Raw genomic sequence first — 72,089 nt, forward strand, 5'->3', positions numbered from 1 at the left:
ATTACTTGCAGAAAATAAAAGCAAATGAAAACCTATGGACAAAAATTATGACACCTAGGCTAAACCATGGGTTTTTCTATGCTCCAAGTCCCAAGGATGCGTTCTTTAAAGTGAGCATTTATTTAGGGTTGCTTACTTGCTGTCAAGGACAAGGCCTTGCACTGACTTCATTATTTATCCATTTATTTTTTGATGCTCAAAATGCAATTACATCTAATCATTTTCTCTCTCTGATTGGCATTAATAGAACGGTTCAGAAAACAAACAAAAAACCAGCTGGCAGAGGTTGTGTCCCATTCCACTTTCAAAGAGATAATGTACAAGTATGCTTTACTCGCCTAGAGACTCTTGCTGGGGTAATTCAGCCACTGTGGTCCACTCAAACAGCCTGAGGATGGAAATATTGTACATTCCACTTTCTCTAGGGAAGGAAGCCTAGGACAATGTATTTTTAACTTGTAAGCTTTTTTCCAGAGTTATGTAAGGGATCCCATAATTGTCAATTGAACAATTAATAATACCAGGGATGAACTGAATTAACTAAACCAAATCCCCTTCAACAAGCACTGACTTTGAAAGCAATATGCTACCTTGGCCCTTTACTAGGATGGCCCCCGCACCAGGGACTTCCAGGCTTGCTGAGGGGTGAGACACACGTGACATGAATACCAGACAATGCAACCTATTCCTCCACTGCAGTTCAGTTACCAGGCCCACTATCCATCCACTCAGGAGACAAGCAAAAAACTTCAGTCACCCTTAGCTCTGCCCTCTCCCACATCCCTCCTTGCCTCATTCCCCAATCCTCCCTGATTCTGACTCTAAAATGTCCTTAGAATATATCCTCTCCATGCCCACTCTTTGGTATGTGTATCAGTTGGCTAGGGCCGCCACAACAAAGTACCATGGAATACATGGCTTAAATGACAGAAATTGTCTTTTCACAGTTCCAGAGCCTAAAAGTCTGAGATTAAGGTGTCAGCAGGGTTGCTGTCTTCTGAAGTCTCTCCTTGGCTGCTAAATGGCTGCCTTTTCCCACTGTCCTCACACGGTCTTCCCTTTGTGTGCGTCTGTGCTGTAATTACCTCTTCTTATAAGGACACAACTCATCTTGGATCAGGGACCACCTGAATGACCTCATTATAATTTAATTACCTCTGGAAAGACCCTATCTCCAAATATAGTCACATTCTGGATGCTGGAGGTTAGAACTTCAACACAGGATTGGGGGGTGAGGCACAGTTCTGCTCATAACAGTATGTCATATAAGGACTTCCACGAATTGGCCTCGGACTTAACCCATTCAACTTAGCTTTAGACAATCTCTTCCATACAAGCCCCAGCCACACTCAAAGACATGAAGCTTTCCAAATACATCAAGTATGCTCACCCCATCCTGCTTTTGCAAATGCTATTCTTTCTGCTTGGAATGTCAGGAAGATGGAATCCCCTCTGAACTCCTTAGCCTGGTGAACTCCTAGTAATCAAGTCACAGGTCAAATGCCATCTCCTCTGCAAAACCGCTTCTGAACTACCTGAGCAGAATTAATCCACCTCTGGGTTCCCATAGCCAGTACATAATTAACACAGCATTTGTCTCATTGCACTGAATTTTTAAACTCCCATCTGCCTCCGTGTTAGAATGTGACACACTTGTATTCACAGTGCTCGAAAAATAGTAGGCACTTAAACATTTGTGAAGTGAGTGAAGTGGGAGAGACTGTAGGCTGGACTAAAAGCAAATTCTGCTAGACTATAAAAGAAGATATCATTATATACTGGAGTGCTGGAGCTTAGAAATGAAATAACAAAACAAAGAACCTTATTGTGGTTCAGCAGTGTTTGTGTTTCTCCTCTACTTCCTGGGCACACTCTTCTACTGCATTTCCCAGGCTCCCTACCAGTGACTAGGACACAGGACTGAGTTGGCCAATGGAGGCCTGGCCCCCAAGACCCTCCACTTTCTCTTTGCACACCTGTGGATACAGAAGGTCCAGTGGACACCGAAGCCAGAGGAAGTGGTGGAGCCATTAGCTGGGAAGGCGCTTGGGTCCCTGCATGGAAGAACACCTGCTAGTTCTAAGTGGACTATGACAAGAAGGAGAAATAAGCCTGATGCTGTGTTAGGTCACTGAGGTTTGGGGGTGTTTATTATCGTGTTAACTCCCTTGACTCACATGCACCTGAAATACTGGATGTGCTGCATCCAAGACATTCGCTATCAGTGTCCATCCTGTCCATTTGAGTCACAGGGAGCATCATCAGGGTGTTGCCTAATATTTGTGAAAGTGATTCACACACAGGCATTTGGGAAAAGGAGTGAGCTTATAGCTAGACTGGATAAGAGACATGAATGGGCTTGCTTTGGCTTTAAAACAAAATAAAAACAAAGCCTTGCTATTCACCTCCAAGCTACTGACTTCTCCCCTTTCCTTTCAGAGCCAAACTGTAAGACTAGGTCCCATTTATTCCCTAGCGTTTTGGCATCTGGCTTCCAATGCCCCACTCCCAACCCCCCGCCACACCTCCTAAGCACAAACTCTCCAGTCTTTCCTCAGTTGTTCTTCTCAGCCTCGCCTTAGCTCCAGACCACTGCTTCCTCTTTGAAATTAGTTCCTCTCCTTGAATTTTATAACTCTGTCTCCTGATTACCCTCTTACACAACCTCCTCCCAGCCTCCTCCCCTTCCTCTCCAGCTCCCTAGATCCATGTTCCATAAGGGCATGTTCCTGCCCTTCTCCCGTCTCACTTTTTTTGTTTGTTTGCATTGGTTTTCATCTTTGGTCTCTTTTTAGAATTGATCTTCCCATTTCAGGAGGGCAACTCCCCTTTTCATTTTCATCTCACTCTTCTCCCTCTCTCCTGTGAGAATCTCATCCATCTGTGCAGGTGACTCCCATCCATGCCCTGGCCTCTTTCCAGCTGGATGGCCTGCAAGTACCTCAAACAGGCCCCAACTACCCAACTCACCACCCAGTCTCTCCACATTGTTTCCTTTACTTCTCAAAATAGCACCATCGCCCTCTCACATTCATTGGGTTCAACACTGCACAGCCATCTTTGACTCCTCCTCCTCCTCAATCAGTAATGGGTCCTGCTGGATCTCTCCTGTGCCTTCATTATTTGTTGCCTAGACCACAATTAATCCCTGGTGGTCCAGTGGTTAAGAATCCGCCTTCCAATGCAGGGGACGTGGGATGGATCCCTGGTGGGGAACTAAGATCCCACATGCTGCAGGGCAACTAAGCCCACAAGCCATAACTACAGAGCCCGCATGACACAATTAGAAAGAAGCCCTCACGCCACAGTGAAGACCTGACGCAGCCTAAAATAAATAAAGAAATAAATAAATCTTAAAAAAAAAAAAGTTTACCTCTAACATTCTCCTAACATTCGTTATCTGTCAGGGTCCAGTCAGAAAAACAGAAACCATATTAGTTTTTGTTTTTTGTTTTTCTTTTTTTAAGAGGGAAAATAATAGAGGAAATTGGCTAAACAGGTGCTAAAATTTTGGAAAAAGTAACCAGCGACTCAATGACTTAATACAGAGATACAAACTGCAGGAAGCACCACCCCTAGGGCTGGGGAAACAAAGAGAAGAGATGGGGGTATCCTCATTTACATGCCTCAAGGAGAGCTCTCCCAGGGGCTAGGAGTCAGACCTCTGAGGAGGGCGCCCTGCCTGCTAACTGGTGGTACTTCTAAGGGGCACCATGGAGCTGATCCAGGGAAACAGCTAGCACGGATTCCAGCTGTCATTGTCGGGGGGGGGGGGGGGGGGAGTGGCATTGTTTGAACAATACTGAGGGGAACAGCTGGCAAGTAGGATGCAGTAAGTCCCTTCTCCCCTCCTCCTTCCAGTCTACTGGTGGAACTTAACTGCAAGTCACCTGGCAAGGAGACTAATCTTCAGAATCCTAGCCCAGACACGTGACGCAGAGCAGAGGCAGGAGATGTGGTGCATTTCCCTATCACTAGCTTCTCTCTCTCTCTCCCTAGTCAATTTTCCAAAGATTTCTGAATAGCCAGCACTTATTGAGCCCTTACTATGTGCCAATATCAATTCTAAGCACTTTATATGTATCAGCTCATCTAATCCTTATAACAGGTGTATACTATTATTACCCACAATACAAATAAACTGAGGCACTAGGAAGCTAACTCACGTGCTCAAAGAGGTGAAAGTAGCTTATAATTGATATATCCAGGATGAAAACGCAGGGTGCCTAGTATAAAACAGATTCCCAAACTTTTTTGTAATTTTCATACCTACATACATCCCAGGGAAAAGCCAAAGTGGAATAATGGGGGTAAGATTCCCTAAGTAAATGATTCTCAAACTGGAGCACATACATGTAAGAGTCATCTGGGGAAACTTCCAGGACTCTCTTCTCTGAGACTGATTTGAAAGGTCTGAGATGAGAAATTTGAATTTTAACACATTATCCCTAGACACCACCCTCCACCCCCACCCCCAGCCCCTGATTCTGATGTGAATGGTCTGTGGACCACCATTTGAGAACACTAACTTGGCAGGGATTGGTGAGCGAATAAGAAAGGCTATAACTTGAAAAAGTCCACTTGCCCCCAAATTGAGAATCAGGCTTCAACACAACTCTGATCATGTTCTGCTTAAAATCCCTTCAACTCCACTCGACAGACTTATTCAGCAAATGCATTCAAATATTTATTAAACACATACTACGTGCTAGACAGTATTCTAGGTACTTGGGATACATCAATGAATAGAATGAAGATCCCTCATGGACCTTATATTCTAATGGGGTGGAGAGGGAGAAAGTATGCGGTAGACACAATAAATAAATCACACAGTATTTTAGAAGGTAGTAAAAGCTACGGGGAAAAATGTAGCATAGGGTAAAGAGGAAGAAAAGGGCAAGAAAAAGATGTTACAGCTTTCAAAATGTGGATGAGAGCAGGCCTCACTGAGCAGCTGACATTTCAAAGAAAGCTGGGAGAAAAAGGACTAGATTTCTGGGGTTACAGCAGTCTAGGCAGAGAACAGGCAGGGAAAGGCCTGAAGCAGAAGTGTGCCCAGGAGGTGTGTGGGATCAGCAAGGGAGAAAGCAGGAGAAGCGGTCAGATTCTATAGGGCCTCTCGGGCCACCGTCAGGGCTTCGACGCTTCCTCTGGTGAAATGAAGAGCCACTGCAGGGTTCCTGAGCCTAGGAATGACGTGATTCAATCTGCTTTGTACAAGGATCACCCCACTGCTTGTAACAGGGTGAGGGTGGAAGCAAGGAGACCAAGTAAGAGGGCTGTAGTAACCCAGGCAAGAAGTGGTGGTAACTCAGGACTACAGCAGCAATGGTGGCCAGAAAGATTCCATTCTGGATATATTTTGAAGACAGAGCCAGTAGAATTTCTCGAAGAAATGAATCTGCGGGATTATGAGAAAAAGTGAGTTATCAAGGAAAGATTCTAAAGTTTTGGCCTGAGTAATGGAAAGGATGGAGTTTCTGATCAACTGATATGAGGAACGATGAGGGTAGGGAACAGGGTTGTTTACTTTTTATTCATTTATTTTTAAATGTATGTTTTATTTTTTATCTACTTGTAAAATCTATGTTTTATTTGTGCAGTGGCTAGGGTAGAAATCAAAGTTCAGTTTCGATTTGGACAAGTTAAATTTGTCTATTCGATGTTTAAGTGGTTGTGTCAAGTACACAGTCTGGAGTCTGAGAAGGAAGTCTGAACTGGAGTTAACAAGCTGGGGTGCTTGGGCACACAGACGGCATATGTCACCACTAACTCAGATGAGATTATCAAGGAAGAGGAAGTGAGTTTAGATAAAGAGCAGGAAGATCAAGGACTTGCCTCTGGGACATTCCAACATTAAATGGTAGGGGTGGAAAAACAGCAAAGGAGCTGTTAGGTTCTCAAGAGCAACCAAAGGAGCTGTTAGGTTCTCAAGAGCAACCAGCGAGATGGGGAGGAAACTTAGGAGTGCTCTCTCCTGAGGCCAGGTGAGGAGAGGGTATTAAGGAAGCGGGAGTGACCAACTGTCAGATGCTGCCGGTAGGTTCTATAAGATGGACTCAGGGCTGACACTGAATTTAGCAACACGGAGGACACCGGGGTGCTTGACAAGAGCAGTTTCTATGAAGTGCTGGAGGTGAAAGCCTGACTGCAGACAGGTTAGAAGGAGGATGGAAGAGAGGACTTGGAGATACCGACAAGGTTTTCAAGAACGTTTGCTTACAAGAGAGTAAAGAAATAGCTCCTTATTGCTCACTTCAATCCTACAGCTCCTTAGCTTAACATTCAAGGCCCCTAGTGATCTAGCCCCCATCCACCTTTCCAACCTATTAATCAAGCTCCCCACTTCCTATCCTATAGACCCAGGCTGTCATTGTTCTGACTATACTTTAGACTTTCCCGTTGTCTCTACTCTAGAGTTCTTCCCATCTGAATGCCTTTCACTTCCAATTCCCCATTTCCAAACTCAGTATCACTGAAAACCCTTTCTAATGTCCTATCATCCATAAACACTTCCTTGATCACACCCACTGAGGCTCTCCCCAACCTCTAAACTCTAACAATATTTACTCTGCACCCTTCTTAAAGCTTTTAGCATTTTCTACATTGTACTATAGTTTCATGTATCTTAGCTTCCCCTCTAGACTGTAAATGCCACGATTAGTATGCCCAATTAAATGTTTTATGGCCTGCAACACCTAGCATGGTGCTCCATAAATATTTGTGCAATAATTTAAAAATGAATGAACAGTGCTTTCCATGTTACATATCAATTAGATGTGCTGGAATACAGTGGCTCTGGGATTTTAACTTTTAAACAAGTGAGCCCCAGGCCCCGGCCCTGTCCCTGTCCCTGTGATTCTGATCTAAATGGTCTATGGATCACAGTTTGAGAATAATTACTTGGCAGGTGTTGGTGGGAAAGGAAGAGAGAGAGGATATAGCCAGAAAAAGTCCTTCTGTCCCTCAAACGAGAATCAGTCTTCAAGCCACAATTCTGATCACATCATGTTCTGCTTTAAAATCCTTCATCCGTTCAAGAAATTCATTGAAATATTTATTGAACACATACGTGTCAGGTGGTATTCTAGGAGGCTGGGACTTTACAGTGGGTAGCCCACTTAGTATCCATGTGACCTTGGAGAAGATACGAACTTCTTCAGGCTTTAATTTCCTTATCTCAAAGGCTCTGTAGAAAAAAGGAAAACAGGTCTTTGAGGAACTGAAAGGTCTATACGGTTAGAGTACAAACTGTGGTCCAAAGTGAGATGGTAAACAAAATAAGGCTCTATCATTCAGGGCCAGTTGGACATGATGAGAATTTTAGCTTTTACGCCAAGAGCAACTGGAACCTAAGGAAGGGTTTTCAGCAGGAAGGTGCCATGTCCAGGGGCACATACATATATACACATACACACAATGCCAAGAGTTCAAACTGAATTAGCATTTCCTCCAGAAGAAGGAAAATGAACAATTACAATCACACCAGTCTAATATTTTGAGGGTACCAAGTAAAAATTGTAATTAATCTTTAAGATTTCCCATGTTCAATTTTCTAAGCAAAACAGAAAACAAAATTAAATCTTGCTATTGGTATTAACAGTGATCTCAACTCATTCTTGGGATTTGGGAATGTTTCTTTATGTCCTAAATATACCTCTTCTCAATTTAAGATTCAAGAAGTGTCAAGTGTCAGAAACTCTCAACTACAAAAAAAAAATTTTATTGTGTGAAAGCAAAACAGGTACATCTATTTAAATACTTTTTTACATATTTATAGATAAAACAAAGACAAATAATTTACCAAAAATTACAAGTTTAGAGAACAGTACTATTTTGAAACAGCCAATAAATTATCTGAAAATACCACATTTTCTCCATAATTGGTGATTATCTCCCCCAAAAAAAAAAAAAAAAGAAACTTGCATTTTCTTGTGAAAAATATAAAAGTTTTTTTTTAGATGTCTGCCAAGAGTGTTGTTCAGGAACAGTCCATCTTACTAAATCTGAAAAAGTATAATGCCTTTCTCAAGAACTTCTGTTTTTACCAAATGGCTTTAAAAGCCACCTGTGTTTTCCTTTGAGCTTGGGTGAACTCTAAATCTTCACTTCACTTGCAGACCACAGGGCATCGACATAAATACAAACAAATCAGAGTGAGAGTTGTGGGTTGCATTTCTTCATACTGAGTGAAGAACTTTCTCCTTAGCTGGGTGAAAGACCATGGTGTACTGTGATGTCCAGTCCACTGCACATGGCTTGACCAAGCCAAAGCAGCCGCACTGAAAGAAATCCGCAAGGTTCTGTGTGAACCCAAGGCTGCCAAGAAAGGAAGAGAACACGTCTTACTATATTTCCTGTTAGCACTTGACAAACATCCATTCACACCATAAACATTCACTGAGAATTTACAATACACATCCTTCCAAGATCCTGCAGGAATCCACAGCTGCATCAGACAGTTCCTTGAATTTATGGCCCTTAAAATTGAAGCCCAGTCCCATTTCTGGACCTGAATCCCTATTTTGAGATTTCCTGGCTTCTGCCCAGCACCTTGTCCCCACTCACTGGAACAGTCACTGCCACCATTAAGTTTCTTTGTTTCCATTCCCCCTGCTCTAATTCACACCTGGACTATCTCAAAGGCCAGACAGGCCAGAAAAACTACAGTCAACAAGATGGCATTCTTCTAATTCCAAGAAACTCTCTAAAGGATGTCTCTGTCTCTACTCCTTCTAATCCGTTTTACATACTGGAGACTGGTCCTCCAAAAACCTGATATATTCATAGCCCCTCACCTCCCAGTCAAAACCCTTTAAAGACATGCCACTGCCCAGAGGCTCAAATCCAAATTCCTCATCTTTGTACTCACAGCCCTACACAATAAAGTCCCAAGACTCCTCAGGTATTGATGCCCCAAACTCATCTTTTGCTATAGCTACTCTGGCTTTATTTTCCCCATGATCACAACTGTATGGGCCACACTCCTTTACTCCCCTGTTATCAAGTAACAACCTCATCCTTTTAAGCCTTACCAGTTCTCAAAGCTTAGGTCAAGGCCCACTTCCCCTTTGGAGCCTTCGTGACTGCATATCTTCAGCATCATTTTTCCCTCCATTAAATTCCTGAATGTTACTATCTGTTCCAGTCATCATGAATATTCATTTTTATGCATATGCCCCATCTTTCAAGTTCCTATCCCAATGTCTTAAACACATCAGGACACATCTGTGTGTGAGGATGAGTGTGTGCTGCTGCTGGTTAGTGAGAGTGGTCAGGAAAGTTCCAAGGCTGCTCAGAAGGCAGGGGGCTGCCCACATGGAACTGATGGAGTGGAAGCCGGGAGGCATGCTGGGGATCGGCAGGGCCCAGTTCAGAGCTGGCTAGTGAGTAAAAGTAACTTCGGGGAGGACAAATAAGACAAATCTTTGGTTTGAGCAGGATTTGGAAGCTAGATTCAAAGTGGCTCCAAGGCTTTATCTTTAGTTCCTCCAGCAATGCTGCCATTACTCAGCAATTCCCCAACATGCTACAGCTCTCTCACCTCTGGCCCTTTATTCAGACTCTTCTCCAGGGCTTGGGGTGCGCTTTCTTCCTTCTCCCCACCCCACATCTTTTAAAGCTCAGCTTAAAATTCCACCTCTGTCACAAAGAGGTCCGTGTTTCGGTGGAGTAAATGTTTATCCTCTGGTTAAATCACTGAGGAAGGGCTTTATTATCACTGTCAGTCTGAAACAATCATCACCAGCTTAACACGACTCTCTATTCTCCATCACTTTGGCAGTCCCTTCCCAATTAAGTCAGTTTCTCTCCTCTAAACACACATCAAAGTCATATCCCAGGCTCTGATTTCTTTGTCTAACAGCCTAACAGTTTCATCTTGTACCACGAGTGTGCTTTAAAATAGACTGCTCATGAGATATGCAGTGAGCGTTCAAATCCCTAGAGGGCCCTGGGTCACCTCTGCAGAGCTCCCAGCCTCCAAGATCCCGATATATGTGACAGGAAGATAAGCTTCAAAGCCTGATCTTTCATATCATAAGATGATGGCCTTCCTACCAACACTCTCATTTTCAACTGAGGATGGTTTTACACAACCAATGCTCTGGGGAGAACATATCCCAAACCTGAAAAAGTAGCTTTTCCCTCACACAGGTGGGCACATTAAACATCAGGCTAAAAAAATTACTGGTGATAGAAAGCCAGGTTGAAAATCCTGGCAAGGCTCACAATCTAATGCTTTCTACAGAGAGCCCCGTGGCTGGCTTTCTCAGCCACATGCTTAGTTATCTCACTCTGACTTCATGCCAGCAATATGCAACCTTGTGACCATGTGGCTTGACTAAAGAGATCCCCCATGTTGGCAAAACTTCAAAGTCACTTACTGTTTGTGCTGAGTCCAGCAGACTAAATCCCAAATTCTTACCACCTTGGGGCTCATGACCTTACCACTCATCTCCTATCACTGAGGCTTCCAAGAAAGAAGAGGTTCAACTCCGTCAGATAGCCAGTTAGAGGATGGCGGCAGGGCCACGGTGGTGACACTAGGTCGGGAAACCAATGCCAAGGCCAGCACCTTCCACAGGCTCAGCGGGCAGAACAGGTCTCACTTACTTGTATGGGGTCCTCCGGAGGGACAAGGTGTGTTTCATGTGCCTGCTCTGCTTCAGCAGGCTGGTTCTCTCATGGGAGGTCAGGCCCAGAAAAGCAATCTGAAAATGAAAGTTAGAAGGTATGTGAAAAACACCACCATGCAGAGGCTCATCACTCTTAGCAGAGCATCAGTTTTCCCCCAAAGACAACATCCCCTAGCCTGCTGACCAAGCATCACGGTGAGAACAAGGACTTAGCAGCTTGAAACCAGACTCCTATGTAAATCTAGTAGCTGGGCATTTTATTTTTTTTAATTGTCTGATTTGTAGTAACCTTCAAGAAAGCAGAGTGTATTGACTCAGAGTTGTGAAATGATTGCTTCAGTAATTCAAGCCGTGGCTTACAGCCATGTTTAGATTCTCAACACATTCAGCATTCAACTTGCAGGTGAATCAAACAACTAAAGGTCAGTATTAATGCAATTATCTCAACATCTATATGCTTCTTAGTATCTCTTTAAAAAGGGCCAAATAAAAATTCTGAAGTGAAGAGCATTTAAATCCATAAATTTGGGGAAGGGTAAGAATTAAGGTAACTTTAAAAACTCTCAAATCATTAAAACCAATATTATTCACTGAGATATCTCATCTAATCCTCCATATAACTCAGACATCAAGTTCCTTATCTGTAAAACAGAGATTATCACAGCATCCTCACCAGATTCTCTAAGGATCTGTGATAAGATACGTAAAATGATCTAGTGCAGAGGCTGACAGAGATGAAGTAACTGGTCCAAGGCCACACAGCTTAGAAAGTGGCAGAACCGGGACAGACACCTCGGTCAGTGTGAGAATGAAGCCCATGGTCCTTGCCAGCAGTCTATATGCTCAGTTTGACTTCCTACAGTCAAAACCATGACTCACCAGAGCACTCACGAAGTGGAAGGCTTCAAATAACTGGACTGTTTTGTTTATTAAGAAAACAACTTTACTCTGAATTCCTTTATTTGAAAACTGTCCTAAACTTTGAGTCCACATTGCTGCCTTAGAGAGTACAAACTTTCTTTTAAAAAGTACAGTTATTATAGCCTCAAATACTTGTACTTATTCTAAGAGTCCAGGAGAGAAGAAAGAGAATTAGAATTGATGTCTCAAATCTTAGGTTCTGCTTCTAACTCCATCTCTGACTGAGCCCTGTGGCTACAAGCAAGGCACCCAGCATCCCTTAGGCTTAATTTTCTCATCCATAAGATGGACACACGACTTTGGCACAGTCTCCATCTCAAATGTTTGTGAGGCCATTGACGGGAAAATGCTTTGGAATACGTGAAGCATATATAAATATTAGGTATTATGAATGATTAGAATATTAATAATCACTGATGCTAATATCCATTCTTACTGCCTGAGTCTGTAGATGTCAGGTAGGAGATTAGGACGAATATTCAGAAACCTCAGTTCAGTCAGTATTATCCGTTTACTTCCTTTCCTTAGCATTTTTCCCCTTTTCCTTACCTTATTTTTTATTATTATTGCAGAATTGGTTACTCCCCCATAAGAATGGAATACATTTTGCTTTTGTTGAGTAATGCTCTGCTTATCTGAGGTCTGGCAGTAACTGGCTCAGACTGATCATGGCTGTCCATTCCACAAGGGGAAGCCACGTCAACAACGAGAATTAGGTTATGCTCATAAAGGAAGGAAGGAAGGCAACAGGGAAGGGACAGAAGCGTCACAGAAAGCTGAAGGATGGCTGCTACTGCCCTGGAGCGTGAGCTTTCTAATGGTCACGATCTTCTCTGCAAGTGTAATTACCATGTCCACTGGTTAGTGATGCATCTTTCATTTCTTCCCTGCTTCCATCCACTTAAGTACTGTATAGTGATAAGGATAACAAACAGGGCTGGGAAAAGCGAGGCAACATAACCATCTCACATTTGCACCATGCTTTACAGTTTATACCATGCTTTCACACACCATATAATTTAATTGTATGATGGAAAAAGCCTTTGAATGGGACTGTCAGAGGACCTAAGCTTCCAGTTCTGATTTTTGCCACTCACTGGGCGACCTTGAGCAATTCAATTCACCTCTCTGTACCTCTATCTGTAAAAGAAGTCAGATTAGATTACTCCTCAGGCGATATTAACACCTTATTACTCTAACCTTTAAACCATCTTGTGAGAGTAGACAAGCAATACTATCCCCATTTTACAGACAAGGAAACTGAAATTCAGGAGTCAAATGACATGCCCAGACCCACAGAGTAAGTGACAGAGGTGGAACTCAAATCTAAGTCTTCTGATTTGAAATTCAAGTCTTTCTACGTCACTACGGGTTACTGGAAATCTTACTCAAAGGCATTATAAGAAGATAAATACCTGAAAGAGCTGATTTAGTAATAAAAATGTTGACCATGAGAAATGAAAACTTGCTAACGTGAAGATATATACGACCCAAGGGGAACAGGCCACAATCTGATTGAGGTAGGTCCACAGTCCATCTTCTTTGAATGTTGTGGCACAATGATTTGACCAATCTGTGAATTCACAAAAAAGGAAACCATTATTTAAAAAGGCAACAAACTAGTGATCATTCTTCAATAAGATAAAAATCACTGCAGTTCTGTTTAGGGAGAAGAGAAAGTAAGACACAGATAAGAACTCGACTTTAAGATTTTACCTTTGAAATAAACGCCAGCTCAACAAAGAGGAAAAAAAAAAAGGCACCTCACTGTCAAGACTATGATAATATTGCATTGGTAGTTGGCAGTGAAGAAATAAAAGCAAAAAAGGCCTTTAAAACCATCATTAAAATCAGCAGATTCAGCATAAAATAGACTGGCCAGAAGTTAATTGTTCAAGGACTTGATGACTGAGAATGATTATATATTTAATAAATATTTGTCCTAGAAAATTCTCTATCATATCCATGTTACAGCAAGATAAGGGTCTATTACAGAACTGAATATAAACTCTTATTAATGGTTCAGATCAACAGGCCATTGCTGTAGGCACGAGAAATCCTATAAGCATCTAGATACCACTGGAACACAACCTACAGCATGCAGGTACTGGTGTACTTCTGCACTGGGACCACAATTAATCTTGCAGGGGTAGAAAAGTGAGGTGAGAGAACTCAGGAGTCAGACACCCCTAGGAAAAGAACAGACAATAAGATTCATGTGGTCGCAGTTGCGTTTCTCCCCGGGAACATCTATTTATATGTCCATCAAAAGTGAGGCCTTCACTATGGTCCTCATGATATGGACCCCCCTAACCCACGCAGCCAAGAGCAGCAATAAGGAGAACACAGGTAGGAAGCAGCAGAAATAACGGAACAGATCTTCAAGGTTGTATAAAATCAATGACTTTAAACAGGCATCATGAGCGTTCACAAAGGACAAGGAAATAAGAATTGTGTAGGTTTGCACCTTGAGGTTTCATAAATGCCTCTGACAATTTGATAAGTAGTTTCAGACATTTCCCCAAAGCAGCACTTAAGAGCTCCCGGGACAGGAAGAAAATGAGTCCATGACTTAACTATCAACTGTCCATTTTACTCCTAAAAATCTTTTTTCTTCATGAGTCTCATTTGATTTCCAACTATCTTTCATGAATAGATGCCAGAAGCATTCTATGGGCGACCATCACAGAGTAACAATCAAGGTAAAAAACAAGGTAAATTACACTCTCTTTGGAGCTTCTCATTAGGACAGCATTCCAGGTACCTGATATGACAAAAAAAGAATATAATTTCCAACAGCAGGCAGAGGAAACAGCTGCTGAGTGGCAAAGAGAATCTACTTTCCTTCGGCTTATGGATTTCTACTGCTCCCTTCTGGGAATTTTTTTGATAACACAGCATGATTTGGAATGGAAATTTTCATAGGACTGACTTCAGATTTATCAAGGATATGACTGCAAATGGCCACATACATTATGTTATGCAGTATAACATTTTAACATGTACTAATAACACATTCTTATCAGGTGGTCACTGGGCAATGATAGGAAACTCACATTGCTCTGGGTCAATCATTTTCATCTTCAAACAGCCCCTGACAGTTACAATGTTCTTTCTAACAATGATCTAAAATCTTTCTCCCTGTAACCTGCAGGATGCTGGCACTATGAGTGACTTACTGTCCACCCTGAAAACAGACTTCACAAAAAATGCATGGAGGCTGTACAGAGCCAGAGTAGCTGGACCCGGAGCCCAGGAGGAGGAGGAGGGTGCAGAGCAGCGTTCTAGCACCAGGAACGTTATTAATAAACAAAGAAGGTGGGATGACAATGAGGCTTCATTAGAAAAATGGAGCAAAAGTTCATTTTTGCTGTCTGTGAAATAATGATAAATGACATGATGTATTCATTCGGTGTAAAGAAATACTGTCAGAATATAAATGAGATAAAAGTAAGAAAACATGTTCTGCTAGTCTATACAGTTGTCAGTGAATGTAAGGTGGAACTGTTCCTAAGAAACAAAAAACATAACACAAAAATTGGTTCACAGCCAGAGAATAAAGACAAAGAGGAGGGAAGAACCAAACACATGTAAGAAGAGACCAACTTGGAAAGAATGAATGTGATGGAAAATTACTTCTGTCCTTATCAATACAGTCTTATGCTGGACAGAGCCACCACACAAAGGTGACTATTTTTAGTGAAGAGAGAGAATGGGGAGAGACAAGAGTGGTGTAAAATCTGGCTCCTCTCCCTGAGGATCAAGTCCAAGGGACAAGTTGGTCCATGGGCCAGCTTAAAAAGGTTTTCCAGGAATATGCTTTACTGTCAGGCCTTAAAAGGGCAGCTCTTTCAACAGAAAGAAGCATTGTCAAAAAAATCTTTTATTTCTCACACCACAGGACATAATCTAAGAGGTTTTAAAATTTTAATCTCAGATTACTGATGGCCTTTGACAAGAACTGAGATCAGGGATCACAACCTTCTGATTTAGGTCCATCGGAGATGGTGGCAGTTACACTGAGCTACAAAGGCATTCCCTAGTGATCAGAGACACCAAAGGTGCCTGGTGGGGAAAAGCGCTGACAAGGTAACTGAGGCCCTTCCCATGCCTATGGCAGGGCTAAACATAGACCATTTCGTAGATTTTAATTAACAATCTCTAAAAATGAAACCCTAAACAAAACAAAACTTCTAATACTGGATGTTTCTGGAGAGGGGATCTGGGAGGCTGGGGAAAGCACAGGAGGAATTATCTTTCAAAAGCTCAGCAAAATTTAAGCTAGAGAAAAAGCCAGTGGGTGAGTGGGGTGGGGAGTATAAGGTACTGTGGGACTTGGCATGCTAAGGGGAAAAGAAAAAATGTAGGAAAAAGCTTTCCACGTCTTCTGAATCATTTCAGACTTTAGCTCAAGCAACAAACTAGTATTCTACAGGCAAAATCTAAGACTTAAGCATGAGTATAACAGGAGGGTGGATGGAAACACATGAGTAGTGAAGCCTCTGCCTCTAGAACCAAATTCTCCTAAAGCCTTCAGAATAAATAAATAAATAATAAATAGTTAAATAAAGTCAAAATAAACTACAAGCACTGTAAGTTTTTCCAGTTAGGTAATCTATTCCAAGGTCTGAAAAGCATAGTCATGCAATTCTTAAGAGCTAACCAAAATCATTCCTGCTTTGGGACTTCTCTGGTGGCGCAGTGGTTAAGACTCTGTGCTCCCAATGCAGGAGGCCCGGGTTCAATCCCTAGTCAGGGAACTAGATCCCACATGTGTGCCACAACTAGAGTTCGCATGCCACAACTAAGCAGCTGGCGCGCCACAACTAAAGAACACACCTGCTGCAACTAAGACCCAGCACAACCAAATAAATAAATTTTTTTTTTTTAAATCTGAGGACCAACCCCCCCGCCCGCCCCACCCTTCTACACTGCTATTAAGAAGTTATTTGCCTTTCTCAGGGATGCAGAATAAGTGATTTAATGTTTTCTTCTGAGTTATTATTTCCAATCTTTTGATCATTGTTACTGTTTTCCCATCAGTTCTAAGTTGTGACCTGATATTTATCAAATGGCATGAGCTTTCAGAGTTTTTGTTCCTTAATTACTGAGACCACCTTCCCCCACTGCCAACCTCTCTACCACCAACTTTTTTTCCCCGTTTATTTACTTATCACTTCCCTTGCTTTGTACTTGAGCAACTGATTTTTACTCATTTCACTGGGGGATAAATCTGCACTAACCTTAAATGAATCACCATTTTTGACCACTTCTCAAAATGTATAAAGGTCACTTTAGAGCACAATCTCTTCCAAACTACTGACAACTAACTTCTTCTAGCACTTCTTGCAGCTTCCCAATGCTGAAAGAGGCATCTGTTTTATTTTTATTAGGGCATGGTTTATGGTCATTCAGCCAGAATGTGATATATAAGCGTTTACAAGAAAAAGTATATGTGAGTGTGGGTGTATAAGTTTACTATAAGAAAAACTTATACTTACAGATGAAAGATTCATATATAATCCAGTCACACACGACAGAAAGGAAAAATAAGAAGAATATGTAATAGTGATGGTTGCCAAAACCTACATCAAAAAGAAAGACAACATATTTAATACTTCTTACAATGATTTTCCAAGTCAAGACCTTATTAAACCACTTCTCTGTCAAAAGCTTTCACCAAAGTAAAAAAGAAATAAGTTGTTGTTCTGCTTTTAAATACCATTAAACCCAAACCAAACAGCTCTGACATGTCATGTTCAATTGTCCATGTTAACTGAACTAATATTTATTTGTTACCTACCTAAAAGAACACACATTTTTTTGGATAGAACAAATACAGCTCTGGGGATAGCCTCTACGACGTTGGAGGGAGGGGAGCAGGCAGGATTTGGGGCACATCACACCCTGTCTCTTTCTTCCTTCCATGTAGTAAGTTTATGTAAGTGTAACTTCTGGACATCGAGTACTGACTTGATTAGGGGAGCAGCGAAAACAAATCTGATGGGCAATAGATCTACTGCAGGAGGTGCGACATAGCAAAAGAGGGGCAACCTGTGGCCTGAGAAAGGCCTACAGAAGCAAAGAAGGGGTGAGGGTGCCAGGGAACCAAGCCCCATTGTTGCATGTGCTGCCCCCTTGACGCTGAAGGTGGCAGCATTTTGATGCCAATGACACAAAAGCTCCTTAGCCACATTCCGTTCCCACCTTCTCCTGAGGTAGCAAAACCCAGCAGAAGGAGCAACACCCACTGGAATCAGGAGACCCAGACTTATGAATGACAAGTTGTGTGACTGTAGGTACATCATTTAACTTGTCCGATTCAGCGTTCTTACTTGTAATATGGGGGAAATATCTCTTCTGCCTACTTCACAGGCCTGTGGCAACCAAAGAGGATGACACATGAAAACACTACGTAAACGCAGTGTGATAAAAATATGTGGCTCATACTATTGTTTTCCCACTGCCAGTCAAAGCTACCTGTTATAATGCCAATCGTCTCATCTCTGTGGTGGGATGGGGTTCACGAAGCCTGAAGCCCAGGAATTATCTCGTCACCTGTTCTCTAGGAACAGTGGAGAACATCAAAATGCACCAAGGAAAGCTGCCTGAGCTGAGGCAGCCTTTTGGTCATCAAGATTATACAAGCATAGCCTCCCCTGCAGACCCATGACCATAGTTCCTCTCAAGTTCCTCATAATAAAGCCCTGACTTTTACTATGATGGCTCAGAGGAAAGCCAGGGCTGCAGGTCAGAACACTCCCTGAGTGGAAGGCAATCCACAGACCTCTGGCACCTCTGGTTCTAGCGCCTACCTGAGCCTTGGAGGCAAGTAGAGAAGGTGAATAAAAGGGACAAGATACAAAATATGGAAAGAACATCATATCTGGAGTGGAAGACTGATACTACTAAAGTGATCTTGAGCAAATAATCTGACCTTGAATATTTTTTCAACTCTAAAATGGAGATAATAATACCAACCTCTGATGATCAAATAGGATCCTATATATGAAGGTGCTTTATAAATGCTAAAATATTATACAAATGACATTAATTATTATTATTATCAACATCAACAGTGTTTCGAAAGTGTTAGACCACAGGGCTGTTTCTCTGACAAGCAAGAGCTACAGAATGGGCCCCTTAAATGCTTTCCACTTTTTCTGAGTCACACACATAACTAAAGAGAGCTGCACTTCAAAATGGTAAGTGGAACCTTGACTCTCTCACCGATGCATCGTCCAGTCCACAGGCAGTGTTGATCATACCGCACCACACAGGAGCTGCACACGTGGCAATGGAATGACCTCAACGGCTTCCTTATCTAAGAGGACAATTAAGAGAAATCTAAGCAAAACTCAGAACCTCCAAGTGGTAACAAATCAAAAGCAAAATCTTATTCCTAAATTATAAAGACACTGGCACAAATAATCCTAAATCGATCATCAATTCACTTAGAGGCTCTGGAATGCCTTATTACTATTTACTTGCACATGTCTACTTTAATTAGGCCATCGCTAAAGGGGATTTGAATTCCAGAGGCTACTGACACTGACCAAGGGGAAATGAGGCAGCACCACACAGCAGAATGAGCCCTGGACTAAGAAAAAGGGAACCCAAGTTACATTTCTGACTCTGCCAATAACTTAGGGAAAGTTACTTCTTCCCTTTAGGCTATGAATCCTCACTTGCTAAATCAAAGGTTCCTCTAAGTGGTTTCTAGGGTCATCATGAGCCTGTGACTCCAAGTTAGTTCTAACATATGCTTCATGGCAAGAAAAAGCAAATAAAACACACAAAGAGATTTAACCACAGGCAACTTCAAGAGATTATAAACATCACTCTCCCATATGTTCAAGGCAGAAAACTATTCTGACAGTAATGCAAAATTAGAAAAAAATTTTTTAGTAAAAAGAAAAGTGTATAAATATACCATGAAGATTTGAAAAATGCTTACATGAGCAATGCAGCAAAGAATCTGCTTTTACCATGGGAAAAAATTATAAAGAAAAGACTCACAAGACATGATGTACAAAATGTTCTGAAGTCCAGACAGCCGGTCTCTGCAAGGGTGATGATGTTCTGAAAGACATCAAGTTTGACCTTACGTTTGTGTTTTATTGGGGAATGGATGATACATGGTCATATACCGTTCTCACAGCTCTCTCTTCAAACTGAAGTAGCTGGAAAAGCAATTTGGAAGACTTTCCGCCATATCATTCTGTGCTTGAAATATGTGACTTTTCAAGGCTGCATTTTCAACCATAGCCAATAAATTAGAATGCACAAAAATTACACCCCCCCTTTTCTCCATGAATGGCAACAATCTCTCAGTTATAATATGCTAAAGAAAAATAAATGCGCATGTTATACGCTCATAAAAAAGGAATAAAAACCACCTGTACATCAGAACTGATGGTTATAAGCATCAAAGGCAGTCTTTCAGGAACACTGGCTTTAGGTAACCAAAAAGAGAGCAGTCTCCCCAGCTTCTAAATATTCACGAACAACAGCAGACACACCATGTCATCTGACAGTTTCATGTGTGAGGAAGAGAAGGGGCATCTCCACAGCCAGTAAGGAGAAAGACTCCCCTTGAACCCTGCCTAGATACCCTCCATGTATTTAAAGGGGAAATTTAAACTGTATGATCATTACCTAAGCATTAGTATAAAGTAGGAGCTCATATCTACTGACAAAAGTCTTGGTGGGATATTACTGTAATAACAAATAAAAATATTTTTTAAAACTTTCACATAAATAAGTGACAGTGGAGAAACCTGTTTGCTGATTTAATCATTCCTCATTTACACTGCATCTGTCATATTAGGTGTCAGGCACTAGAGACGCAGGCACAACAAAAACCAACATGGTCGTGCCCCTCTATAGCTTACATACCCTCCTATAAAAAACTCAGTAACATTACAGAGAAAGCTCACCATTTTCCTGTCTTCTTCAGAAGCCTTAGTGAAGCCTGGATCAGTTGCCCAAGTCTTGTAGAAAAAGTAGAGGAAGGCTACTATGCTGAGAATGAAAATGAAATAGAAAGGGGTCCCTGCTAAATGTTAAAGCCAAGTTAAGGAACACATCAGACTTCCCATAAGAATAGCCTAATTATGATGTAAGCAAACTTCATCACTGGTGCCTAAGCGTCTCTTTTCTCTGCATTCTAGCCTCACCTTCCCCTTACATACACACATCACTACCCTCACACCTGGCCCCATCCTATGTTTTAATCCTATAAGAATTTGCTCATAGTTGGCTAATAATTAGTTTCTTCTCATTAGTTGAAACTCATGTAAAATACTGACAGGAATAATTGCAACATATGAAGAACCTCCAAAAAACTGAAAAACCTTCCAGATCTAAATAAATTAATATCTAATGGTGTAACTATGGCTCTCCTGTGTGCATCTAAAGCAGTATTTTCTGATCATTTTAACAAAATTATTCAAAGAAACAAACCACTGAATTCACAGATTCCAACTAAAAATACTTCCCTATATATTAGATTAATGCTAGCAAAGATTTCCTACTGGAAAGTTTAATAACAATCCTTGTAACTGTATTAGGCTGAATTAATTCAGAAGCAAAGAAACTGCTCTCCTTGCAAAGTGATTACAAATCAGATACTATTTGTAAAGGAAGATATTAAGGATAAATTAAGATAAAGTGTTTCAAGGATAAACATTACCCACTTTGAAGTGTTTTTAAAGTGGTACAAATTCTTTGTATAAAAAAGTAAAATTCTACTCCAGGGAAAGACAAATGAACGTGCAATAATAAACCAATACGCCAGTAGTAAACCAGTTCTACATGTCCAATTAAAATCATTATACTGACACAGTAACTGTATCTGCCTTCCAAGATGTTGCCAAGATGTTCTTGTGCTATACTTCAGAGTGGAAAAGATAGCCATAAAAAAAAACTCTAAACCCTTGCTATTCAAAATGTGGTCCGTGAATCCACAGCAATGGCTTTACCTGGGAGCTTGTTACAAGGGCAGAGCTCCAGACCTCATCCGAGACCTGCAGGAGTAGACTCTGGATTTTAACAAGATCCCTAGGGGATGCACACGCACATTACAATTTGAGAAGCACTGCTCTAACCCACAAAAACCAGCACAACCACATCTGGTTCAGGTAGGCAGGAACGAATCCTGTTGCTTTAGCTTATCGGTTTATCTGCAGATGGGCCTGGCTCTAGGAAAAAGATAGGATCCAAAGAAGCTGTGTGAAATTGAAATTTAATTCCCATAAAATCCTGATCAACATACATGGCACAGTCTCAAAAACATTCAGTTGAATCACATAATAATCTCGCATATTGAGTGGACCGAATTTGGGGCTCCTGTTCTGAATAATCTTCAAAACAAATTCCAGGGGAATCAATGGATTCTCTCCTTCCAAATAAACTGAATAATCTCCTCACATAAAAGCCAAACATTCCTTGCTTCCATGCCCTTGCTTTGTGTGGTTCACTGCTCTCAAATGCTCCCCACTTCCCGCCATCTACTTCTAAAACCACACTTTAGGAATGTCCAAGTCCTAACTGCCTTCGAGACCTAACTTATATCCTCCCTTCCCTTGTAGGTCTTTCCTGAGTCCCTATGGAAAAGGAGTCTCTCCCTTTCCTGGACCCAGGAATGCTTATTCTATGGCATTTAGCCCCTAGATTACAGTTATCTGTACACACCTCAGCCTCCCCAGTTAGCTTGTGACCCTTTTGCAGTTAAAAAGTTTCTCAACATGGATCTAAAAATCCTCCTTTTTATAACTTGAACTAACTGGTTTTTGTTCTTAAGCTCCTTTATTTCTACACTGTAGATCTACACTATAGCTGTCCTATGGATAGACCCTACAGAAGCTGCTTCCTCATTTGTTCAATGCATCTTTAGTGAGTGCTCATTCTATACAGAATTTGAAACAGAGCAAATGCATCTCAGGTATGTCCTAACCAGCGCAGAAGACAGTGAGATTGCTCACGTCTTATGCTTGGACACTCACATCCTCCTATTACTATTGGAGGATACACTGGCTTCCTTGAAAGCTGCATCACTACCCATACCGGGCTTTTAGTCAAAGCTCCTGGTTCTTTTCCACTTGACCTGAAGCTGTGTTATTCTTACCACAATGTGCACTTGTACACATTGATTCTCTGAAACCCAGTATTAGAACTTCACACATTTATCCTTCTTAAACTTAACTCAGCTATAGCCAGAATCATATATGTAATGTTCAGTGGTTCGCCATCTCTTTCCTGAATTTTAATCTTACTTCCAAACTCATCAGTAAGGTCTTCTCTCCTCTCAAACCTGCCTCATAAAAGCCAAACACATTACTTGCTGAACATATAAAAGGCACCAGAAGAAACTGTTTCTCAGGAGCTACCCCAGAACTGCTCTTAAAATTAATTCTAACATGTAGCCTTCCATACAGATTTTATTCATAAGAACAATCAATAATAATAATAAAATAATAGGTATTCTTTACAGGATGGAGAGGGTGGTCAGCACATTACAGACATCCTAGCGTAGTAATCCTTGCAGCTGCCCCATGAACTTGGTACTGTTATCCCCAATTTACAGAAAAACTGAGACTCAGGGAAATTATTTGCCCAGTGGCACATAACTAGTAAGAAAAAAAAGCCACAACTCCAATTCATTCTGTCTGATTCCAAAGACTGTCTTTGCACAGTGTCCCAGACCCTCTTCCCATGATGGGCAAGGAGGCTGTGGGAGTGGAAGCCCCATGCAATCCGGACTTGGCAACACGACTAATCTACACCCCCAGGATGGGTCTTTCCAGGGCAGCACTTCAGTGCACACCCAGGGCAGTTCAAACAGCATTTAGCATTCAGCTAAAAAAACATTGATCTGATGGCGCCACCTACTGACTGACGTGCCCTCACCAGCAGCGGCCTCACGTAGGTGCTTAGATCAAATGGCTTCATGCTGTATGTACATGTGGGTAAAATACCTTCCTGTCAACTCCAACATCTTAAGATTCTGTCCAGCTATGGAAATCGAAACAGTTCTTCTGATGTAATGGCATCTTCACAAATACTGAACAGCAGTAAACTCAACTGAATACTAAGCTGAATACTAACTAAATACCTCTGTAATTGAGGCTTCCAAACTACAGTGGAGTAATGTTTTTGTTAATATTGATGCTGCACATTTGAAATAATTCAATGTAAAAATGATCACATTTTTGGTGCAAAACTGAAGTAGTGTGAGTTTTCCACATTTTAAAAATTCGTCAAGAAACACAATTTTTAAACTGTGTTTACTCCATTGCATGTAAGTTGGTAAATAAAAATATCAGCCAGCCCTTCCAGTACCATGTCAATTACCAAAGAATTTACCAGTCTTGGGACTTCTACAGGTGATAAAGTATTCTAATATCACATAATGATATCATCCAAGCCTTTATTAAGTGGTGGCAATAAGGCTAGTGCTTAAAAAGCTGCCTTCAAATCAATAATTATGAGACAAAGGTTAGACGTAATAAAATCTTTTGAAAAAAGTCAAATAAGCTCCATGGCATGCTGTGCCATTCATTTAGAGTAAAGGCATCTGGAAAACACTAGAGATAACGCTCAGAAATAAAAAGCACCATTAAAGTCAAAACATACCATAGTGAAAGGAGATGTACGTACTCTGAGATATGCCTCTCTCACTTTACATTTATTCCTATGAAAAAATATTCTTGAACGGAGTATATTGCATCTCCCTCATAAATAGTATTCTTTCTTTTCAAGTGTGTCATTACCAGGAAGAGAAATAACATAGAGTTAAAGGAATATGCTTAAAGGTGTGTCTGTCTACCACATCCCTTCTTCTCCTTCCTTGTCAGGAAAGCAAGACTTTAATGTCTTCCTTGGGTCCTTCGAAGGGGAGAAAGGAGCCTGGAAAAAGGTAGGAACACTGAAAATTGGGGAAAATGCCTCCTTCCCAATGGGTGCTGTAAATAACTATAAACCAAGAAGGCATTTCTTGGTTTACAGTTATCCCCATTTCTAGGTGACTGGACTTGGCCTGGGCCCTGCTCCTAGAGTGATAAACCTATCCCTTAAATGAGTGTTGTTGTTTTTTTTAAGCTATGGGCTGGCAGCCATTAGTAGGTCATGAAAGAAACAAGTGGGCTATGATTAGCATTTTTAAAAAAGGAAATAGAATAGGATAAAATAACAAAATAGAGTAAAGCATATATTAGGATTACTGTTCTCTGAAACTTTTTCTCACATACGGTTTGGGTGACAATGCAAATTTATTTTTATTGTGTACTGAAAATCACTGCCTTGGACAATAACGCTGCACCGACCATTGCTGAGGAGGACACATTTCCTCCAATATTCTTCCTATGCAGGAGATCTTGGTACCCAGAAGATTCAGTAATCAACTATAACTGCTGACCAAGTTAAAAGAACCATCTGACCTTGAAAAGAATCTTAAGGCAATACAACAAATTTTTATGGATCTAAATAAAACAATAATTCATTATATCGTTTCCCTCCTATGAGTAATCAATACTAAACACCTGCTGTTTCCATAGTGTACTCTGAGATCACTTCCAGAATTCAGTAGATTTCCAACATTAAACATCTTCAACCAGGACCAATAAATGAATATAAATTTGACTTACATTTCCTGGATCTCTTCTAATATCTGAATTTCTAACAATGGCATTAAGTAATTTTTAAGAGCAAAATGAGATATGCATTTAAATGTAAGCTTGAAGGATACTGGGAAAGAATAAGATAAACCACGTCACAAATATCCAAAAAACGGAACTTAGCAGAAAGACCATTGGTAAGTATGTAAGGCTCTTATACCCGATCAAGAATCTAAAAGAAAAAAAGAATAAAGTATTAGTGAAAATAAGCATGAATTATATTTAGTTCTAAATCCTCTTTAGTAATAATAATAGTAATAACAACAATGCCCACACATAACAACAGCTTTCACTGAGTGCTATGTGCCACTCTCCATGTGGTAACAGAGTTACTTACCATCACTGCCCCATTTTACATGTGAGAAAATTGAAGCACCAGGACCTCAAAAAGTGAATGTTCTAGTTCCTATAATTAACTTATACATTATTTCATTCCCAATAACTTTATATTTTCAATGAATCCTTTTTATTCCTATTGAAACATATCACACTTGGATTTGTTTGGCATATCGAATTCTCAAATACTCCAAAGTGCAAAAATTTACATCCTTGGAGATTTACCTTCACATTTAGCAAGCTTTCTTCTAGAGGCTAGCAGTTTATTTTTGAAACATACAGATGCACACAACCTTGAGCACCTTCATCCAACAATCAGCTTGCAAAGGAGACACTCGAGGTAAAAAGACACATAAAGGCTAATGGTGACACTAGCCATCTAACACCAACCATCCCGCTTATGTCACAAGCAACCTGGAAGGCCACATACAACTTACTCAAACATTTTGGATTTTTTGTTTGTTTGTTTTTAATTTTTAGTGGAGTATGGTTGCTTTACAATGTTGTATTAGCCTCCACTGCACAACAAAATGCATCAGCCATACGCATACTCAAACGTTTAATACTGTAGTTCCAAAAGAGAAAAATCTGTCTTTTACAATGAACACTCGATATAGTAAATCTATGCATAAATACAGTTTACCTGGATCTATTTTAAAATTTATACCAGAAAAGAAATGGTTGATGATATTAAAGGGTTTTAAAAAGCTATCAAGATCATAAGCACAATTATGATAAAATAATATTTGACAACTAAAGATCCCAAACCTCAGGCCCCCAATATGCTGCCAGAATAGGCCAAATGGAGCCCACGTAACCTCCACAGCACGGCTTGTCTGAGATTCTGCAGCAAAATATGTCTGACCTAATTAAGTGGTGCAGTGAACTACCTAGTTTGTAACAGCATGCTACTACGGCCTGTCTACGCCTGACAGGTATCACATAGCAGCCTGGATCAACAGGCAACCTCCTGTGGAGCCTAACAGTAGTGGAAGTTTACAGCTGCTTACCTCCATGAAACGGACTCTACAGAGTGGGAGAAATAAAAGCAGAATGGATAAAAGTTGCCATATGAATCTGTCTCCCATTTGAATAGTGTCCATATGCTAAGCCTATCATATGAAGCCCTCAACTCACAAACAAAAGTTTCCATATAAACTTTTTATAATGTGAGTTTCTATTAAAACAAACAAAATCTCAAATGCCCCATCCTAGGTGAGCAGATATTGCCAGCCTTTGCTTTCTCTCTGGAAAAAAGACAAAAGTGATGATTGCAATTTGGCTTAAAGTTTACTTGAAGACCAAGTCAATCCAATTAGTGGAAAATGAATGAATACCTCTAACTTACCAGTTTTCTGAATAAAAGGCAATTTTAGGCATTTTGCTATTTTTCAGAAATTTGAGCTTTTGTTTAACATTAAATTCATTTCCAGCCTACTGTCCTGCCCTTGAGTGATTAAGCGGTAAAATTCCTCTAATGCTTTGTTTTTTTGTTATAACAAAAGCAACTCATGCTTATTCTACAAATGCTGGTAAGCAGAAGGAGGATTACAGGAATACTCATAATCACACCCTGAAGAGAGCAACACAGCACCTCCTTTTAGATTCTCTTTGGTGGATCATCAGTGTTACATTTTCCTTTCATTCAGTGACTGAAAATGTTCAACAGGAGAGACAAGTGTCCTGCTTGTACGGGCCTTGCATGCCAGGAAACAATGATTAAGTGCCATGAAGAAAATACAATGGGGTGATGCAGCAGAGTCAGTCAGGCATGGCCTTGCTGAGGAGGGGACGCTGGAACTGAGGCCTGAGTGCCGTCTCCCGCTATGCAGCAATATGGTATCAGAACCCTTCAGACAGACACAAGCAAGAGCCAAGGCCCTGGCTGGGAATGAGCTTGACGTGTTTTAGAAACAGAAGGGAGGCTGGAAGGCAGTGAAGGCAAGAGATGACACCAGAGGGGAGGGAATGAACTACTAAAAGCTCACAAGGCAAAGAGTTTGGATGTCATTCTGAGAACAAGGAAAAGCCACTGGATGGCTTTACTCAGGGAGAAAAGACAGAAACTGGTTTGCCTTTTAAAAGACCACCTTGATTGCCAAGTGAGGAGGAACTACAAGGGGGTAAGAGCTGGAGTCAGGAGACCAGTTGGGAGGCTTGGCCTAAGGTATCAGCTGAGAAGAGGGAGAGAGCAGATCAACTGGGGCAGAGCAGCAAGGACCTGGAAATGTGCTGGGTGCGGGAAGTGAGGAGAAAGGAAGAATAGAGGACAGTAATCCAAGGATGGTACCCATTATTCGCGTGAGGAACTGGATGCCATTCTACTGGGAAGGGGAGGTGGGAAGAAGAGACTGGGGTGTGACATGATTATTGAGTCCTCTGTGTCAGCCATGGTTCTAACCACTGTATTTGTGTTCACCATGAGGTAGGCATCGTCATAATTATCACCCTCATTTTACAGATGAAGAATTTGAGGCACAGAGAGGTGCCAACCATACCACAGTTACTATAGTTACTATTTTATAACTTCCTGTGATTTAATTAGGTTGTTTCAACTAAAAAACATTAAAAGCTAAAATAACTACCTTAAAATGAATTTAGATTTAGAATAGGAAAAAACAAAATTTCCGAAAAATAGGCAAAAATGCATCAAGATGCAAAATAGTTACAAAAATCTTCCCATTATTCACTGAGATTAACAACTCAAAAAGGGAGCTAGGATATTTATTTTCTACCAGTTGTCAATTCAATTAAATTACTAGATTGACCAATTTACTTTCAGTAACTCAAATGCCACCAAAGCCCTTCCCTCTCACCCTGAGGATGTTTCTATGTGAAAAGTAACATTCATAGTTCAATAAAAATCTGTGACTCCAGCTAATCAACAATAGAAATAAACACTCAAATTGGAAATGCAATAATCAGCCTTGCAAAGACTAATATACATACCTTGGAAACAAAGATGTCAGAAAAAACAGTATTATTAGAAGAAATCCTTTTAAAAGCCAAGAATCTGAATTGAAGTCCAATATGTATCCAACAGCCCACATGGTAATCACAGAAAGCATCAGCAGCAGGAAGAGCTATTAAGAGATTCAGAATTTTAGAACTTTATGGATTTTACCTGCTAAGTATCTAATAATAATTAGTTCAACAGAAAAACTACTTCCTAATTATACAATAACAATTAATACAACAGCAGAACACAGAGTTTTTCTTCGAAATTGCTGATTGATAAATCTGAAGTTTGAGAAATTACAAATCTTGGAAACAATCTTTTGAAAGGCTTACATTAATAAAATGTTGCTTAAACGTGTTTTGTTTTGCTTTCTTCCACTCCAAGAAACGGTGATTTTTTTAAGAAAAGTGTTAATGATAGCTGATATTTTAAAAAATAATTTCTTTCAAACAGTATTATATGTCAGAAAGCATAAAGCAAGACAAAAAGACCACATAAAAATCAATACACCCAGACTCAACCTGGGCACCGAATGGTGCCATCCTCTAATAAAAAAAGTTGGAAGGAACAAGTTTGCAGAAAAGATGAGTTTCGTTTAGGGCACATGGAACTGTAGATGCTTATGGACATCTAGGAGATGGCCTGGAGTCAGTCAGAAAAGCAAGCCTACCTCGCAGGGGAAAATCTAGTGTTCATCAGTACACAGGTGGGAAAGCCAGGAATGAAGAACATTCTGAGCACTGCGTGCACGTAGAAACGGGCAGAATTCTGGCCATCAGAAACACTCAAGGGGAAAAAAGCTAAGTCCCAAATGGTAAGTAAGTAACAGTGACCAGTATGACCAGAAAGGCAGAATGAGAACCAAGAGAAAGGTTCCAGTAAAGCCAGGGAAGAGAGTTTCAAGAAGGGAGTAGTTCTCAGTGTCAAATGTCACATGGAGGCAAAGACTGAAACATATCCTCAGGATGCTAATAATTCAGGTTTATTCTGCAAAGTTAAAAGAATGAAGTGTCTACAAACCAACAGTGTGGCTGTCTGCACTGAAGCCGGGTACCACGTCTGTGCAATGCAATCCCTTAACTGCAATATACATGACCCTGGAAGTAAGCAGGGCTCATGCAACAGCAAAGGGAGAAAATACATCCTGCCCTATCTTCTTCAATCTTTACTTCTCTAAGCCATGTTCTGAGGATGGATAATTTCAAATGATATGAAATCTTTAAATATGCTTCCAATTCTAGTTTGCATGATAACACAAAATGAGCAAGTCTAGATTTTTTTTTTTTAAGGCTTGGAATCTACAAGCAACATAATCTCAGAACAGAAATAACAATTAAATATGGATCTCAAAACGAGCCACACTATTTCCTCATTCAACATATATTCCAGTGCATACCATGCTAGGCACTGTTCTAGGAATTTGGGGACACTTCGATGAATTTAAGGTCTTTCTTTCATGGAACCTAAATTCTAGCAGGGGAAGACAGACAAATGTACTAAGTGAATTTTATAGTATATAAAAAGCTGGATGGAAGCCATTGTAAGGACTGTGGCTTTTATTCTGGGAGAAAGGGGGAGACATCATAGGATTCTGAGCAGATGAATGACAGGATCTGACTTACATTTTAAGATTCACCTGGCTGCTCTGCTGAGAAGAGACTAGAGGTGAGTAGAGGCAGGGAGATGTCAGACAGCTGCAGAAATCCACATGAAAGACAATGGTGGCTGGACCAAAATGCCATGGTTTAAAGTGGTGAGAAAGGTCAGATTCTGGATATATACTGAGGGCAGAACTAGCCGATATGTTTTTCTGATGGACTGGATATGACAGAAAAATGGCAAAGATAACTGGAGAATGGAAGTTGCCACCTACGGAGATGGGGAAAGCTGTAGATGAAACAGGGACGGTGGGGAGGAGAGATCAGGGACTCAGTTTTGGATGTTATGTTGATGATGCCTATCGGACGGTGAACTGGATAAACTCAGTAGGTAACTGGATATACAAGTCTGGAAGGGTCTAAACTAGAGATAAATTTGGGAGTTGTCAACATATAAATGGCATTTAAAGCCATGGAAGTGCATGAAATCACCAAGGGAATGTCTAGACAGAACAGAGGTCCAAGGACAAAACCCTGGGGCACTCTACCTGGGGCAGGGAGCAGAGGAGATGGCAGAGCAGAATGAGGAGTAACTGTTACTTCTTTTTCTCTCCCTCCACATACCTAAGTGCAAAATCTGTGTAGTATTCATGATGACCCTCTGCATAGAAATCCCATGCCTGTTAACCTAGAATCATTCTGAAGGTATAGTTACTAATTATTATTCAATAAGACAATGCTATCATATGTGAAAACATTAAACAGTGAAATCAATTCAATACCCCATTTTAATCATTTTAATTATATTCTCTATTACAACTTAGATTTTGCTGGCCATTCATGAGAGCAAGCTGAACATCCTAATTTTTTCTATCATTCCGTTCACGTTTAACTTTAGAAGAGTACCACTCAGAAGAACTGCCAAATTAAAAAAAGAATAAAATTTGGGTTTCATCTCTCAAAATTCTGGATGCTTTTTATTTTATGAAGTGACATCATATGCTTGAAATTTGCAACACTGTCATTTTTAAAGTCTAACTCCTCATGATTCTAAGAAAATGTTTTGAATGTTACTATTTTCCCTTTGAAAAAAATTTTAATAGGAACAAGTTCTTTACGAATAGCTCCTATAAAATTCCCTGCGACAAGGTATTTTTCCTTTTGCTTCTCTCAGAATCTAAACCATTTGTGTTTCAATTCACTCATTAAATAAATGCAGAAGTATGCCATGATATTCACAAGGTAACAGGAAACTTTAGAGCCATCTAGCTAAGGACCAGCAATAAATTGCCAATAAAAGTGCCAAATTTCCAACTTTGGGTTATGGGATGTGTGGGAAAGATATAACTGGCAGATACAATGCAACACTAGGCCAACTCCCTGGTTTCTCATGATGCCTTAAAAAACAAAAACAAATGAACAAGACAGTTCTTAACAGCCCACAGAATAGACCACAGATGAAAGTACCTCACATTTCTGCAGCCACCTCCAAAGTCTGAAATTTTTACTGGCTCGCATTTTGGCCTCTGTTTTTAGCATGTGAATAATGAACTGATTTTTGCTTTGCAGAGCCATATCAAGAGGCGTTTCTCCCTTAAAAAAAAAAAAGAGAAAGAAAGAAGTTCAATTATATTTTTGATATATCAACAGCATAGGTGGTAAACATTTTAAAAAACTCATCAGAATCATAGATTTAATGTATTTATTCCGAGGATAGCCAACTACTGGGCTGGCCAAAAAGTGCTTTCAGTTTTTAAGTAAAAATAAAAGACAGTTTTCATTTTCACCAAGAACTTTATTGAACAGTGTATTCACCGTTTTGGTCCACTACCTTCTGCCATTTTTCAGGCAACTTCATAATTCCATCTTCCCAGAACTTTCTATCTTTTTGAGCAAAGAACTGTTCCAGGTACCTTTTACAATCTTCCAGGGAATCAGAAATTTTTTCCATTAAAAGAAGACCGAAATAAATGGAAATCCAAAGGTGCAATCTCTGGTGAATATGGTGGATGAATCAGAACTTTTCAGCCAAACTGTAGCAGTTTTTGCCTGGTCATCAAAGAAACATGCAGCCTTGCATTATCCTTATGAAAGAGTATATGTTTTCTGTTGACTAATTCTGGTTGCTTTCCGTCGAGTGTTGCTTTCAGTTGGTCTAATCGGGAGCAGTACTTGTTGGAATTAATCATTTGCTTCTCCAGAAGGAGCTCTTAATAGAGGACTCCCTTCCAATCCCACCATATACACAACATCACCTTCTTTGGATGAAGACAGCCTTTGGTGTGGTTGGTGGTGGTTCATTTCACTTGCCCCACGATCACTTCTGTTCCACATTATTATTGTACAGTATCCATTTTTCATCACTCATCACAATTTGATTTAAAAACAGAACGTTTTCATTACGTTTCAGTGGAGAATCGCATAAGGAAATACGGTCAAGAAGGTTTTTTCGCTTAACTTATGTGGAACCCAAACATCAAAGTGATTCACATAACCAAGCTGGTGCAAATGATTTTCAGCACTTGATTTGAATGTTTTGAGTATGTCGGCTATCTCCCACATCATATAACGCTGACTGTTCTCAATTAATGTCTCCATTTGATCACTATCAACTTCAACTGGTCTACCCGACTGTGGAGCATCATCCAGCAAGAAATCTCCAGCATGAAACTTTGCAAACCACTTTTGACATGTTCAATCAGTCACAGCACCTTCTCCATACACTGCACAAATCTTTTTTTTGCGTTTCAGTTGTGTTTTTACCTCTCTTGAAATAATAAAGCATAATATGCCGAAAATGTTGCTTTTTTTCTTCCATCTTCAATGTTAAAATGGCTACACAAAAATTCACCAATGTTGATGTCTCTTTTTAAACACATGCTGATGTGACAGCCGTCACATACAATATAACAAAATCGTTTCAAATGAAGTTAAAGACAACTAAGTGCTACTAGAGTCATCTTGCAGAAAAAAACCAAACAAACCTTTTGGCCAACCCAATATTATTATTTATACCTATCTTATGGTAACTGAAAACATATGTATAGCTTATCTTTATGCTAATTTATCAGTCTTCTAACTGAAGATAAAATAAACTAAGGGAGATAAACACCTGGTCATACCTTAACATTCTGGATATCCAAGCTAGAACCAGCTTCCAAGAGTTTATCAACGGCATTAACATTTCCTGCTTCAATCGCCCAGTGAAGTGGAGTGTTTTGGTGTATTTTATCAACTATATTAAGAGAAGGATTAAACTTTAAAAGAAATCCAGTTGGTTCTGGCCTGTCTCAAAACAAGAAAATACAGAAGGGTATTAGATAGCAGAGTGATCTGAAGGTAAATGTAAAGGAAGAAGCTGTTCGTTAATGTATCAATGAACCAATCCGTATATGTTCTGAAAACTGAGGAACTTCTCCATGCAGAGTTCTACTCTAGGTGCTGATACTGGAGAGGTGCAAGTTTCCGCCCCAAGAGACATCTATTAAGTGACAGTCTGCTATATAATGTCATTTTAACATCAATGCTGTGGAATAACTGATTTCGTTTTTCAAGTTTTTACTTTCATGTTGCTGTTCTATTTGTTACCATTTTTTTTAAATTTAACTTTGGCCAACATTAAATGCTATGTTATTTATCTAATTAAAACACTAAATGTACAACATTATATTTGAGAAGATAAACCAAAAGCTAACTTCACCTTCTCCCTCCAACCAATTATTGCATAAAGCGGTATAATGTCCTAAAAGATTTGTTTATCATAGAAAGTTATGGACTTGAAAGCAGAATTCAATGAAATATTTTTACTTCATCTTCAACACTCTCCCTTCTTTCATGACTACTCAGGAGATTCCTTTAATAAAATAATATTCTACCTTACTTATTCTATCAAGATTTTTAAACATTATACCTGACTTCAGAGTTACCAGCAAAGATGACAAAATGCCTTTTGACAAAATTCTACCCCAGCCCCACCTCTCCATGAACTAAAAGGAAATTGCATCAGAACTAACTCAGTTCCTAGGGTAGACATCCTAAGTAAAAGCGGAATCAGAAGTTAAGTACAACACTGGAAACAAAACTGATAAAGGGCAAACTGTAGCATATATCTGAAGAGAAGAATACCAGGAGTTGGACAATATAGTGATCAATAATCACAAGTGTTGATAAAATACACACAAAAACTTAAATACATAAGTACCTGATATGAACATATACTACTTTAAGGATTGGTTACAATTCATATTTGCAGAGCAGTGAACAATGTCAGAGAACCTCAAACTTTATTGTTCTCTGGAAAGCATATTTATCACCTAGATTTCATATTATGGGAGCATTTAAACCTGTAGCCATTCTTGAAAAACGTAAACTAAGAAATGTATGTCATGTTAATAAGTATATGCTATGGAATCTCTACCTGTTATGTAAGGAAATTTTTTTTCTTATTAGTAGCTTTCAAACTTTTCCCCAAAGCTATCAGAAAAGAGAAAATTCATTTCAATAGTACTTTTATAACTACAACTACATTGAAAGTCTGTATCACAGTCACAAGATGGAAAATCTTACTTTCTTCTTCAAAATGTTGTGCCATCTCACAATGACTAAGATACTTAAATTGCTGGAATCAAGAGTCCGAATAAGGCAATCAATTCAACTCACTTACCCAAGTACTTTGTGAGCTGACAACATGAGAGGTGTCTGCCCATTTACATCTGTCATATTCACGCTCTGTTCAAAAAGAAGAGTCAATCAGCCTAACTGTAAACACGGTCAAGTTTCTGTTTCCTCTCTAGTAGAAGTATCTCTTTAATACATTCAACACCACCAGTGTGTCTACAAGAAGGGTTCAAGTAACATTTGAATAAAAGAATGTTCTGCTTCACATCCACAGGGTAGAAATCCACTGATTCCTACAAGATATTTTTAAAGGGAAAATCTGAATATATGATTTTAAAAGTTGTATGTTGTGAGTGGAAGAGAGCTAAGGGAAAGAGAAAAATGTTGATAATCACCATCAAATATAAGAGACAGTAGAGACCTTAGAAGTCACCTAGTTTAGACTTTAACTGATACATTAATTCATACTATCACCTCTTACACAAAGTCATCCAGTCTCTACTAAAAACACTTCCAGTAATAGCGAACTCTTTACCTTCTGAGGCAACTTGCAATTCTGGACTTAAACGTTACATTTCAAAGAGTAAAACATGAAAAATTCTTTTCTATTTTCTAGAATATAGAAAAAAAAAAAAAAAAAGGAAATCATACCTCCAAGAGGATATGCTTCTTTTAATAAAATGAGCCCAGATTTGAGGTGTATGTTACCTCAACCAAGCCAAAAAAAAAAAAAAAAAAGAGTCAATTACTGGATATTCTATGGGCCTTGGAGGAAGGAGCCCAAAGAGATGCAGAAAAGATGACTCCTCATACAGCTTTCCAAAGTGAGACCCAGGAGGTTATAATTATTCTACTTGAATTGGCTAAGTCTAAGAGAAAGTACTTATTTAAAGAGAACACAATCATTCCAACAGCATTTGTGCAAACATGTTTCCATGCCTGTTACAGATGAGACTACTGATATATAAACTACTTGCTACCAGAAAGCATATCCCAGGCAAGTAGAACTGACAGTGAAACTCCCACTCCCAACAACCTATAATTTAACCACTGCCATAAATGGATGCCTCTTAAGGCAAGTCATTTTTCATGGAATTACTTTAGAGAACAATAAGAAACTTACTTCAAATTGGTCTCTACTTGGACTCAAATAATGAAAGCAAATGATGGGTTAATTTAGCAATCTGACTACTATTTCCACATTCAACCAGAAGAAAAATACAGGCTTTGAAGTCATGTTTTTGAAAAACTCTGCAAATTACTGGGATCATAAGGAAAACTATTATAGCCTTACAAGTTTCAAAAACATCTATTATATGTTACTGAGCTAAATGACCTATCCTTTTTTCTCCAATGAAGCTGGAATGGTAGTATTCGATAGCTAGACTGAGGCTAGTATTGGAATATTTGGGTATCTGTAACTTCTACTTTAAAAACGAGGACAGAAAAACAAAAATAAAAACATGAGGACAGACTACGAGTAATCATCCTCTGAATCCCTTCAGATTTACAATAGTGGAGTACAAGAAACGTTTCAAAACATACTTGTCCTCTTGCGATGAGATATGCTATAATGGGCATGTGCTGAAATAATACTGCCAGGTGGATGCCGTTGAATCCTTCTCCATCGATCAGAGTGGGGTCTGCACCATACTGCAGTAATAATATGACCATAGGTAAGTGCCCTTGTCTGGAAATAGAGGACAAAAATTATACTGTATTCTGTAGCACAAAAAAGAGAAAAATTCAGGGAGAAACCTATGTTCCTAAGACATGAGGGATTTGGGTTAGATATAAAGAGTATTTCCTAACAGTACACAGATTTTTAAAACACTGGAGATTCTCTAAATGTCTTTTACGTAGATACTCCAAACTTAGAACTATCTGTACAGTCCTTCTTGAGTGCAGGTAATAAACTTAATAACCTTCCAAGCTACCTTAAATCTTATGTGTAAGATTACTACCATGTGTAAATAATTTTATATAACAATAAAAATAGAAATTAAAAAGAAATGGAAAACCACTTAAGAGTTTACTGTTGCTACTTTAAAAACAAAAAATAATCATGAAGCAGCTATGCTGCAGGGTAACATTCACAAACTGCAGGTAGACTGTGATAATATTATTCTTAGGATCTACATATTTTTCTCTGAATATAGCTCATTTCTGTGTAAAGCACTGTACCTCAGGAGCTTAATGGGGATGAGCTAAACCCAGATGCTTCAAAATTCTTGGTTATGGAGAAAAGATTCAATTACTTGCCTTAAATAAACAATTACTCACTTCACTTTCAGGTTCATACCAATCCCACCAACCACAGACAGAATGGAGTTAAAATGAAAGATGAAGTTAAGTATCCAGACAGACACCTTCTAACTTCAGCTTCAAATGCCAACACATACCATAGAAAAGAACTGATTGAGTTTACACTCACTGAACTACCACATTTATCCATGTGATCAATACTTACTTTAATTATAAAATATAATACACATATTTGAGTTTGAGCATCACAGTGGAGCCCTAAATTAAACACAAAAACACCATCTCTGGAAACTCTTTAAAACTGTAATTTTTAAAAATTTTTATTGATTTGTTTATTTCTGAATGAGGGGGTAAAAAGGAAAGAAAGACTTTCAAATGGTCTGTAACTGCAATTTTCAATATGGACTACTAGCCATATGACAGCTATTTAAATTCAAATTAGTTAAAATTAACTAAAATTAAAAATTCAATTCCTTAGCTGCATTAGCCACACTTTACATTTCACATGTGACTAGTGGCTACCTCACTGGACAGCACAGAATAGTACATTTTCATCATGACAGAAAACTCAGTTGGAAAGGGCTGATTTGTAATGTTTGGAAAATGAGTAAGTCACTTTCGATTTTGAGCAGCAATTTCAATATTTAAAGAAACCTTTACCTGATGGCCCAGTGAAGAGGAGTTGAGTTTAAATCTCCACCCAACTGATCTACCACAGCACCTTTTGAAATATAAAACCTGTTAAAAGCAGACATAAATGAAAATAAGATTTAAAACTTAAAATTCATCCTAAGAAAGAAAACATCAATTTTTTCTTAGTAATAAATGTATTAGAAAACAGAAATTATAATAATACCCCTCCCCCAAATACTCAGATTTACAGAGGTCTGAAAGATTCACACAACAGCATCAAACAGATCCCTGGTGAAATATTCTCATCATGTAAGTAATTACTCCTGCTGCCATGAGCATTCCATTACAACTTTACACCAAACACATAATAACTAGTCTCTGCATATTCTAACCACCACAACACTCTCAAACCGCTTATATTCAAAAGGTTTCTATTACAGATACTCTAGTTAACTGGCAAGAAGAAAGGTGAAACTATGTCACTGCTAACAGTTTAAAATGGGAATTACTATGCAGGAATGAATTCTAAAAGTAGGTAGCAAAAAAAGTAATTCACTGATTCACTTCGTTGTACAGCAAAAATTGGCACAACAGTGTAAAGCAATTATATTCCAATAAAGAGCTTAAAAAAAGGTAATTCAAAATCCTTTCAGAAAAGTTAGACATTTGGAGCATTCTATTTCCCTATTTTGGGGGCATAGATGGGTTACACTGTATAAAGTGAAACTATAAGGTAAAGAGACTTACTTCTCTTCAGTGGTTTACTAATGAGAATTAGTCTCATTATTTCAAAGTTGTGCTTCATATATCATATACTCTAAACAATACACTGGTTTACTTCCACAGAAAAGGAGTTTGCCTGTGAGTATGTCTGTTTATTCTAAACTTTAGTATATTTTTATTTTCTTAAACCTCAAGGATTTTAAATATATATAATACAAAACATATACACATTCACGTACACACACATTTTACATGCTAAGGTATAAAACAAAGAAAAAACACAAAAACAATGGGTAGGCAGTAATGCTTTATGAAGGGATACTATTTTATACAACCTAACACATGCCTCCTTTAAAATGCATTCCATATTTAATTTTGTTTTTAAAGCTAAATTATTCCCCTGACTGTCCATTCCTCCTGGACAACAAAATATTTCAGTGATTCTTCTAAACTAGATGAAACTATCTGTTCCATCCTGAAAAATGTGTTATGCTTTTCCTTTTCAAAAAATGTTCACTTTCCTTTCCTGAACTCTATCTTTATGATGGCCCCCGTGGCTTTATTTTTAATTTTCCTTTCGGGGCCAGTGAGTGTCCTGGTTGAGATGATCTCTGAGGTCCTTTTCAATACTATGATAACCAATGTGCATGGCACAAAGTTTCAAGTATTCATTTACAATAAAGGATTCGAGATGGTTCAACATAGATACTTGCACTTGAAGAAAAATGACAAATGAAGGAAACGTCTAGAATTATAAATTCACTCTTAATTAATACACATATATCCCAACTTACTTTACAAGATCCAGCCTGTTGTTAATAGCAGCCCAATGAAGAAGCGACACATTTTCTTTATCTGGTTGCCTGACATCATATCCTGCTTCCACCAATTCTTTACATCGTTCAAAAATTCCATATCTGAAATAATAAAAAAAATGCATAATAGATACTATTAAAATAATTTCAGAGACTTCCCTGGAGGTGCAGTGGTTAAGAATCCGCCTGCCAATGCAGGGGACATGGGTTCAATCCCTGGTCCAGGAAGATCCCACATGCTGTGGAGCAACTAAGCCCATGCACTACAACTACTGAGCCTACACTCTAGAGCCTGCGAGTCACAACTACTGAAGCCCGAATGCCTAGAGCCTATGCCCCGCAACAAAAGAAGCCACCGCAATGAGAAGCCTGCACACTGCAATGAAGAGTAGGCCCCACTCGGTGTAACTAGAGAAAGCCCACACACCTAGAGAAAGCCCGCACGCAGCAATGAAGACCCAACGCAGCCAAAAAACAAATAAATAAATTTATTTTTTAAAATTTCAAATATCACAATTTATTCTTTTTACCATGTCTTTACCTCATCTATCTTTCAGCCAACACAGAAATACAGTAATTAACAATGACATTCACAAAGAGGACCGATTATAAAGCCAAATAACAACCTGGCTACTGAATGATCAGATTAATCCATCTGGAGATGAACCTGATTTTCTTAAATAAACTTTAACATTTCACATTTGCCTTCTTTCAATAAATTTCATTTGATTTTCCACTATGCACAGGAATGCATGGTGCTGATTCTGGATGACAATCTTATCCCTGAATCAAAACAAGCCCAAGCAATGACCTCACAATAAGGGAGAGAGACTAAAAACAAACTTGGAATGGGATAAATTCAACAATAAAATATGCACACGGTATAGATATAGAAAAGGAAGGAATGATTAGCCCTTCTTAAGAGAGATGGAACATGATATACAAAGCTAAGTTTTTTAGGTTGAAGGGAAGACATTTCAGTCAGAGGGAAAAGCCCGTATGAAAACCAGAGATATGAAACTGCATGGATGTTCAGAGAAATATAAGCAATTCAGCACCACAGAAGCATAAAGCATAAGAAAGGCAATGGCAAGAGATGAGGCTAGGAGAGACAGGCAAAGACTGCTCGGACCTTCTCTGCCATACTTTGAAATTTAGACTTTATAGCGCGAGGGGAAGCCACTGGAGGTTTTAAAGAGCAAAGCACTCAGACTTTGGGCTGTAAGAAAGATCACATTAGTGGCAGTATGGAAGCTAATTCGAGGCCAAGACTGAGAGACCAGTTTAGAGGCTCTTCCAGTAGAGACAGGTAAGTGGCAATGGGAGCCTAAAGTAAAAGGGGGCAACAGGAATGGAAACGGAGGGGCAGACTGAAGGGATATTTAACAGAGGCATTGAACTGACTATCAGGATGCAAAACAGGAAAGAAATATCTCTTTTTAACGCTAAAATAAGTTTTTTAAATCATTTACTAGCACTATTTCTTTCAATAGAAACTATTAAGACCCACAAGACCATTAAGCACTTGCTTTGAAACTTATTTCTATTTAGAGGGACCTGAAAGTTTCGATATGCCTTCAAAGGTCAAAATCAAACCAAAAGGCAGAATTGTCTCTGCTTCCCACACTGTTAAATAACTTACACCTCACCAAAACGTGTGTGTGCACCTGTCTGTCTTTATGGTATTTTTTAAAAGACAGAGATACCCATTTGACAATGCTAAGTGAAAATATTAATAAGACAATGAATTGTTGATAATGATACATATATATTAGGTTGGCCAAAAGTTCTCATGTAAGGTGTTACAGAAAAATCCAAATGAACTTTTTGGCCAACCCAATATTTCTATTCTCCATCTTTTAAATATCAACTTTAACATTTTACCGGAAAATAAATACTCCCTTTACATGAGAAATACAAAGAGTACACACTAATTAGGATTTTGGTGGTTTAGAAAATACAAAAACACCTGTCCTAGCTAGCTCTCTTTCGCCCCTCCCAAATACTACCCAAATGTCTTCTCACAACCATATCAGAAAGTCCAAGACCTGAAGAAAATTTTAGGAGAGATATATAACGTGAGTTTTTATTGTGATTCCCTGTGAACATAGCCTAATTTCTCACACTTATAACAGAGCTTGACCAGCAGCAGAGGAACATTTCAATGTTTCCATTCTAATTAAAGCAAATATCTATTTACCTTAAGAACACTCTCATCTTCATATAAATATAATAATACAAACAATATCAAATAATATTCACCTAAAGTAGTGGTTCCCAGGGCTTCCAGAGTTCATATAAATTAGTAATTAGAATATTCAAATAACTGTCAATAACTTTTTAATTAACATAAGCAACATAATAGTCTACATTAAAGCTAAACAGGTTAACTAATCACCAAACATCTCTGCTTTTCACAGAAATTATATCAAGTTAGTACAGTAACATTAGTTTCTTTCATGCAGATTAGAAGCTCTGATGAGCAGGCTTATATTTGATTACTAAGAAAATGGATGACTAACATAAACTGACAGAAAACATATTTCAAAATATATTCATTGGCAAGAGGAGGGGTAAAAGATGTTAACAATCAATGAGATCCATGAGGGTGAAAATGTTGGAAAGGATTTAACGTAAAAACCCATAAATGGAGATCTTAAGGGGAAATTTTCAAAACATTTCATTTTCAGTGCAAGCGAAACAACCGACTACAGTATCAAGTGGTCAGACTAACTTTCTTCTAGTGCACCCAGGACAATATGTACATTGAAAGTACTCAACAAATAAATGTTTAAAATACCCATAAATGTGTGAGTTGATATTTTTCTAACCCATCTTCATATTTAGGTTGTAGTACATTTTCAAACTCAGAGTCTAGTTTTAGTGTCATTTAAAACCGTTCATTCACTCAACAAACATTTATTGGGCACCTAATACAAGACAGAAACTGTGCAAAAGCACAGGGGTTACAAAGATGAAAAAGACATGCTTTTGCTCAGAAGCTGTTCACAATCTAATGGGAAAGACTAATAATAAACAACTAAGGTGCACTGTATTAAATGCTCTGATGTTGGTATGACAAACATACTATCACTGGAGAATGAAGGGAGGAAGGTTGTACACGGACTGCCATGAACTCACACGTGTTACTATAATTCAACAGAATCCAGGGATAAAAGAAAGTATTGGGAAGACTTACTGAGTAGCTTTTACAATGTCATAGTTACTAGAATCCTCTATAAGAGGAAGAGTTTCTCTCATCTTGGCAAGCTCTTTGTTTTCAGGTGCACAGACTCCGTGTCGACCAAATCCTGGAGGGTGGGGGCCATGGCTGTGATTCCTGCACTGAAAGAGTAAGAGTAATTTGACAAGGCAGAGTAAGAAAATTAATGTCACATTCAATTACATCATGAAGCATTTGGTACTATCAACAATACCTATCAAATGATTTTTTTTCAGTATTAGACGTATATCCTACAGAAGATTTTCATTTTAATTCTATTCACTAGGATTAGATGCTGAATATTAGAAAATTCCAAATTATATATTTTGTCATAAAACAGAGGTCATCTGCAAAGGCATCAATGGATTTTGTTACTTGTAGTAGGTGGAGGGTCATGGCTATTGACAGTAGGAAGGTCGCCAGGCCTCTGCTTCAAGGAGTCATGGTAGACACACCCAAAGAATACCTCCCAATGAATCAAATTCTTAAATATGTATAACAGGAGTCCCAGAAGAGAAAGAGGAAATACTCTTAAATATTTGACTAAACAATAGCCAAAAATATTCCAAATTTGGTGAAAAGTATAAACCCACAGCTCCTATGAGCTCAACAAACCCAAGTAGAACCAACCTCATAATATTACACCAAGGCATATAATAATCAAATCACTAGAAACCAATGATAAAGAGAGTAACTGAAGGAAAAAGACATATTATGTTCAAAAAAACAAAGAAAAGAATGAATTCAGACTTCTTATCAGTAAGTACCAGCCAGAAGACAAAAACAAAACAGTTTTAAAAAGCTGAAAGAAAAAACTATACCTGGCAACACCAACAAAAATATTCTCGATAAATAGGGGTGAAATATACACTTTTTTCAAACAAAAGCTAAGAGAACTGCCAACAGACTTAATGCTACAAGAAATGATAAAGGACATTCTTCAGGCTAAAGGAAAATAATACCAGATGGAAATCTTAATCAATACAAAGGAATAAAGAGTGACAGAGTTACATGGGTAAATATGTATAATTATGTGGGTAAACATAACAGACTTTTTTGCATTTTTTAATTGCCTGATGATAATAGAGAAACAGAAGTATATTGTTATAAGAGAAGCTATAATAGTATTTGCAGCTAGACAGTGATAAGTTAAAGTGTAAAATGTTAACCCAAGAGCAACATCTAAATAAAAGTCATATAATAAGCCAGTAACAGAGGTAAAATAAAATACTTAAAAGTTACTCGATATTTTTTTAAATGCAGGAAAAGTAGGGAAAAAATGAACAAAAACAGAGAAGGAAAAAACATACAAGGTAATATATTTATACTTAACAATATATTCATAATCGCTTGAATACAAATGGTCTAAAGAAAACCAAGTGAAAGACAGAGTTTGTTAGATTGGATTTTTTTTAAAACAAGCTACAAAAAAAACCGTCATCTACAAGAAACCCACTTTAAATACAAAAAACATACACAGGTTAAAAGTAAAAGCACAGAAAAAGATACGCCATGCAAAAACACTAAGGATAAGGAATATAGTGGTTATATTAGTATAAGTCAAAGTAGACATCAGCACAAGAAATATTACCAGAAATGAGGAAGGACACCGCAAAATATTAAAGAAGCCAATTTATCAAGAAGACATAACAATCTTAAACACATATGCACCCAAAAGGAACTTTAATATTCATAAAGCAAAAAAGAAAAGAAAAATAGAAAGAGTCACAATTAAAGTTGAATATTTTAATACTTCTTTCAGCAACTGATAGAATGAGTACAGAAACCATCCTGCAAAGAGAAAAGGAGAGAAATCAGAAAAGGATAGAGAAGACTTAACACTATCCACCAACTGGATCCAACTGACATTTTCATAAAATTCCACCCAACAATAGAATAGATGTTTGTTTCAAGTACATGTGGAATACTCACCAAGACAGATAATATATTGGGCCATAAAACAAGTCTCAACAAACTTAAACGGGTTGAATTCATACAGAGTATGTTCTCTGACCACAACTGGAATTAAATTAAAAATCAATAACCAAAGGATATACAGAATACTCTCAAATATTTGGAAACTAAACAACACATTTCTAAATAGAGTGAATTTTTAAATGCTTATAATAGGAAAAATGAAGAAACTAAAATAAATGATCTAAGCTTTTGCCTTAAGAATCTAGAGAAAAAAAATTAAATCCAAAGTAGACAGAATGAAGGAAACAATACAGATAGGGAAATCCATGAAACAGAAAAAAGAAAACATGCAGAAAATCACCGAAACCAAAAGCTGGTTCCTTGGAAAGAATAAATCAATAAAATTGATAAACCTCTTGTCAGACTGATCAAGAAAAAAGATGTCAATGACAAATAGCAAGTTTCAAAAAGAGGTCATCATTGCAAGATTCTGCAAACATTAAAAGAGTAATAAGGGACTTCTGTGAACATCTTTTCTGCCATTAAATTCAACAACCTAGATGAAATGCATAAAATATCTCAAAAGACATAAGTTATCAAAATGGACTTAAAAAGAAATGAGTAGCACTCTATCTATTAAAGAAATTGAGTCCATAATTTTAAAACTTCCCATTAAACAAAACAACTCCCGGCCCACATTAACTCAACTGGCAAACTTTATGAAAACACTCAAGGAAGAAATGATACCAACTCTTTCAGAATACAGAGGGACTGCTTCTCAGCTCATTTTAGGAGGCAGCATTATCCTGATAATAAAACCAACAGACATTAGCAGTAAAAAAAACTACAGACTCAAAATCCTTCATGAACACAGATGCAAAGATCCTAAATGAAATATTAGCAAAACTGTAGTCAGTGATATATAAAAAGGATAATATACATTGCAACCAAGCTTATACATTTCATAAGAAATCAATGCAATTCAGTGTATTAATAAAATAAATATACTCATTTCAGTAGAATAAAGCATTTGACAGAATTCAACACCCATGCATGATAAAAACTCTTGGTACACTAGGGAAAGAAGGGAACTTCCTCAACCTGATCAAGAGTATTTATAAGAAATCTACAGCTACCATACAATTAATGGTAAAAGACTGAATGCTTTAACTCTAAAGACTGAAACAAAGCAAGGATGCCCACTGTCACCACTTCTAATCAACAATGTACTGAAGTCCAAGACATAATAATAAAGTAAGGGAAAGAAAAATGCATACAGATTAGAAAAGAAGCAAACCCACCTTTATTTGCAGACAACATGATCGTATACATCAGAAAATCTTAAGGCATCTTTTTTTTAAATTTACAATAGCATCAAAATATAAAACACTTAAAAAGATTTTACACTGTATCCAGCATTTTTAGTTGCATTTAAGGTGGAGGTTCACATCAAATATCTAGCAAATCATTCCTAGAGATCAAAACTAGCTTATTATTTTATAATCCCATCTTGTTCTTTACTATAAAAATGTTACCCGGCTTTTATCCATCTTATTCACCAGAACTCTCTCTCTGAACAACTTTTCATTGTTTAAAAAAAATTCTCAAAGGATGAATACACATTAAGAATAGAAAACTGAAGATACCTGAAATGACGTGCCTACATCAATTCTCCAGGAGTTCCAAAAAAGATGTAAGAAATGATAGTTTTACTAAGTCCATAACCCCTCAACAGGTTACTGTGAAGGGGCAAATGCTTTTGTTCAAAATTATCTTACAGTTAAACTGACATTTTGGTATATAGTTCTGTGAATTATAAGCACTACCACAATCAGGATCCAAAACAGTTCCAACACCTCAAAAGACTCCCTCAGGATATTCCTTATTAGCCACACCCTCCCCCTACCTCAACTCCTGGCAACCAGGGATATGTCCTTCTTCACCAGTTTTATCTTTCCTAGAATGTCACACAATGGAATCAGACAGAATATAATCTTCTAAGACTGGCTTCTTTCACTCTGCATAATGCTGAGACTCATCCAAGTTGCTGCATGTTATAAGGAAGCTCCTTCCTTGCTATATAGTATTCCACTATATGTATATATCACAGCTTATTCATTCAAACAACCCATGAGGGTTGTTTCCAGCCTTTGGCAGTTATAAATGGAGCTGCTATAAACATTCATTTTGTGTGAACATATGTTCTTGCTTCTCTAAGAGTGAGATTGCTTGGCCATCTGGTAAGTAGATGTTAAGTTTATAAGAAACTGCCAAACTATTTTCCAGAGTGGCTGTACCACTTTGCATTGCCATTGGCAATCTATGAGAGCTCCAATTGCTCTGCATCCTCTCTGGCACTTGCTACGATCAGTATAATAGATGTGTAGTAGTGTCTCATCATAGTCTCAATTTGCATATTCCTAACAGTTAATGGGGCTGAGTGTCATTTCATGTACTATTTGCTATCTGTATATCTTCTTTGGTGAACTAAGTCCTTTTACTCATTTTTTAATTGGGCTATTTATTTTCTCACTGCTAAGTTTTAAAAGTTCCTTATATTACACATGTTAGACATAAGTCCTTTGTCAGATATGTGATTTGTAAATATTTTCTCCCAGTCTGTAGCTTATCTTCCAATTTTTTTATATAAATTTATTTATTTATTTATTGGCTGTGTTGGGTCTTTGTTGCTGCGCCCAGGCTTTCTCTAGTTGTGGCGAGTGGGGGCTATTCTTTGTTGCAGTGCCCGGGCTTCTCACTGCAGTGGCTTCTCTCGTTGAGGAGCATGGGCTCTAAGCACACAGGCTTCACTAGTTGTAGTGTGCAGGCTCAATGGTTGTGGCTTGCGGGTTCTAGAGTGCAGGCTCAGTAGTTGTGGCACATGGGCTTAGCTTCTCCACAGCACATGGGATCTTCCCGGACCAAGGATCGAACCCATGTCTCCTGCGTTGTCAGGTGGATTCTTAACCACTGCACCACCAGAAAAGTCCCCCCATTTCTCAAGTTTCCTTCATAGAGCAAAAATTTTTTAATTTTGATGAAGTATAATGTATCAATTTTTTTCTTTTATGTATCATGCTTCGGGTGTCACTTCTAAGAACAACTGTCTTGGGACTACAACTCCTCTGTTCAGAAAGGATGTTCTCCTCCCTCAGAGTTTCAGGTGCCTGTGCTGCCAGGAGACCATTTTCCTGCTCCTTGAACCTGAACTAGAGGGCTTCTCCAGAAGCACTCTCTGTCTGCAGGGATGCTTACTTCCAGGGATCAAGTCCAGGGAGATGGGGGTGGAGGAGACGATGGGACCCAGATGGAAAAAAGGTAAATTAGCTCCTGGTTCAGTGGTTTTTTGAATTCTGGTCTTTCCTGCCACTCTACCTGCTACAATTTTCTTTTGAGAATCCTTAAATAGCATTCTATCCAGTGCGTTCAGTGGGATAGACAGTGTGGCGTGTGCTTTACTCCATCTTACCTAGAGCTAGAACCACAGATACTTTTTTAAATACACAGGTTCTGATTTATCTGGTAAATTCATTCTCGCTGCATGATACTTATTTTACACACACATACACTCACACAGCTACATAATAAGTAAATAAATACGTAGATAGATTAAAACATAAATAAAAACATTGCTTTTCACCATATCACAGTAATTATAATTATATCCAACTGTAAGAAGACAAGGCGTCAAGGAAAGAATTGAATATACTGTACTCAGAATTTCTAGAGTATCAATAAATAGCAGATGTAGCTAAAATTGACAGAGAAATCAGTCTGCTTTTTATATAAAACTTAAATTGTTTTAATTATAAAATGAGTCACTTTCATTTAAAAACTCCAGCAATAAAGAAGTGAATAAAGAGTTGATAATCTGGACTCTTTCCCTTCTAATCTTGTACCAACAGAGATACTATTATTAACAGTTTGGTGTATCCTTCTTCATCATGTATACATACTTTAACATATATAACATTATATAGGATACATAGGTTTTTATCATTTTATTCTTATACTTAACAAAACTTATCCCCAAACATGGGATCTGACTGTATAATTATTCATCAACTTGCTTGTCTCACCTAACAACATATCATGTACAGCCCTGCAGGTCAGTAGCAAATAATAGTTGAATATTATTCCGTTGTATAGATCCAGCATAATTTATTCAACCATTTCCCTATTATTAGACATGCTGGTTGATTTCAGCATTCACTCTCTAAACAACCCTATAATTAATATCCTATACATTCTGTAACATTGATTCTCCAACGTAGGACTGCTGGGTCAAAAACACATATGTATTTTAAACATAAACAGATACTGACTAATTACCTTCCCTAATTCACATTCTCAATAGCAAGTATGTAAGTGTTCTTTTTCCCTACAAACCTCCCCATAATTTAATATTATCAATCTTCTTACAATCTTGCCAATCTGAAGGCTAAAAAAATGGCATCTTGTTTTGCACTTGCATGTCCCTAGTTGCTATTGAATCTGTGTTTGTTTGTTGTTTACTGGCTCTCATACTTTCTCTTTTTTTTTTTTTTTGGCACACGGGCTTAGTTGCTCCGCGGCATGTGGGATCTTCCTGGAGCTGGGATCGAACCCGTGACCTCTGCATTGGCAGGTGGATTCTTAACCACTGCACCACCTAGGAAGCCCTCTCATACTTTCTCTTTTGTGGATTGCCTTTTCGTAGTCTACTGTTTTTCTAGTGGATTGTGTATCTTCTTCCATTTATATATTATGAAGATTAAGCCTTTGTTTATATACAGATTTTTCATCACAAATAAATGTCATATTATACAGATATCAATTTATTGCTTCTCATTAAGCCTTAAGGCATTAAGGACACCAGCTTCATTTTTCATGCAGAAAGTTGAGGAGGATTACACATTTCAATGTAAAGAGCATTTATTTATTCAGCAATTAATTACTGTACATTTATGACATGCAAAGCATTATGCTAGGAGCACAGAAGACATGGGTGTGTATCCTCCCGGAGTTTAAGTCTAATGGGACAGCTGGGTCAGAGACAAAGAGAGTAAAGTGATGATGGAAGCAATGCATGATTAAATGCCAAAAATGGGTGACAAAGACTAGAGAACAGGAGATACTTGCTGTTCATGTCATCATTTTTTGCCTAAATCCAGATCAGAGTAAAACCTAAAAATGATTATATAAACTCAAAGCCTGTTTTCAAAGTCAATGGTCTCCAAAGTGAGGCAAGTGCACTCAAGGCCAAATACTCAGTGACCCATTAGGTAACTGAAGAAAATGTTAAAGCTGCTATTACAATGATTTTTAGCTTAAAAAAAAAAAGGAGGCAGGGAAACCACAAAAATTTATAATTTGGCTTCTTTAAGATTTATGAATTTTTAGCCCTGGCAGCCTCACTTGATTCGTATATCAAGCAAGTCACTCCTCACAGTTTGTTTACAAGGTAACTTGGAGACAAAGTGAACGTTCACACCCAGCAGGGTTACAGTGGGACCTTCAGTATTTTGCAGCATACATCACGATAAGTAATTTTCAAGGTATATTATCTAATTTTAACTATTTACTAATTTTAAAGTTACCCCTCCCAAAATGAGCAAGTGGCTTAAATTGTTTACTGCAAAGAAGCCATGAACTGAAATAACAACAACAGTATACATACAAGCAACTAAGACCTGGCAGCGCTGACACTTCTCATAGCAGGTGCTCTTTATTGGCCACATGAAGTAGAAACAAAGACAATCTAACCTGATCTAACAAAAAGCCAGCCTCCCTCCAAAATATATTCCAAATTATTAAAAAGGCTGATTTGAAGCAGACTTATATTTACTATCTTTAATTCAAAACTTTACCATGAAAAACAAACAACAACAACAAAAAACCTTACCATGAGTATATGCTGAGCTATTCACTCATGAATACAATTTAGAAACATATCGTCAAATCCTACAATAACATGCCCCATGACAATATGAATTTGGAGACTGGCTCCTTTCCCCAGTCCTCAGGTACATCAAACAGAGGGGAGCTGAACTTTTTAAGTCCCAGCCAACCACACGACACAGAATCAGTCCCATTAACACGTGAGTTAGAGTGATCAGTGGCCAATAAGGGACGACAAACCTCAGTCAGTGGTACTTGGATGATCTGGACTGTGCAAGCTGGAGGCCTGAGCTCCCAGCCAGCTTGCAGTGCATATGCCACTTAATCTCACACAACACACAGCATTTTACAAAAATGAACATTTTAAATCCTCCTTTTCACATTGCGGTTTTACTCTAGGGGTGCAAGCTCAAAACTGCTTTACTGATAGGAGTGCATGATCAAAAAAAGCTTAGAGGCCACAGCTCTAAGCTATGTCCTTTGCTCTAGATATCACTCCCTCCCAAAATTCTGCCATAAGAGCTACATGAGGGACCTCCTGGTGGCGCAGTAGTTAAGAATCCACCTGCCAACGCAGGGGACACGGGCTCAAGCTCTGGGCCGGGAAGATGCCACATGGGACGTGGGTTCAAGCCCTGGGCCGGGAAGATGCCGGAGAGCCGGCAGAGCAACTAAGCCCCTGCGCCACAACTACTGAGCCTCTGTGCTGCAACTACTGGAGCCTGCGAGCCTAGAGCCCATGCTCTGCGACAAGAGAAGCCACCACAATTAGAAGCCCGCACACTGCAACGAAGAGTAGCCCCCTACTCTCCACAACTAGAGAAAGCTCACGTGCAGCAACAAAGACCCAATGTAGTCAAAAATAAATAAATAATAAAATAAAATTTTTTTAAAAAGGCAAAAAAAAAGAGCTACACGAAAAAGGAGATGACCTGCTTTGGGGGAGGTTAACTTCAGAGACAGTCACATGAAGATGTTTAAGGAAAACAACCATACATTCCCATCACAAAGATTAAAGCAAAGTTTGTTATGATACTACATCCTTCTTAGATATTACTATCTGGTGATCAGCAAAATATTTTTCTAAGTACTCTCTAGTTGTTTTATTTTTATCATGTTGAAAGGTAAACTCCTTGAGAACAAGGCCCAAGTCTCAGATTTCAGGCTGGCTGTATGATGGTGGCTCATCACCTACCCAATTTCTGGCTTCAGTTTCTACATTTGTGAAATGAAAGGAGCAGGTCAATATAGCTATAAAGTTCTTTCCAAATCCATGTTGTATGGTTCTAAGAGGAGCTGTTACAGTAGTCATTGACATGTGTACTTGTAAAGGCATCACTGCACAAACACCCTTCATGGCAGTGAAAGTGTAACTGCTTTATGACTGCCTACAGTGTTAAGGTAATAGAAGAGACCATGCAAATTCTTATGACACCAGCAAACTCATAAAAGTCTTCATTAATCATTCATTCAGGGAAATGTAAAGAACACCTACTATGTACCAATCAGGATACTAGGTAATTAGGGATAAAAGATGAATAAGACAAAATTCCTGCTACAATCCATTCAGTCATTCACCAGATACTTACTGAATGCCTACTATGTGTCAGTGACTATTCTATACACCTTGATATGGCCATGAACACAACAGACATGATCCAAAAAAAGGGGAAAAAAGCAGGGGGAGGGGATACCAAAACAGACTTGTAGCTAGCTAAATATCCTCCTCCCCGGGGGTAGAAAAAACAGAACAATAGTATAAAAATTATATAAGAGAGTTACAGATACATCCATGGTGATTTTTAAAACAAAGCCCCTAAGTTCTTTGATACTGCTCCATCAAGAGGAGTCAGGCTATATCCCTTCCTTTCAAACCTGAGCTCTGTGATCACTTCACTAATAAAATACCACAGAAGTGACGCTCTGCCAGTTTGCAGGCTCAGGCCTCAGAAACTGGCAGCTTCCTCTTTCTGTCTCTTCATATGCTCTCTTGGAACCCAGCTACCATGCCGTCCAGAGGCCCAGGCCGCATGTAGGTGTCCCTGCTCAAAGTCAGCATCAACCACTGGACATGTAAGTGAGGGTATCACCAGATGATACCAGCCCCAGCTTGCAAGTCATCCCAGGTGATGAGTCTTTCCAGCAGAGGCTCCAGACATGGTGGAGCAGAAACAAACCATCCCTGCTTTGCCCTGGCCAAAATCCATGAGCATGCCAATGGCTGGTTTACACTATTATGATTTGGGATGGTTTGTTACACAGCAACAGATGACTAGAACATACTTAAGATATGAGATATTTCTCACGTGGAGATATCTTAAATCCAATTATTTTTTCTAAATAGTAAATAAGTACTGTTAAAGTTAGTTATTTTAAGAGAAAACCAAGATCTAGAAAACCATTCTTAAACTCTGAAGAGGGTCAAAATTCTGACAGATTATCAAATAAAATAAAGAAGAAACAGAGATCAGACAGCCATAAAAACTTCTCATGGCATTAACAGAAGTACTCTGTATTAAGGGAGTTAAATCTCCAAGTTCATTCACTGGACAATTATTTACAGAGTATGTTAATGGTATTAAATGCCGAGAAGAAATATAAAGGAAGGAAGGAGGTCAGGGAATGTTGCTGGTAGTGGTGATGATGGGGAGGGCCTGCCACATTGAGGTGACATTTGTTTCAAGACCTTACAAATGTGGGGGGAGTAAGCCATGTGGGTATATGAGCAAAGAGTTTTCCAGATAGAGTGAATAGTAAACACAAAGCCCTTGGGGCTAGCATGGCTGTGGTTGATTGAGCAAGCAAGAAAGTAGTAAAAAATGAGGTCAGAGAGGAAACTGGGGGCCAGAGAATACAGGCAAACTCTGGCAAAAACCTGTCAGCTGGAATCAGGGGAATCAAACTCAACCAGAGCAGGAATGCTTTTGTCTGTTTTGTGCACTGATTTATCTCCAGCACCTATAACAGTGCTTAACACCTGGTAGAACGAATGAAGTCTTGGCTCTGTCACTTAGCAGCTTTTTGACTTTTAGTAAATGACTCCAATTTTTTTTGTTTTTTTTGGCCACACGATGCAGCTTGTGGTATCTTGGTTCCCCAACCAGGGACTGAACTCAGGTCATGGCAGTGAAAACTCCAAATCCTAACCACTGGACTACCAAGGAACTCCATGACTCTCAATTTTTTGAACCTCAATTCTAATCTCTGAAACTGGAATAATAATCCCTCCCCACCTCACAAGATCACAGCGAGGATTAAGAACAGGGAAGTATTTTGCAAACTGTAGAGCATCGTATATAAGTAATTATTGAAAAAGCTAATAGCAATTATTATTAACAACAACAGTGATCTCTCTACCTTGGCCCATTTAATTTCAACCTCTGAATGGTTCTCTCCCTGCATCTGGCAGGGAATTCCAGCCAGGCAATCTTCCCTGCAGCACAAGGTAATGAACTTTAAGCACTTGAAGGTTTTTGTAAATGAGTGGCAGTAATTAAGATATGGTAATTACTCCTACCAACTTTTCCTTGAAACTCTGAGGGGGAAAAAAAAACAAATGAGACAGAGTTTCCACGTGAAGATTCTACACCCTTTTGTAATATCCGGTCTGCTTGCATACCTTTTTCAGGTCTATCAAAATGCAAGAACACCTGACAACTTCGCCACCTGTCTTGTTCCTCACTTGAACCTACTCCACATTGCTGAAAGAAGGAAGGGAAAGGGGGAGTGTGCGGAACACTCTCAAGATGGGAAAGTTTTTTTAGAGGCCAACTAACCCAATCATCTCAAACTGCTTGAATTCCACTAGAGACAGAAAATCTACTACCTAATTCACTCCAGCTGGAGAGAGCTTCAGTTTTCTCATCTGTAAATGGGGATTATATCACCTTCGTAAGGATGCTTCAATTTCAGAATTAAATAATGCATATAAAAGCATTTGGCATATGCTAAGAACTCACTAAATACTGGCTGAATCTGAATATTTTTCATGTATTTAACAAATATTAAGCAAACAGCTATAATATGCCAGTCAGGACCATAAGTAAAATGGACAAAAATCTAGTTCTCTCGGAGCCAACACGTACCTCCTGTAACTTTCCCCACTGGCTCCTTCTATTTACTGAAACTACATCTGGCTTCTAGTACAACCTCCTCCACAGAATAGAGTCCTCTGGGATTTTGCAGATAGCTATCACGTACCTTCCTTTCCACCCTCCTTTCTCCAGCCTAAACAAATAGCCTCAAATCTTTCAAGGAGTAAGCAAGGATGTGGGAACGAGAGCTAAAACAGGGCTGGGTGGAGCGAAGGCGGGTTCCCAGGCGCCTAGGCCGAAAACAGAAATGAAGAGAACCTCACAGACTCCAGGCCAAGGTCAAAACGGCCTGCTCCAACTCAGGTGCGTCACCTGACACCTCTCCCGGGAACGCCACCCTCCCCTCCCAGGCCCCACAGCGGTCCCTGCCGGGCACCGGGCGCCCCAGGCCGGAGGTGGATGCTGAGGGCCCGTATGACACTGAACCCTGTCCTCGCCTTTTCTTCCCGGTCGCCTCGGAGAGAATTCCCTGCATCATTCCCGGTGTTTCCAGGCTTCCTCCTCCCGGCCCCGGCCCCTCCGCCCCCAGAGGCCCCTCTGGGAGCTACCTCACACCCATGCCCTCCCTCTCTCCACAGCCACGGCCGCTCTCCGGGCCGCCGGGACAGCCTGCGCCCAACCGCACTCACCTGCGAGCCCAGCCCCGGCCCCTCCATCTCCCCAGCAGTGGCGGCGACAAGGCAAAGAGACGGCCGCAGCCCGCTGGCCGGCAGCCTGCTTCGAGCCGCCTCCACGCCCACTTCCTGCTCGTGGCCCCGCCTCCACCGCGGTTCCCGCTCGAGCCCTGAGCCGTCAATCGGCATCGAGAGAGCCAATCCCTGCCTTCCTTTCGGTTGGGGGCGGGACTTTGGCGCCACCAGGGAGGCTAGTGGCGAACCGCGAGCCGGAGGCCTCGACCCCAACCCGCCCCCGCCGGGCGCTAACAGCCACTGGCGGAGACTGTGCACTACTCGCCCAGGTGCGTGTCCACCTGTCCGCATGCCTCATCCTGCCCCTCGTACAGGTCCAGGATCAGGCTGTTATTCCAACGTCAACAACCATCTACCAAGCGCAGATCCGGACTTGGCTGCTTAATAGCTAGAAGACCTTGTGAAAATCTCTTACTTTACCTCAATTTTCCTCAAATGTGAAATGGAGAAAATAAGGGTACCTACTTCACAAAATTGTCAGAAGGATTAAATGAGAAAAAGCATGCAAAGCCCCTTAGCCAATGTTTGACATAAGAAGGAATCGATAAATGTTAACTATTGAAACATCTGCCACTCTCCGTTCCTGCTATCTTGGGCAAGTCTCTTTCACCATCTGGGGTTCTGTTTCCTCACGCAAAGCAGAAAATATATGAGTTCCACCTCTCAGACTAGAGGAAGATTGGGCAAGAACCCCCCACGTGCACTCCCCACGCCCTTTTTGTATGATGACTTGAAGGAGCTGGTATCTAAGCTCTGTTCAGCTTGAAGGACAGCTATGAAGCTAGCAGAAGGCTTGGTTCCTGCCCCTGGGGAGTCCAGTGGGCTCGAAACAGTGGAGCTTTTTCTAACCCACCATTTAATAGAGTCTTCGCAATTATTCCTTAATGTATCTGCTGCCAAACAAAACCTTTCAAAGTTAAAGTGGAAAAGAACTGAAAATATTATGACTATTCTATTAAAATAGTTCTAAATCATAAAATAAATGTCTAGAAATTGAACAAAGTGCTAGGTTTTCCTATGATAAATAATGCGATAGAATTGTAAATTTTTATTGTTATTATTATTATAGTACCCGTGCCTATTGGGCACACCCAGCCCTGAGTTGCCCCAAAAGCCTTCCACCTTCAAGGGTGGGACCTTACTGTATCCACCCGTGAACTTTCAGTGCCTGGCACAGCACTGGGACATAAAAAAAATGCTACAATTTTACTGAGTGGATGGGCAGATGGATAGGTGTGTCATCAACCTCTATGGTGTAAGGAAGGACAAACTGAGTGACAAATAGAAGTGCAAGCCACTTCCCTCAAGAGCCAGTGGAGTAAGCAATGAATGTGGACAGACAGGATGAGACTGTCGGCAAGGCTTCACACAGGAGAGAACCTTTGAGTATGGTCATTTTGCTTAACTAGCAAGAGCTCTGTTTATTGATCACTTACTGTGTACCAGCACCTGTTTTTGTATATATCATGTCTAATCCATGAGATGGGTGTCATTTTCCCCATCTCCCAGAAGGAAAAACTGTGGTTCAGACTGACTTCATAAACCCCAAGTCCCTCGGCTGGTAAGTGTTGGAGAAAGGATTCATACCCAGGTCTCTTACTGCAAAGTGCTTTGGCTCAAGTGGTTTGGTTGTTTCCTTTTCAAGGACTGAATTAGAAGATGTTTTCGAATTTGAGGGAGGCTTGAAATCTGCTATTTCAACGCTTTCTCACTGTTGTCCTAACATGTAAGAAGATTCTGGAACAAATAAATCCTAATACTCTACTCTTTAGCAAGGCTCCTGCTTCCCTCTGCTCATTTATTTTATGCCACCACTGAGCTGCTTCAGACTGGGATGAGTATATCCATAACTAGGGGCTATAGGAAGCAAACCCAGTGAGGCCTCAAAGTGCCATCATTACCTCTCATCTTTGAAAATACCTCTGGCTTAGTGTGTAGACATAACACTGGAGAACAGTCTGATGGGTGGAGGCATGTTCCTGGAGCAGACTGCCTGGGCCTGAATCCCAGCACCAGCACCCAGCTATCATATGCTCTTGGGCAAGTTGCTCAATCTCTTTGTGTTTCAGTTTCTTCATCTGTAAAACTGGGACAATAAGTAGTACTTACTTCACAAGGTGGTTGGGAGAATTAAATGAGCTATTGTGTGTGACGTACTTAGAAGAGTGCGTGGTACGTGATAGGCACTACATATGGGTTAGCTGTTATCTTCATTGCCATCATCCTCATCAGCAGTGTGTGTTGGAGAGAGTATCAAATGGACCAGCTAGATGGTGTCATGTAAAGGGCTTAAGATAGAGATTCAGCAGACCTGGCTTCCATTTCAAACTTTGCCATTATTTACTGTGTATATTAGTTGGCTTAGGGCTGCCATAACAAAGTACCACAGGCTGGTTGGCTTAAACAACAGAAATTTATTTTCTCACAATTCTAGAAGTCAGAGTCCAAGATCACAGTGTCAGCAGGGTTGTTTCTTCTAAGGCCTCTCTCCTTAGCTTGCAAGTAGCTGTCTTCTCCCTGTGTCATCATCTTCCCTCTGTGCCCTAATCTCCTCTTCTTACAAGGACACTAGTCATAATGGATTAGGGCTGATTAGGGCTTATTAGGGCTACAATTGACCTCATTTTAACTTTCCTCTTTAAAGACCATACTTCCAAATTCAGGCACATTCTGAGGTACTAGGTGTTAAGGCTTCAATATATGAATTGGGGGTGGGGGTGGGGCAAAATTCAGCCCATAGCACTGTGTGACCCTGGGCAAATCCCTTTCCCTCTCTGTGACAGTTTCCTCATCGAGAGAAGTATCAGAAACACTAACCCTAAACTTGACTGTCTCTTTCAGTTTTGATCATGTGATGTCCCCAGCTGAGACTAAGCTCTACCTCTCCAATCCCCATAGCATGTTTTTAAATCTCTTTCAGATGACACTATCTCCCTCATTCGTCAAATACCAGGGCAAGTCAAAAATTATCTGCACATACTCTAGCTGTAGAATTTACTTTAATTAACTTTTAGAAAAGACAAATACATCATTTTCCAACACAACCATCTTGCTTTTCAATGCACCTTGTCCATCTGTCAACAAGACTTCACATTCCCTCATTAAAAAATGTTTAACGCTAAGCTGCAAGCCACGAATGCACTGCTGTCTTCGCTTCTTCATCAGAAGTGAATCTTCACCCTCACAGGGCTGCGTTCAGGAGACCAAACAGGTTAAAGTCCAATGGAGCGAGATCAGGACTATAGGGAGGATGCTTTAACACCTCAAAACGCAGTTTTTGCAGAGTGTCAACAGTGTGGGCAGAAGTGTGTGGATATGCACACCCTCAGAACACAAACAATGAATCACGCTGCTCTTCTTTTGTACAAATCACAAGTGGGGCATCCATTTTTGCTCTCACCGCAGTTACAAATGAACTGATGTAACACGTTCACACGGCACACACAGCAGTGACTGGGGAGACAATAGCCTTGAACGGAAAGCTCTGAAAAGACAGTGCAGCCAACAGAAGTTTTAATGTAACTGCAGTGTGAATAATTTTTGACTCACCCTCGTATATGTTGAGTTCCTATCATGGACCAAGCACCATTCAGCACTGGGGATTCAATGTGGAGCAAAACAAAAACCCCATCCCCTGCCTTCCTGGGACTTACTGTCTAGCAGCAAGAGACAGACTTTAATCACACAGGCTCACAAATACTGACCTCTGAGAGTCAGCTTTGCAGTTCTTGGGTAGATCCTCTTTCCTCTACTTGGCCATGGGTTTCTGGCACACATCCATCTTTACATCCCTCACCATACTTTGCACAAGGTCTGGCACGTGGTAAAGCCTAAAAAGAAATGCTGTCCAAATAAATGAACCAATGAATGAATACAGCTCAAGTGATGGTTTACAAAAGGAAATCAAAGGTGGTTCAACTCCATAAATCACTCTAAGAAGTGCTGACTGCACAATGTTGAACAATTCTTGGCTTTGAAAAAATTTCCACATTAAGGTTTGCTAATCCTCACTGTCACACTATGGGCAGAAACTGACTTTGTTGTGACTCAACTTTTAATTCTGGCCTTGTTTCTTCCACAGCCCTGGAAAGGACAGGGGCAGTTTTTTTGCAACAGGGGCTCATTGTACTCATTTCAATGTTGGCACCAAACTGACCCTTTGGAATGTCAATAACAACAAAAACAAAACAACCAGAAAAGCCCACACATTTGTTGGCATAGAGATTCCCACAGATACCAGTTAGGAAACCCCAATGCTCTCTGCTACCAAGCCAGCAGGGCTGGGGTGGGATGAGTGCTTGCTAGGAACATTTCAGGCAACAAATGTTTACTGAGCTCCTAATGTGTGTCAGATCCAGGCTAAAACATATGAGTACAGCAGTGAACCATACAGTCTCTGCTCTTCTGGAGTTCATTTATTGGAGAGGGCAAATACTAATAGAGATAAATACCTGGATTTTTTGAAAAGAAGTAACAATGATAAGTTCTAACAAGGAAAAGTGCCAAGAATATAACCCAGGGACCTGCTTTATCCTGGGAGGATAGGGTAGGGTAGAGGTTCCTTTTCATAATTCATAAAACTAGCTCAAAAGGACTTTCCCAACTTCCTCTATTTATAAATGGGGAAAATTGAGGCCAGGGAGGGAAGTGACTTGTCCAAGATCACCCTGCAAGTTAGTGATGAAGATAGGATTAGGGCAACTCTCCTGACCCACTCAAAGCTATCTCCCCAGCCCTCAAGCAGACTCAGCTTTCTAAATATAACCAATCTCACAGATTTTCAGGGCTGGGGGTTGAGGGACAGGGCAGGGATTGCTTAGAAGTCTTACTCGATCTCTTGTCTTCTATCTATGAAAAAGCTTCAGCTGAAAAACGAAAGTGCAAAAAAAGAAAAGAAAAATGAAAGTGACACTTTCACTTCTTTTTACATACAAATCATCAAGATCCGGTGATGAGATACTCTAAGACCTCAGTTAATATGGTCTGGGTTAGGAGGTGTGCATGTCTTATATTTTACTTGCCAAATTAATCAGATTCATGTGTGTGTGTGTGTGTGTGTGTGTGTGTGTCTGAGTCTGAGAGAGTGGGTGGGTGTGTGTGTGTGTGTGTGTGTGTCTCTGAGTCTGAGAGAGTGGGTGGGTGTGGGTATGGGTGTGTGTGTGTCTGTGTGTGATACAGAGAGAGAAGGAGAGAGAGGAAGAGAAAGAAGGTAAAGCAGGAAGTGTTTTTTGATGGTTGCTATTTTGAGTCTCAGTCACCTGATTGCAGTCACACATTTAAATACCTACTCCTATGGAAAATTTTCTGGTTGTGTCCAAATTGTGATAGCAACACTCAGGATTGGGTAATACATCTACCTTGACTCTAGTGTGGCAAGACTTCCCCTCTACCTTCTATATCCACCTATCATAGCTCTGTATTTATTGGTTTTCATACCCATCTCCCCTACTCTCTGTGCTCTTAGAAGACACTTAAATATCACTTCCTGGGGAAGAACTTCCTGGACTTCTAGACCAGGTTAAGATCCCTGGTAAGTGCCCCATATCTTCTAACAGCACCCACGGAACATTACTGAATTCACGTTGTGAGCATCTATCTTCTCTGCGTACCATAAGCAGTTCTGTGAGTATAGAACTTGGCCCTGGCTCAGCCGCAGATGCATTCCCAGCGCACAGCACAGTACCTGGTCCCTGGGAGCCACTCACTACTCAAATGTTGAAGTGAACAAACGACCCTATATTATTCATTTTTTTTATATCCCTGGTCCCTGGCATATTTCCCAACCCAGGCTAAGTGCTCAAAAAATGCTTTCTTGAGTTAAAGAATCCCACCTACGGCTCCATACAGTTTGTAAAACACACTTGCTTCTTGTTGATTGAGACTCATTACATCCCTGTGGAGTAAGCAGAGCAGCGATTAGCATCCCACTTTATAGACTGTGGCTCTGGGACCTTTAGCAATTGCCCCCGGGCATCAGGCTAGAGCCTGCGGCAGAGACCTTACCACTTTGAACCTCCATGCTCTCATCTGCAAAATAGGACTAGTAATAAAACCTACTCCACAGAGTATTTGTAGGGATTAAATGAATGAATATTCGTATGTAATGTGCATACAATATGTGCTGGATACACGTTGGATGTTACTTAGGTACAAAGGCAACTGAGAAAACCTGAGATCTTAGGGAAAACTCAGCATACAATAATCAGGACTCAACTCTGGAATATTCCTGACTTTAAAGGAAATATGATCAAGTTTCCACTGGCCAGTATTTATTCCTTGTTTCAACAAGGACATTGGGTTGCGACATTTGATAGAATTGTCCTTCTCTTTCCTCCACCACCCTGTCCTACATACTAAACTCCAAGAGGGAGTCAAAAATGATCCGCACTCTGGCTGTAGAATTTATAGAAGGTCTAATATAACGGAAGTGCGGATAATTTTTGACTCACCCTCATATTTATGTTAGTGAGAAATGTTACATCTCCCTCAGCTCTGCCTTCACTAGAAGACAAGACACTGGTTAAATCTGCTGTTAGCTGCTGCCTGTCGGCTCCCATTATAGCGACAGAGTGGTGTCCATGGTAACCGGCCAAGCTGGCTTGCTGTGGTGCAAATTGTTCAAGAATATAGAAGGGACCCTCAGAGGCTGAACTGGTTGTCATAGCAGCTTCTAAAGGAAAGAATTCCACACTGTTCTTTGATTTGATGGTGAATCCAGGCAAAATCTGGATTTCCTAAGCAGAAGTCACTGAGTTCATTCCCAAGGCCACTGAGTTTCTGATGAATCTGACCAGTAGAGATATGGATTGTTGGCAAGGGCAGTAGTGGGTGAGATGGTAGGAGAGGGGGAACACAAAATAAAATGATAGAGTGAAAGCCTGCCATGCCCTTGAACCTTCTGTGGCTCCCTACTGCCTGCTGCAAAGTCTTTCGTGGGACTGGAGTTAAGCAGTAAGTTATTCTCAGAAACCAAGGTAGCCACAGTCACTACTTTCTCTGTCTTGTATCTGTGCCTCTGGACATCTGTCCTGTTCTCTCTGTAGAGTGGGGCCCTCTGCTTTCTCATGATTCCTTGCCCCACAACTTCTGCTTGCAGGTGACATTGACTCCAGCCCTGACTCTACAAGATTTTACAGGTCCAGCACCCACTACCTCCTTGTCACTGTCTCTGTGCCTCTTCATTCAGAATTTTGAAAAAGAGAATCCATTTGGTTGTTATTATTCAATGGCTTAGATGGCCTTCAGTTACTTATCTACCCTGACCAGTCAGCTGTGATGGAATAGCTTGTTTTTACCGTGATCACCAAGGGATTTAGCAAGGACTGTAAGTGGGGACAATTCACAGAGTAGGGGACATACACCACCTGAAATTCTGTGAACTAGAGATTCCTTTGTTTTTACAAGTAAACACATTCTGTAGGATGTAGCACATCTCCTAGGGCTGCCATAACAAAACACCAGACTGGGTGACAATTCTGGAGGCTCGTCCTAAATCAGGACTGGTCCTAATTTAGGACTTTTAGAAGTCCTAAGCCATGGTGTAAGTAGGGCCACGCTCTCTCCGAAAGCCCTAGGATAGGATTCTTCCTTGCCTCCTCCTAGCTTCTGGTGGTGGCTGGCAACGCTTGTTCTTTGGTTTGTGGGCACATCACTCCAATCTCTGCCTCCTTTGCGGCATTCACGCTGTGTCTCTCCCTGTGTGTCCAAATGTTCCTCTTCCTACAAAGACAGTCATTGGGGTAGGACCCACCCTGAACCTGTATGAGCTCATCTTAACTTGATTGTATCTGCAAAGACCCCATTTCCAAATAAGGTCACGTTCACAGATGCCAGGAGTTAGGACTTCAGCATATCTTTTAAGGGGACACAATTCAACCCACAAGAGAGAGTAAGAAAAGGAAAAAGAATTAGTCGAATCCCAGTGCATCTGTCTGAGAGGTCCTGAGAAAGCAGCAGTTTTGAATTGGGAGTAGGCAGACATGAGCTGGAGGTAATTCTGAGACCAGGAGCACTTCCTGGAGGGAGAGGCCAGGTAGGTGGGATAGTGAGGGACTTTGGACAACCTGGAGACAGTGAAGGGAACTGGGTTCCTTGGTGCTTAGGAAAGAAAAGCATCAGGAAATGGAAGAAGATAGAGTTTACTTATTTTAAAACATGGTCCAGGACCCACTGAGAGGGGTCACAGAAATTTGGGGCCAACTCCTCATAACACCTAGGACAGTATCTCTTAAATAGGCACTCAGGGGATTTTAGTGAGAGAGGAAGAAAGAGAGGGAAGAGGAGGAGGTGTGCGGTGGGAAGGAGAAAGACTGGGTGTGTGGTGCAAAGTCTCCCACCACCCCCGGGGCTGGAGGGACTGCCGCTGTCCACATGCCACAGCTTTCCAGCTTGGTGCTTCCCTTACTGCAGGAAACCGCCTGCTGACTTGTCCGCCTCTGCCTCCAGTCTGTGACTCTGTGAGCGAAGGGGCTGTGTTCCTTCTGTTCACCCCTGCATCCCCAGAGCTAGCACAGAGCCTACAATGTGTAGGCTCACAATTAGGCTTGATGATTATACGCAGGTGAGGGGGTAAAGATTGTCAGGCACTCCAACCTAAGTCCTGGGCCGACAAGGTCAGGGAGGAACAGAGGAGAAAAGGCTATAAATTGAAGGTTAACCCAGCGCATAATGGTTCCTAATTTTAGTTAGTCACATAACTCATGTTCACATCTCACACGTGTCCTGCCTCCTTCGGGACTGTTTCAGGAGCAGAGTGGCCACAGTCACCTTTGCTGAGGGCAGCAGTGGCGAAGCCCGTGGCACAGGTCCTGACATGGCTATCTCAGGCCTTGGAGGCCACACATAACCCAACCAGGAAGAGCTCGCGGGGCTGGGACGACCCCAGGCTGGGGCAGATCAGAAAGGAGAATATCGAGACCCGGACCTGAATCCAGGGCACCAGAGGCCAGGCCTCCAGCTGTGATCAGACTCACGGAAGGCCTGAGGCAAGAGCCCCATCTCTCCCTGGCCCAGCCTCCACCTCCATCAATGCTAACCCTGGGCGGCCTGAAGGGGACGTGTAGGACAGTGCAAGGAGCTGGGCGAAGAGTCAGGGGGTACAGCTTTCAAGTCTTTACATGGCCAACTGCTAGCTGGATTGCCTCTGGTGAGACATTGAAGCTCCGTAGGTCTTCGTTTCCTCACCTGCAAACGGAACCCTGGCCACAGCACACCTTTGCAGCACTTAGGAATCCAGGCCATGGAAATATCATCCATGTGGTTCCTCATGTGCCACAGACGAGAAGGAAGGGAGTCCTGAGTTCCAAGGCCAAGTTAGTTTGGTCTCAGCCCCAAACATGAATGCTTACAGGTGATTTTCCTCATGGCGAAGGACAAACTTGGTTCCTAACTCAGGAAGAAGGGAGTTCCACATCATTGCCTTAGCACAGAGCCTGGGGTAATGGACCCACAGGCAGGCAGAGGGAGACAAAAAGAACACCAACGAGATGCCTCCGAGACTCCTCCTGCCAACGCCTCCTGCTCTGCCGTCTTCTTAGCCCCTCAGCTCATGCCCCATCCGGGTCCTTTTCCTGGGGCAATTCACTTAGAGTCTGAGGCAGAATATAAAAATCATTAAAAATGCTCAAGCAAGAATCATCTTCACTGGATAAACATGGAGTACTTTTTAAAGGATAAACATGAAACTAAAAACTCTGGAAAAGTCGAAAGCAGAGTTAAATGCTTAAAGATGCATAAAAGTTTGCAGAACGTCCCTATGGTGTATCTGATTATCAAAACATGTTTCCGTGGGTTTTTTTTTTCAACCAATGTGTCATTTTGATGTGTTTAAAAAATCAATTTACCATCTGCATTTGACCTGGAATCTTGGGTCAGCCTTGTGAGAATTCTAACTTTAGGAAATGGGGTGGGCAGAAAGCAAGGAGTAATTTCATAGTCATAGGATCTATAAAAACCCTCCACCCCATCTGCTCCCTCAGCCAGGAGTCTCTCGCTCTCCCACCTCCCTTAAAAGCTGTTGGCACTGTCTCCTTAAACGCCCACATGACTTTCTATCATTTTGATTATACTGAGCAGAACTCCACCTCGCTGACTTTTATAGTTGGCCCTATTTCTGGCTCATGGAGTCACAAAAATTCCAGTGAATTCTCTCTTCTATCTCATAGCCCATTAGATATTTGAATGAATAATGACACCCCTAAGTGTGTTGTCCTCTTGGTTAAACTTCCCCAGTTCTTTCAACCATTCCCCATTAGCAGGAAGACAAAGTGGGGGAAATGCTGCTGTTTGGGGAGCCAGACAGAGGTAGCTTTATACCCTGACTCATGCCAAGTAGCTGGGTACCCATGGCCAAGTCACCCAACATTTCTGGAACTCTACTACTATTTTTGAGGTTGTAAAGAAGATCCGATGACAGAACGTATGTAAGACATCTGGGGTGGTGTCTGCCTCATAGTGGGTGCTTTGTATGATGGTCAGGCCATTACTGATATGGGGCCAGGGAAAAATTGTTTGCAATCACTCCTCCTTCAGGATAATTCTACATAAAAAAGGAATGGGGTATGTGGAATTGGAAAGAAAACAAGGGCTGGTGTGGCCTGGCCAAGGGAGCTGGGCAGAGAGGGGCTCTGAATCAAAAAGGGGAGAAGAAACCAGTCACAAGAGGCCAAAGAAGATTCTGTGAAATGAAGATGAAAATGCCTGCCTCATAGAGGCTGGCATCATGAGGAAAAAATTATACAGTATATGTGAAAGTGCTTTGTAGAATAAATGTTCCTCTGTGCCCCAGAACACTTGGTGCTTCACCATATGTATGGTAACAGTCAGTCAATGTGTCTATTTTCCCCTGAAGACTCTTAGCTTATTGTGGGGGGGAATGTTTTTTTTTCTGCCCAGCTTCTTCCTTCCATTGAGGAAGTGCCTCACCTTCATCCCAAGTAGTTCAGGTGGGACTATCCTGGGAACCATAGGGCTGAGTCCCTGAGCCATGCTTGACCAATCAGTGTGCTCCAGCTCTTTGTCCAGAGGGACTGGTCCAAGGTGTGGGCTGCTGGGGGTGGGGAGGGGTACGGGAATGAGGGATGGCATGTGACCCAACCAAGGGCAATCAAAGTCCTTCCATGTAACTTGATCTATGGATGCTGGAAAAGTCAGGTTTCTTTCTTTTGAATGATGAGCTCTAAGAATATTAGCTGGGCATTTTACAATTTATTCATTCAATAAGTATTTATTGAGGGCCTAAGTATCAGTCAGGTTGGAAGGGTCCAGTCATGAGAACATATACCTCTCTAGATATTTTAAACAAGAAGAATTGGACATAGCAGGGGTCCCCAACCCCCGGCCATGGGCTGGTACTGGTCCTTGGCCTGTTAGGAACCAGGCTGCACAGCAGGAGGTGAGCGGTGGGTGAGTGAAGCTTCCTGTGCATTTACAGCCGCTTCCCATCACTCGTATCGCTCCCCATCACCTGAGCTCCACCTCCTGTCAGCATCATGGTGAGTTGTATAATTATTTCATTATATATTACAATGTAACAATAATAGAAATAAAGTGCACAATAAATGGAATGCACTTGAATCATCCCCAAATCATCCCTCTCCTGCCCCCAGTCTGTGGAAAATTTGTCTCCTACAAAACCAGTCCCTGGTGCCAAAAAAGGCTGGAGATTCCTGAATATAGGGAAGTGACTATACAGTGTTAGAAGAGCTGAGAGCAAAACAAAAGGGTGCCTCAATCTAGAGCATAGAAACTGCTGGAAGAAGCTGCCATCACTAAAGCTGTAACAACAGAACAGAAGCGGTATTACCAGAGTCCAGACCTTGGAGAAAGAGAGCTTGGGCTGATGTTCTGAGCCACAGAGGTTTCCCAAAGGTGGCTGGTGCTAAGACCATGGTGGGGGTGCTGAATGCTGGTACCCAGACCATTTTGTAGATATAGGCTCTGAGGAAAAAGCCCCACCTGCAAGTGCTAGAAGTATCAAAGGCACCTATTGCTCTCTACATCTACTGGAGGGATGCTAATGGAAGTCCAAAGCAGGAAAGGAGCCTTTTCTATCCTTCTGTCTTGTTGACAATCTCCCACCAGGGCCTAATTAACAGAGACTATCTGAAAGCCTGCTGGCGAGAGAGTCTGGGGAATGTAGTTGCAGGGTCCAAGCCTCTCTAAAATACACAGCAGAACAAAGCAAGGTGGGAACGGGGCTGAGAGCAATCAGACAAAAAACCCAGCCAATCTGCTATGTGCTAAGTCTTCTTCCAGGGACTGGGGTTCCAGCAGTTAGCAAGACAGAAAAAGCCCTGTTCTCCAGGATCTTACTGCTGGAGGGGAAGGTTAGACAATACAGAAGCAAGCCTAAAATAAACAGGGTAATGCAACAGGACACAAAGCATCACTTAGTCTTAGTGCATGTTCCCTAGAAGCTGAGTGTAAGATGAGGATTAACATGCAAGTGATTCCTGTTGGTGGGAATGTAAATTGGTGCAGCCACTATGGAGTATGGAGATTCCTTAAAAAACTAAAAATAGAGTTGACATATGATCCTGCAATCCCACTCCTGGGTATATATCCAGAGAAAACTATAATTCAAAAAGATACATGCACCTCAGTGTTTATTGCAGCGGTATTCACAACAGCCAAGGCATGGAAACAATCTAAATGTCCATCTACAGATGAATGGATAAAGAAGATGTGGTGCATATATACAATGAAATACTACTCAGCCATAAAAAAGAATGAAATATGCCATTTGCAGCAACATGGATGGACCTAGAGATTATCATGCTAAGTGAAGTAAGTCAGAAAGAGAAAGACAAATACCATATGATATCACTTATGTGTGGAATCTAAAATATGACACAAATGAACTTATTTACAAAACAGAAACAGACTCACAGACATAGAGAACAGACTTGTGGTTGCCAAGGGGGAGGGGAGGTAGGGGTGGGATGGATTGGGAGTTTGGGATTATCAGATGAAAACTATTATATATTGAATGCATAAACAACAAGGTCCTACTGTACAGCACAGGGAACTATATTCAATATCCTGTGATAAACCGTAATGGAAAAGGATATGAAAAAAGAAAGTATATATGTATAACTGAATCATTATGCTGTATGGTAGAAATTAACACAACATTGTAAATCAACTATACTTCAATAAAATAAATTTTTAAAAAATACGTGAGTGATTTATTAAGGGTGTGCCTTCAGGAACACCTGCTAGGGAGTGAGGGAATGTGATGGTCAGTTTTATGTGTCACCTTAGCTACACTATCGTGGTCAGTTCTTTGGTCAAACATCAGTCTAGATGTTATGTATTTTTAGTGGTGATTAACATTTACAATCAGTTGACTTTTAGTAAAGCAAATTACTCTACATGGTATGGGTGGGACTCATCCAGTCAGTTGAAGGCATTAGAAGCAAAGCTTGTGGTTTCCCAAAGAAAAAGGAATTCTGCCTCCAGACTGCAACATAGAAATCCCAACCTTCAGACACAATATTACAAAGCAAACTCTTACCTGAAACTCCATCCTGCCAACTTGCCCTATGGATTTTGGACTTGCCAGCTCCAACAATCACGAGCCGGTTCCTTAAAATCTCTCTCTCTCTCTCTCTGTCTTTCTCTTTCTCAATAACCTATTGCTTATGTTTTTCTGGAGAACTCTGACTAATGTAGAGAGGGGGAAAGAAGCAGAGCAAGGATGTGACTTCAGCAAAGTCTGGTTTCAGCCCAATGCCATGAGGGGCTCTGGAGTAGAAATGGCACAGTTTACCCTGCCTTGAAGCAAAGGAGTTGGGCTTTGTACAACTACATCAGTCAGTCCACAGACAGTCCTCCAGAGAAGGTTGTGGGTAGCAGTTACACAAATACTTCAACTAATGGGAATTTCTGTTTTCTCTCTATTTGTTAAGGTCATGGCATTTAAATTCCAGAGGGTAACAGAGACTTCTGGGAGGAATAACATATGATTTCTCTGTCATCCATTGACAAACTAGAAGTGATTTTTTAATTTCTTTTTTTAATCTTTTGGCCGCGCCACCCGGCATGTGGGATCTTAGTTCCCTGACCAGGGATCAAACCCGTGCCCCCTGCATTGGAAGCACAGAGTCTTAACTACTGGACCACCAGGGAAGTCCCACATAAGCGATTTTTAAAATTAGAAACCTACCTGGGGGTCTTGAGAGATGTGGCGCCTGGCTTAAGGATTTAGGAGGTCTGGTGTCAGGTTCCAGCTTGGCTAACTCACTGTGTGGTCTTAAAAAAAATGCTTGCCTTCTTTGAACTTTACCTCCTGGGTATACCAGAGAGCTAGTGAGAACAGTGGAGAGTTATACTCAACCCAATCCCCCACTTACACCCCCACATCTCTGCCCTTTGCCACGACCAGGTAAACGCACTTCTGGAGGTTTCCCTGATCTCTGTAGGAAGTTATGCATTTCATTCTTTGTTCTCTCTGTGGGTCCTGCCTGCTCCTTTGTTATTACACAACTGCATTATCCCACAATGAACTCTTCACTTCCTGGGTGGCCAACCATCCTAGTCTTCCTGGGACACTGAGAGATTTCCTGGGACACAGGACTTTCAGTGCTACATCGGAGGCTAGCTGTCACCCTACTTTTCTTTGTCTCCCATGGACAATGAGTCCCTGGAAATATGTGATCCTGTCCTACTCAACCTGGTTGTTCCTGCACAGTTCTTACACAAAGTAGGTGCTTGATTGTTGGTTGGAGTTGTGGAGGTGTCAAGAAATAACGCCTTTTACTCCACCCTAGTTCAGAACCCATTAAGAGAGACACACACAAAAGTCAGACTCATAGAAATAAAATGCTGGCTTCATTAGTGATGAAAACTGATATTAGAGAATGGGCTTCAGGTCTGCTAGCCAAGGGGTTCTAATACTTCACCCCCTTATTTAGAGACTTACCCAATCACAATTCCTGGTGGTCCTGGACCACTGCAAGCATCTGAGTGTCTGGGTGCATGGAGTGGAGCAGAAGGAGTGCACCCTCCAGGCAGGCAGATCCCAAAGGGAAGAACAAGGGGCTGAGCTGTGTATGGAAAGCTTGGTTCCCTAACTCTCTTATTAGATAAGTCCCTCCTCCTCCCTTTACAACTGGGGGAGAGAAATGGGGAAGGAGGATAGAGAGAAGCCAGAAGTGTTATTCCAACCTCCCTCCACATGAAAGCACAAGGCCAGGGAAAAGGAGTTTCCGAAAGAATTGACTGAATGATTGAATCAATGAGAAATCAACAAGAAATCAACAAGTTGCTAACGCTGCTCTTTCTTCACCTACCTTCTGATCACGTGTTGGGGAGTCTGGAGCTGTTGCAGGGTAGAGACTACCCACTGTAAATAACCATCATCACCAGGGCTGCCACCAAGGCCCAAAGCCTGGAGAGGACAATGGACCACAGCATATTGGTCATGTGCTGAGATACCCCTCAACCGCTGATCTGACTGCACAGGAACCTTCCCAATCAGTTCCCCTGTGCTGGCTGGCGTGGATTTCACCAGCTATACCTCCCCAGGGCTTGTCAGAGCCATACTAAGAAAGGAATCATTTTTTTTCAGGATTTTGCAGCTACTAAAATAAATTACCCAGTCTCAAAAACAGGATACCCTCCCACTTACTGGATAAAATACGGCACTTGCTTAGGATGGAGGAGTTCGGTGCTGTTGGGTGGTAATGAAAGTGTGTGATGTGACACATTAGCTCACGTGGGGTTCCTTTAGCAGTGATTTGAGGTCATCCTAGGCTAGAGAAGATTTGGCTTAACTAAAGGGCTGCCTAAATCCTGTTCATTCCTGGCTTTTCTGGTCCCGAGGCAATTGAACCTCGTTTCCCTAGGATAACTTGGGTAGGGCCTAATAAACCAGCTTAACACACTCTAAATGGAACCTTTTTCTTACCCAGCCAAGGGTAAAGTTGCCAGTTTCCTAATCCCACCCAATAAATACCTGTTATAGATTAACTTGATTCAGCATGTGCCTAGGGGAGGCTGGAGATGAGGCCCCTGCCGGCTTTGATAAGGAGAGCAGTGTGTGTCCTGGGAAGCAGTGTGGTCACTAGGAAGGGGCAGAGGCCAAGGAATAAGGTTTCCACCGCACATTAACTCACTACAGACCACTGAACTCTAAGCCTCAGGCTCATCTGAAAAGGGGTGGGGGTGGGGGTGGATTAAATACCTTCAGCCCAAGCAAAGCACCCACAGCTACCAGCCAGCCATCAGGGATGTCCACCCTGGGGAAAATCGTCACTGAGGCTCTTTTGACAGTGATTTTTCTGATGGCTCCATGTCTTCTGCATCTTCTTGTAGCGGGTGTTTTCTCCTGAGTGTGGCATGTGTAGAATATTAAAAAAAAAAAAAAGTGGCACAGTGACTCACAATTTAATATCTGCAGTGTCATTATCTATGACAGCCATCTTCTGAATCCTCCAATATTAACATTCCAAACCTCTCCCAAGTCACATTTCATAACCTCCCCAACACACATCCATTCATGAATAGGATTTCATTATTAAGAATTTCATTTCTGATAATGGCTTCTTTTTTTCTAATTTAGGCTCCATGGGCAATGTGCCGAGATAACATGATTTATTTTTCCCAGTTTGCTGGCTCATCCTGCCTGTGTACTAATTTTACGGCAGGCCAAACCTCTGCTTCTTTACCAGCCTCTTCCTGAAGGAGGAAAAATTGTAGCCCTAACACCTTCAAAACAAACAATAACAAAAAACATCCTCGGAATGCAGAGGCTAACCTTTCCCTTGGAATGAAAGGCTCACACTTGTTCAAAATGCTATTATCGCATCCATGGGCTACTGAAGAAAATGTCACACAAATAATTGTTCTGATAGGAAATGGAGCAGACTGATTAATTCTTAATTAGTATCCATGTAGAGTAAACATCTTTGTATAGTAAACATCTAGGCATGGTCTTAGTAGACATTAGATTCTGCTTTAAACTTATCTACTCATATTGGAGCTCTTTCCTATTGGCAATGAAATTTATATGGAAATACATATTATTTGTTGCACAATATATGTAAACGTTTATTTTCCAGAGCTCAGAAAGGTTGCAAAAAGAGGGAAAATTAATACTAGTGA

At 40.4% G+C, this 72,089-nt stretch overlaps 1 protein-coding gene across 5 annotated transcripts; it reads right to left on the reverse strand.

Moving 5' to 3' along the window:
• Positions 1–7,710: 7,710 nt before the first annotated feature.
• ZDHHC13 (zinc finger DHHC-type palmitoyltransferase 13) lies at positions 7,711–55,274 on the reverse strand. 5 transcript variants are annotated; one of them, XR_009055445.1, is made up of 18 exons: positions 54,924–55,017; positions 42,380–42,525; positions 39,160–39,282; positions 37,670–37,747; positions 36,290–36,434; positions 34,791–34,855; positions 33,250–33,412; positions 31,595–31,720; positions 28,520–28,653; positions 25,306–25,406; positions 20,498–20,622; positions 19,578–19,640; positions 18,789–18,882; positions 17,060–17,143; positions 12,974–13,131; positions 12,408–12,466; positions 10,615–10,712; positions 8,279–8,319 (listed from the first exon to the last, which is right to left on the reverse strand). XR_009055445.1 is itself a non-coding variant. In XM_057748726.1 (17 exons), exons 1-17 carry the CDS (start codon positions 55,272–55,274, stop codon positions 8,181–8,183), a joined length of 2,193 nt encoding a protein of 730 aa, XP_057604709.1. In that variant the 3' UTR covers positions 7,711–8,180. The 5 variants fall into 5 exon arrangements, 4 of the variants coding, with proteins under 4 accessions (XP_057604709.1, XP_057604712.1, XP_057604711.1 ...); XM_057748726.1 differs by lacking the exon at positions 12,408–12,466 and having other exon boundaries at positions 7,711–8,319; positions 54,924–55,274; XM_057748729.1 differs by lacking the exon at positions 12,408–12,466 and having other exon boundaries at positions 7,711–8,319; positions 42,380–42,520; positions 54,924–55,025.
• Positions 55,275–72,089: the final 16,815 nt, after the last annotated feature.

This window comes from Hippopotamus amphibius, chromosome 9, assembly GCF_030028045.1.
Source record: "Hippopotamus amphibius kiboko isolate mHipAmp2 chromosome 9, mHipAmp2.hap2, whole genome shotgun sequence".
In the NCBI taxonomy this organism is placed as follows: Eukaryota; Metazoa; Chordata; class Mammalia; order Artiodactyla; family Hippopotamidae; genus Hippopotamus; species Hippopotamus amphibius.

Excerpts from the sequence above, each read along its gene's own strand:
- ZDHHC13 (XM_057748726.1), bottom strand. The coding sequence starts at position 55,274 with ATGCGGACAGGTGGACACGCACCTGGGCGAGTAGTGCACAGTCTCCGC. Across the intron at positions 36,435-37,669 it reads CCTCTTCACTGGGCCATCAG|ACAAGGGCACTTACCTATGG; the intron begins GTAAAGGTTTCT and ends CTCTATTTCCAG. Across the intron at positions 19,641-20,497 it reads CTGAAGAAGACAGGAAAATG|AACATCATCACCCTTGCAGA; the intron begins GTGAGCTTTCTC and ends GATGTCTTTCAG.